This window comes from Nicotiana sylvestris, chromosome 4 (assembly GCF_000393655.2).
Source record: "Nicotiana sylvestris chromosome 4, ASM39365v2, whole genome shotgun sequence".
Lineage (NCBI taxonomy): Eukaryota > Viridiplantae > Streptophyta > Magnoliopsida > Solanales > Solanaceae > Nicotiana > Nicotiana sylvestris.
Genome location: NC_091060.1, coordinates 36,150,158 through 36,222,246, shown reverse-complemented (window position 1 = coordinate 36,222,246; position 72,089 = coordinate 36,150,158). Strand labels below are relative to the sequence as shown.

The 72,089-nt window shown below is 40.5% G+C and overlaps 1 long non-coding RNA gene across 1 annotated transcript; it reads left to right on the top strand.

The window, feature by feature from the left end:
• The first annotated feature begins 16,666 nt into the window (after nt 1-16,666).
• Nucleotides 16,667-19,882, top strand: LOC104247739 (uncharacterized). Its single transcript, XR_716301.2, has 2 exons — nt 16,667-17,027; nt 18,497-19,882. It is a non-coding gene; the product is annotated as an uncharacterized lncRNA (long non-coding RNA).
• Nucleotides 19,883-72,089: the final 52,207 nt, after the last annotated feature.

The following is a 72,089-nucleotide window of genomic DNA, read 5'->3' as shown; positions in this document are numbered from 1 at the left end:
ATATCTGAGAACCCCATCTCCCTTGAGCTCTAACAATGGCTTCTTCTATTGCGGAACTCTCTCACAACCCGAGCAGCTCTGGGTCCTCGTACTACCTTTCCTTGAGTTCATCTATGAGAGATGATTTTGCAGTATTTTGGATTACAACTCCACCATCGTTAGAATCTACTAACCGAACCTCTAAACAAGCCAACTGATGAATCTCTCTAGTTAATTATCTTTTCTTGGCCTCTACATCTGCTAAGCTACCCATAATTTAGCGACTTAAGGCATCTTATACAACATTAGATTTCCCTCCAAAACTCCACAAAATAGTAGTAAAACACGCAGCCCAACAACCACACAAAACAGTCCACAAAACAGTCTGCTACAAGTGAATAACTTGAACTCACGGCTTCTGATCACCATCCCGTGAGTTCTTACAAATATAGAAAGACTTACCATGAATTTACAACAAAAAAAATGTATGTAAGAGAGCAGTAAACTTACCTTATTTGTTGGATAACTCAGCTCCTATCTTGGTTCTTCAAACTCTAGGTTTTACCTTCAATTAGAACTTAAAAGAGAGAGAAAATCAATTAGGGTTTTTGGGAAATTTTTGGGTGGACGTTTGCAAGGTTTTAGGTCTGGTTAATTGTTATATATTATGAGTGTTATATTTCAGGAGATAATCCCTTAAATGGGCTCTTTGTCTGACCCGAAATAGCATCTTTTTGGACTCTCAGTTAAGCAAGTAGGTGACACGCCTACTTGTCACCTAGCAGTCTGTGCAGTATCGCAAAAATGCCCATATCTCTCTGCTCCGATGTCGTATTGACAAACGGTTTAATGTGTTAGAAATTAAACTCATATATATTCAATTTTATGGGTGGAACACCCCATAACTCTAAGTATATTGAGATAAAATTGCAGTTACATTTGACCCAAATATTCAGTAAAAATTATGAATGTAACTTGTGATGACTTTCATCGACTTTTGTTCCACAACTCGCTTGACTTCAAAACATAATGCACGACAATCATACGACTAACATAACTCATAACATAACCTCCTCATCATATTAAGAACCCTAGTCTCGACCCAAAAGGTACATGTTATAACATTCCCAATTTGTCGACTTTCGACGAAACATTATTTTCTTCAATTCCTTTAGCTTCTAAACCTTCCAACCCTCTTTGTACTTGTATTTCATGATCTTCAATATTTGTAACCTCCAAGTTAACATGATTAACTTACTTTATATACTTTCAAATATTATCTCATTTTTTGGTCCTACATTAGTTTGCTTACGACGCACTTTTACGTACGAAAATATAGGGTGTAATAATTGAACTACTTAAGATTCGAATTTCTGAAGTTGTAATAGTAAGATGTGATGACCCGATAGCTCATTTTCAGTTTTAGCCTTCAATTATGTGGTACAAGACCTCAAATAGCTCCATTTAGCCTTTCTCAATTTGCGTGCGCAGTCCGTGTCTTTTTCCAAAAAAATTTTATGTGAAAAATTTAAGAAAATGTGAAATACCTTAAATCTCATTTTGAGTTGACTACGATCAACATTTTATGTAAATGGACGCGGATCAGAGTGTAACGATCCGACCGGTCATTTTGAGCATTTGTACTTCGTCGGTGGTTCGAGGGCATGAGTAGCTCTGTATGATGTATTACAACTTGTATGTATCGTCGGTTTCGGTTACTGGGTGATTCGAAATTAGTTTGGAAGAATGAATTTCATTGTTGAAGATTTAAGTTGGAAGAATTGACCAAGTTTGACTTTTTAACATTTTGACCTTGAATTGGAGTTTATATGGTTCCGTTAGGTCGGGTTGGTGATTTTGGACTTGTGCGTATACTCGGATTTGCATTTGGATATTTCTAGAAGGTTTCGACAAGAATTGGCAAAAGTTGGAAATTTGAAGGTTGTCACGACCCAATTTCCCTCCGTAGGATGTCGTGACAGCACCTAGTCTTTAAAACTAGGTAAGCCTAACACTTACTACATTGTTAGAAGGAATCAACCATCAAACAAAGAATATGAGATAAAAATCTCATACACAATTACAATTTCCAAAACTGGTTGTACAAGTCATAAGCTCTACGGGTTTTGCTAGGAAATCCCTAAGTACAGCTACTCGGAATACAATTAAACATTACAATAAAAATATCATAAGGTGATTCCGAGGCTCGCGAACATGACGGCAGGTTTACCTGTAGACTCCATTGCTCGACCAGCCAGCTAATATTCAACAAGAACTGTTGTACCTGGATCTACACAAAAATGTGTAAAAGCGTAGTATGATTACACCACAGTGGTACCCAATAAGTATCAAGACTAACCTCGAGGAAGTAGTGACGAGGGACAGTCAAAACACCTACTGGACTAAACAACCTGAATAAGTACGTAGATGAACTAACAGAGAACAATATTAATATAAAGCTAAGTAGGATAAGGAACAGAGATAAATATTCCAAATGATACACTAATAACAACAATATTTAACAAGAAATAGTTAGGTGATAATATTGTAGAGTAAGCTTAACACAGTCTAAATCCGGGAAAAAACAAATTAAGGGAATATCAGCAACAACTCCATAAGAACAACCGCTTTAACACCAGATTTGTTCAAACATTTCCACGAGGTACTGAACCTCATAATCACAGCTCACTGGTCCCAATTCTTGAACCCTAATCAATTGGCATCTTGTGCCCATATCTCAATTCATAACCGCACAAACGACCCTTGTGCCAAGAGAAACAACTCTCACACGGAAGACATGTAGACACGAATATAGGTAATGGTCAATAACATCAGGATTCATCTTTCTTAAATTGGTATGGGTGATTAATCAACGTTGGAACATAAGGAACGATCGCCATAAAATACGCAGTGTAAATAAGACAGCAATGAAATGGACGTGACAACAAGCACAACAAGATTAGCTACATAAAACTAAGCAAATAAAGCAACACGGAGGAAAGCAATTAGTAGCATGCTAAGGAAAACAACAATCAAAGACAAGTGCACAGTAAAACGGGAAATAACAACAAAGCCCTCCCAAGGTACCACCTCATAGTCTCAAATCGTAAAATAAGTTACAACAGCACGGTAAAAACCTCGTGCAAACAATAACAACCGCACAACAGAAACCTCGTGCAACAATAACGACCGCATGACAGAAACCTTGTGCCATAATAACATCCGCACGGTAGAAACCTCGTGCCACAATAACAGTCTACACGACAGAAACCTCGTGCCACAATAACAATCTGCACGGCAGAAACCCTCGTGTGAATACAACACTGAATACAACAGCAACAACAATAATAACACAAGAATATTGCAAGTAATACAATAACACTGGCTTGGTTTGAAATGCACTATTATATTTATTATTATTCCATCCCTATGATGTGAGTGAATTTATCCTGTAATGATTTGCGAGGTTGAGTTTTATATACTCTTAATGAAAATCTGTAGCTCGTATGAGTGGGGCATTAGAGTTACAGGAGCATCCTTGACAGTTTTCACCTATGTGAGTGTGGAAGTAGGCTCTTCCTATGAGAATTGGGCTTATTCTCAAAAATACTCATGAAAATCGGGATAGCACAAGGCCGTAATGTGCTGGCTAATAAAGCTCATGTCAAAACCTTGATTATTATGTATAAGCAGTGATACTTTATTTCCCAAAGAAGTCATAGTTCAAGTTTGAGACCACTACTAACTCTGGAGTAGAGATCGTTGTTTTACTAAGTGGAGGTTCAATGAAGAGCACACATTCATTATGCATAATAGTTTCCCTTCAACTGGTAAACTCTTTTATATTAATATTAAAATGAATGGGAGAATATTGGTATTAGTGCATTTTAATATTAAAGTTATAATATTAAAGTGTATTATTTCGTTGAGATAGTGGTTATAAATTGGCAAGAAAATGATCATTACTTTGGTGTAACTCATGAAATCACTAAATTCATGATCTACCACTAATTACTCACTAAAAATTAAATTTTGTAACCACCAACCATGTTCTATAATTTTATTATCCCACTACCTTATTATTTATTTCATGAAAGAGATTCTACACCTATAAATAGTGGTGTTTCTTCCTTGTATTTAGACTAGGAGAATATGGTAGTTTGTATGAAAAAAGTAAAATTGGCGTAGTGAAAAAGAGAGTTAAGAGAAGGAGAAAACTCTAAGTCTTCAATTTATTATGTACAAAAAAGAATATTACTTTGTTGAAGGAAGGCGTTCATTTTGGTGGAGCTTTGGAGTCAACAACTTGTCCAGAGTTTGTTCGAGTCACACGATGTTGTCGAGCTGTTGTATCCTGAAGGGGACAAGTCAAGAGTATTACTGCTGGACGGGTGAAGATACTACCGCAGTGGACTTGAATCTCCTTAAAGAGAGTGAGATATCTGCGCCTCAGCCAGCAGAATATTTGTTTATTTTTCTTCATCTTATTTTCAACTGTAATTACTTGTAATTTCACCTCTAATTTTAAGGAGATTTAATTTTGTATGCAGTTGAAAAAATAGCGGATATCAAAGTAGAGGTTCATTCTCTTTAAGAGATGGAAGGGTAAAGTATTTTTCTACTTGCTTAATTCAAGCGGAGAAAAGGTACAAATATTTTACCTTAGATTTTTCATGAACATGTGATATGTTTTTGATGAAAAATAAATTTTTATAATTATAAAAATAGTGGGGGTAAAAAAAGGCATGAAAAAGTTGAATATTCATGTACAACAGAAATTTGATTAAACCAAAAAATGTGATAAGTGCATCTATCACAAGTCTTAAAATAATTCACATATTATTATTTTCTTTTATTTTGATGATTTATTAATTTTTGACACTAACATGGATGTCACTGGAGAAACCAAAAGCATGCTTAGTCATTTTGATATGAAAAATTTGGGTGAGGCAAATTTCATTTGTGGAATAAAAATTACTAGAACATGTGATGGAATTCTCCTTGACCAATTACATTATGTTGAGAAAATTTTGAAAAAAAAAATTCTTTTTATTGTAAGCATTTTCTAACTCCTTTTGATTCAAGTGTTCACTTATTTCCTGTGCAAAGTGACATTAATGTGATAAATCAAAAGAATATGTTAGCTTAACTAAAAGCTTGAGATATGTGACTGATTGCACTCGACCTGATATTACATATGCAATAGGAGTACTTAGCCGGTTTATAAGCAAGCAGAGTGTTGAACATTGACATGCCATAACAAGAGTTATGAGGTATTACTTGGTACGAAACTTATGGATTGTTTTATAATATAAAAAAATCTTGTTGTACTTGAAGGCTTTTCTGATGCATATTGGAACACTTTATGTGGTGATTCCTGGCCTACTACAAGTTATATTCTCTATGAGAGGTTATACTATTTGTTGAAAATAAAAAAAGCAAACAATAATTGCAAACTCTACCATGGAGGCTGAACTAATTGTTTTAGCTTCAGCTAATGAGGAAGTGAAGCGGTTGATAGACTTATTATTTCAAATTCCTTATTATGGAAAACCAATTCCTCCTATTTCAATTCATTGTGATAGCACCGCTGCTATTAGTAGAGTACAAAACCGTTATTACAACGGTAATCCAGACCTATAAGGAGAAAATACAATATTGTGTGATATTTGAAAAGTGATAATATTGATGTTGATTATGTGATAATTTTGCAGATCCACAAAACCAATGACTTGGCAAGAGAAATGGTCTGCATTACATTGAGGGAGTGGAATTGAAGCCCATAAACTGATAAGTCATATATGAGGAAACCCAACCTGAGGACTAGAGATCCTATAACGCGGTTCAATGAAAAGAACGAATCATATGATGGTTTGGTTTGAAATTATGACGACCTGGCCAGTCGTCTCATGAGTTACCGCTCCGTTTTCCCCATTTCTGCTTCTTATTTCTTTGTCTATCGGTTCTATATGCGATCGGGTTGGTTGGCTCGAGTTCGGAAAGGATTTGGTAAGGTTTGAGACAGTTAGTCTCTTTTGAGGAAGCTTAAGTTGGAAAAGTCAATCGAATGTTGACTTATCTGTTAGAGGGCTCGGATGTGAGTTTTGATAGTTCGGATAGCTTCGGGAGGTGATTTGGGACTTAGGAGTATGATCGGAATGGGTTTTGGAAGTCTGGAGTAGATTTAGGCTTGAATTGGCGAAATTAGATTTTTGGCATTTTCCGGTTGATAGGTGAGATTTTGATATAGGGGTCGGAATGGAATTCCAAAAGTTGCAGTAGTTCCATTGTATCATTTGGGATGTGTGTGCAAAATTTCAGGTCATTCAGATGTGGTTTGGTTGGGTTTTTTATCAAAAGCATAATTTAGAAGAGTTTGGAATTCTTAGGCTTGAATCCGATGCGAATTTGGTGTTTTGATGTTGTTTTGAGCATTCTGAAGGTTGGAACAAGTTTTAGTGAGGTTATGGGATATGTTAGCATATTTTGTTGAGGTCCCGGTGGCCTCGGGTGAGTTTCGGACGGTCAATCAGACCATTTCATGATGTTTGGAATTGCAAAATACTGCATATCAGTGTTGTAGAGAAATGACCTTCACGTTCGCGAGTGGGTCCTCACGTTCGCAAAGGGTCAGTTGATGAATGCTGGGATTTAAGACTTACCGTTTGCGAGGAAAGCTCCGCGTTCGCGAAGGGCTAGGTGTTTGGTCATCGCGTTCGCGCGAAGGGGACCGCGTTCGCGTAGAGGAAATTGGTCAGCTGGGGTTTGAGGTGTTTTGTTCATCGCGTTCGCGAGTTAGGGAGCGTGTTCGCGAAGAGTTGTCTGAGGAACCATCGCGTTCGCGATCGCTAAGAAGAAATTTTGGTCAAAGTTGGTTTGTGCTTCGCGAACATGAGGCGTTGACCGCGTTCTCGAAGAAGGATTTCAGACCTGAGCAGAATGTTTAAATAGTCATCTTGTCCGCGATTTTGGGGTTTATTTTCACTATTGTTGAGCGTTTTTGGAGATTTTAGAAGAGTATTGAATAGGGATTCAATGGGAATCACTTGGAAGTAAGATTCATGTACTTAACACTCAATTCTAATGTGAAATCTGCCTAATTAATTCTAATATGGAATCACTCGATTGTATTTATCCGGATTTGTAGTTGCTCATGACTAGTGACACCCCAGTAATGGGATGTGTTGGGTTTATCTTCCGTAACTGTAATGTTAATTGTTCACTTTTGGATTTATTATCACGTTTTAGACTTAAATTCTTATAGTTTATTGCTTTAAACTAGAGTGGTAAGTGTTGGTTGGCCTTGTCTTCTCGAGAGGCGCCATCACGACCAGGTTCAGGTTTAAGGTCGTGACAAGTTGGTATCAGAGCCTAGGTTACATAGGTCTCACAAGTCATGAGCAGGTTTAGTAGAGTCTCGCGGATCGATACAGAGATGTCTGTATTTATCCTCAAGAGGCTGCAGAACCTTTAGGAAAAACTTCATATTCTTGAAATTCTTGTCATGTGAATTTGTTGATCCGAGTACTAAACTTCTGTTATTCTATTTTCTCACAGATGGTGAGGACACGCGCTACCGGCTAGGATGGACGACCACCAGTATCACCAGCTATGGCCACTAAAGGTCGAGGACGCGGTCGTAGTCACAGTAGGGGCAGAGGTGTGGCTCGCACAGTAGCTAGGGCAGCACCTACAAATCAACCAGCCGCCCTAGTTCAGGATCAGATCCCAGTTGTGGACGCTCCAGTAGCACCAGCTCAGGCACCAGCTATGCCCATTGTGATTTCGAGTCTTCATGAGGCCTTGACTCAGATCCTATAAGTTTGCACTGGCCTAGCTCAGGCGGTTTCAGTCACTATAGCCGCAACTACTTCTCAGGCCGAGGAAGGCAATTAGACTCCTGCTGCTCGCACACCTGAGCAGGTCGTGTAGGGGCTTCAGACACCGGGGGCACATCCAGCCCAACCGGTTGCAGCTGCTCAGGACTATGTAGTTCTTGCCATGCCAGATGACGAGTAGTGTAGGTTGGAGAGGTTTGGTAGACTTCAACCTTCTACCTTTAGCAGTGTAGAGGGAGAGGATGACTAGGGTTTCTTGGATAAGTGTTAGAGGATGCTTCGTACAGCTGGTATTCTAGAGACCAGTAGGGTCGCTTTCACTACTTATCTGTTTTCTGGAGCTACCTTCACTTGGTGGGAGACCTTTGAGGAGCGTAGGCCTGTTGGTGCAGCACCCCTTACCTGGCAGCAGTTCTCCGTTCTCTTTTTGGGGAAGTATGTGCCGCAGTTTTGCATAGAGGAGCTACGTAGGGTGTTTGAGTGGTTGCGTCAGTGAGAGATGACTGTGACACATTATGAGATGAGATTCTCCTAGTTAGCTCGTCATGTTATTTGGTTGGTTCCGATAGTTAGAGAGAGGATTAGGAGGTTTGTTGATAGCCTCACTTATCACCTTCGTATTCTCATGACCAGGTAGAGGGTGACTGGTGCCACTTTTAAGTAGGTTGTGGATATTGCCCGTGAGATTGAGTCTGTTCGTCGCCAGGAGCGAGAGGAGAGGGAGGCCAAGAGGCCTGGAGTATCTGGTAGTTATAGTGGTGCTCCGTCGAGAGGTCAGTTTCAGTACGATAAAGGCCATCCATTCAGGCATGCTCAGCCAGCTCGCCCAGGTTATCGTGGGGCATCATCGAGTCATGGTTCTCACCGTTCTCATCAGGCCCAGTGATCACTTAGTGCCCTTCGAGCTCAGAGTTCGTCCCGTGCTCCATCAGTTTAGGGCACTTCTATGCCATGTGCATCTGCTATCACTCCGGTGCGAGGGGTTCCCTTCAGTCCCCTTCTCCAGCACCTGGGAGTTGTTATGAGTGTGGAGAGATGGGCCATATGTGGAGGCAGTGTCCTCGTCGTCTTGCGGGTTCATCTCAGCAGAGGGTTCAGTCATCGGCTTCAGTGCTAGTTACTTCACCACCACCCGCCCAGCCAGCTAGGGGTGGAGGTTAGTCAGCTAGGGGTCACCCCAGAGGGGGAGGTCGCTCAGGTGGTGGCCAGGCCTATTTCTATGCACTTCCAGGCAGACCCGATGCTATTGCTTCAAATGCTATTATCACAGGTATTGTTTAAGTCTGCCACAGAGATGCCTCTGTATTATTTAATTCCAGTTCCACCTTTTCTTATGTGTCATCATACTTTGCTCATTATTTGGGTACGCCCCGTGAGTCTCTTGTTTCACCTGTTCATGTAACTACCCCGGTGGGCGATATTGTTGTTGTAGACCGTGTGTACCGGTCATGTTTGGTGACTATTGGGGGTCTGGATACCCGAGCGGATCTTTTATTATTGTATATGGTGGATTTCAATGTCATTTTGGGCATGAATTGGTTATATCCATGTCGTGTTATACTGGACTGTCATGCCAAGACATTCATATTGGCTATAATAGGTGTGCCACGGATTGAGTGACGAGATGTGACTGATTATGTTCCCAGTAGAGTGATCTCATTCTTGAAAGCCCACTGTATGGTTTGGAAGGGTTGTCTTTCATATCTAGCCTTTGTGAGGGATGGTGTGCAGAGACTCCCAGTATTGATTCTATTCCAGTTGTGAGAGATTATCACGATGTGTTTTCTGCAGACTTGTCGGGCATGCCACCAGACAGGGATATTGATTTTGGTATTGACCTGGTGCCGAGCACTCAGCCCATTTCTATTCTGCCGTATTGTATGGCACCAGCAAAGTTGAAGGAGTTAAAGGAGCAGCTTTAGGAACTCCTCGATAAGGCGTTCATTCGGCCTAGTGTGTCACCTTGGGGTGCGCCAGTTCTATTTGTGAAGAAGAAGGATGACATTATGAGGATGTGCATTGATTATAGGCAATTGAACAAAGTAACAGTTAAGAACAAGTATCCTTTCCCTTGCATTGATGATTTATTCAACCAACTTCAGGGAGCGAGAGTGTTCTCCAAGATTGATCTACGTTCAAGTTATCACCAGTTGAAGATCATGGACTCGGATATTCTTAAGAAAACTTTTAGTATCTGATATGGTCATTATGTGTTTTTGGTGATGTCTTTTGGGTTGACCAATGCCCCAGCAGCGTTCATGCATTTGATGAACAGCGTGTTCGGCCTTATCTCGACTCGTTTGTCATAGTCTTCATTGATGATATTCTGGTGTATTCGTGTAGTTAGGAGGAGCACACAGAGCATTTGAGAGTTGTGTTGCAGAGACTGAGAAAGGAGAAGCTTTATGCAAAATTCTCCAAGTGTGAGTTTTTGCTTAGTTCAGTGGCTTTCTTGGGACACGTGGTGTCCAGCGAGGGTATTCAGGTTGATCCAAAGAAGATAGAGGTAGTTCAGAGTTGGCCCAGACCGTCCTCAGCCATAGAGATTCGCAGCTTTCTTGGTTTGGCGGGCTATTATCGCCGATTTGTTCAGGGATTCTCATCTATTGCATCGCCCTTGACCAAGTTGACTCAGAAGGGTGTTTCATTTGTATGGTCAGATAAGTGTGAGAAAAGCTTTCATAAACTCAAGACAGCCTTGACCACAACTCCAGTGTTAGTCTTGCCATCAGCTTCAGGGTCATATACCGTGTATTGTGATGCTTCGATAGTTGGCATATTGATGCAGGAGGGTAGAGTTATCGCTTATGCTTCTCGTCAGTTGAAGCCCCATGAGAAGAACTACCTCGTTCATGATTTGGAGTTGGTTGTCATAGTTCACACGTTGAAAATTTGGAGGCATTACTTGTATGGTGTGTCTTATGAGGTGTTTACTGATCATCGCATTCTCCAGCACTTGTTCAAGTAGAAGGATCTTAATTTGAGGTAGCGGAGGTGGTTGGAGTTACTTAAGGATTATGATATCACGATATTGTATCATCCGGGAAAGGCCAATGTGGTGGCCGATGCTTTGAGCCGAGAGGCGGTAAATATGGGGAGTTTAGCATATATTCCAGTTGGGGAGAGACCTCTTGCAGTTGATGTTCAGTCCTTGACCAATCAGTTTTTTGAGGTTAGATATTTTGGAGCCCAGTCGGGTATTGGCTTGTGTGGTTTCTCGGTGTTTTCCTTATATGATCATATCAGAGAGCGCCAGTATGATGATCTGCATTTGCTTGTCCTTAAGGACAGAGTTCAGCATAATGATGCCAGAGATGTGACTATTGGTGATGATTGGGTGTTGAGGATGCAAGGCCGGATATGCGTGCCCAATATAGATGGGCTTTGAGAGTTGATTCTGGAGAAGGCCCATAGCTCGCGGTATTTTATTCATCCAGGTACCACGAAGATGTATCAGGATTTGAGGCAGCATTATTGGTGGAGGAGAATGAAGAAAGAGATTGTGGGATTTGTAGCTCGGTGTCTCAATTGTCAGCAGGTGAAATATGAGCATCAGAGACCGGGTGGCTTGCTTCAGTGGATGGATATTCTAGAGTGGAAGTGGGAGTAGATCACTATGGACTTCGTAGTTGGACTTCCACGGACTTTGAAGAAGTTCGATGCTATTTGGGTGATTGTGGATCGGTTGATCAAGTCCGCGCACTTCATTCATGTGTGTACTACCTATTCTTCAGAGTGGTTGGCAGAGATCTATATCCGGGAGATTGTTCGTTTGCATGGTGTCCCAGTTTCCATCATCTCGGATAGGGGCACTCAGTTTACTTTGCAGTTTTGGAGGTCTTTGTAGGAGAGTTGGGTACTCAGATTGAGTTGAGCACAACTTTTCACCCTCAGACGGACGGACAGTCCGAGCGCACTATTCAGATATTGGAGGACATGTTGTGTGCTTGTGTCATTGATTTCGGAGGGTCATTGGATCAGTTTCTACCGCTTACAGAGTTTGCTTATAACAACAGCTACCAGTCGAGTATTCGGATGGCTTCATATGAGACTTTGTATGGGAGGCGGTGTACCTCTTCAGTTGGTTGGTTTGAGCCAGGTGAGGCTAGGATATTAGGGACAAACTTGGTGCAGGATGCTTTAGAAAAGGTGAAGGTAATTCAGGCGAGGCTTCGTACAGCGTAGTCGAGGCAAAAGAGTTATGCCGACCGGAAGGTTTGGGATGTGTCCTACATGGTTGGTGAGAAGGTTCTGTTGAAGGTTTCACCCATGAAGGGTGTTATGCGGTTTGGGAAGAAGGGTAAATTGTGTCCTCGGTTCATTGGACCTTTTGATGTGCTTCAGAGGATTGGGGAGATGGCTTATGAGCTTGCTTTGCCACCCAACTTGTCGAGTTTGCATCCGGTATTTCATGTTTCTATGCTCCGGAAGTATATTAGGGATCCGTCTCATATTCTGAACTTCAGCACATTTCAGTTGGATGGTGATTTGACTTATGATGTGGAGCCAGCAACTATTTTGGAGCATCAGGTTCGAAAGTTGAGGTCAAAGGATATAGCTTCAGTGAAAATGTAGTGGAGAGGTCAGCCCGTGGAGGAGGCTACCTGGGAGACCGAACAGGAGATACGGAGCAGATATCCTCACCTGTTTGAGGCTTCAGGTTTATTTCTTGACTCATTCGAGGACGAACGTTTGTTTAAGTTGGGAGGATGTGACGACCCGTCCAGTTATCTCATGAGTTACCGCTCTGTTTTCCCTATTTCTACTTCTTATTGCTTTGTCTATCGGTTCTATATGCGATCGGGTTAGTTGGCTCGAGTTTGGAAAGGATTTGGTAAGCATTGAGACACTTAGTCTCTTTTGAGGAAGCTTAAGTTGGAAAAGTTAACCGGATGTTGACTTATGTGTTAGAAGTGCTCAGATGTGAGTTCTGATGGTTCGGATAGCTTCGGGAGGTGATTTGGGACTTAGGAGCATGATCGGAATGGGTTTTGGAGGTCCAGAGTAGATTTAGGCTTGAATTGGATTTTTGGCATTTTTCGGTTGATAGGTGAGATTTTGATATAGGGGTCGGAATGGAATTCTAAGAGTTGCAGTAGTTTCGTTGTGTCATTTGAGATGTGTGTGCAAAATTTTAGATCATTCGGATGTGGTTTGGTTGGGTTTTTTATCAAAAGCGTAATTTAGAAGAGTTTGGAATTCTTAGGCTAGAATCCAATGCGAATTTGGTATTTTGATATTGTTTTGAGCGTTCTGAAGTTTGGAAAAAGTTTGAATGAGGTTATGGGATATGTTAGCATGTTTTGTTAAGGTCCCGGGGGCCTCGGGTTAGTTTCGGGCGGTCATTCGGACCATTTCATGATGTTTGGAGAAAATTGCAGATCAATGTTGCAGAGAAATGACTTTCGCGTTCGCGAGTGAATCCTCGCGTTCGTGAAGGGTCAGTTGATGAAGGCTAGGATTTAAGCCTTCACATTCGCAAGGAAGGCTCCGCGTTCGCAAAGGGCTGGGTGTTTGGTCATCACGTTCGCGTGAAGGGGACTGCGTTCGCGTAGAGGAAATTGATTAGCTGGGGTTTGAGGTGTTTTGTTCATCGCATTCGCGAGTTAGGGAACGTGTTCGCAAAGAGTTGTCTGAGGAAGCATCGCATTCGCGATGGGCAGGTCGCGATCGCGAAGAGGAAATTTTTGTCAAAGTTGGTTTGTGCTTCGCGAACGCGAGGCGTTGACCGCGTTCGCAAAGAAGGATTTCAGACCTGGGCAGAATATTTAGATAGTCGTCTTGTCCGCGATTTTGGGGTTTATTTTCATCATTGTTGAGTGTTTTTGGATCTTTTTGAAGATGATTGAAGAGGGATTCAAGGGGAATCACTTGGAGGTAAGATTCATGGACTTAAAACTCGATTCTAATGTGAAATCTACCTAATTAATCATGGAAATTAAGCCTAAAATGAAAGAACTGAGGCTTGAAATTGGAGACCTAGAAATGGGTATTTGAGGGGTCATTTGTGGTTGGATTTTGATACTTTTGGTATGTATGAACTCGTGGGGAGATAAGAAATCTATTAATGTAAAAATTATCGAATTCCGAGACGTGGGCCCGGGGGTTCGGGTTTTGGTAATTTCAGGATTTTTGTTGTAAATTGCATATTTTTGCTTGGGGCTTCGTTCCCTTAGCATATTTTGACACCGTGATTCTGATTTTGGATAGATTCGATGTGAGTGGATGCCGATTCGAGGGGCAAAGGCGTCGCGGGCTAGAGTTTGCACCGGTTTGAGGTGAGTAATGATTGTAAATGATGTCATGAGGGTATGAAACCCCGGATTGCACATCGTTGTGCTATATTGAGGTGACACACACGCTAGATGGCGAGCGTGGGGTCGTGCACTAGTGGGGATTGTGACTTAGTCCATCCCGAATGATTGTTTTACCGCGTATTTGACTGAAAACTATTTGCTATCATCATGTCTTGGGCTGAATGCCATATTTGGGGCTTCGTGCCAATTATTTGAACCCTTAGGGGATTTTATTGATATTTTCTCACTTTTTTGACTTTATAATTGAACTTAGTCATGCTATATTCTACTGTTTTTCAACTCAGCCATGTTTTCTCTACTTTAACACTTAAATAATATTTTAAATAATATTTTGGGCTGAGCATTATGTTTTATTGTTGCCCGAGTGGCTGTGAGATTTTGACTGAGTAAGGCCGAGGGCCTATGTTGTGAGGAAACACTGATTATGATTATGAGGCCGAGGGGATGAGATTTATACGCCATGAGATGGCTTGTTGATATGAGGCCGGGGGCCTAGTGATGATGCCACAAGATGACTTGCTATTGTGCTTGGGCCGTAAGGGGCCCCTCAAGGAGTCTGCACACCCCCAGTGAGCGTGGGTACCCATTGTGATGTGAGATATAGCCTGAGGGGCTGGTATTGTTGACATTGTACCCGAGGGGCAATCCTTTGTATGCTTATCTGTCTTATTTGTCTGTCATTTACCTTCTTAATTGTTAAAAAGGTGTTTCAGGAAGTTTGCACTGAATTGAAATGATTTTTCACATCTTTATTGCTTCACTATTTTACTGGCTTTTACCGCTTTCTTATAGCCTATAATGTGCCTTACGTGATTTCTTGCTTTCAGTCTTTATTTATGATTATTACTCACTGAGTTAGAGTACTCACTTTACTCCCTGCACCCCGTGTGCAGATTCAAGCATTGCTGATCCCGCTAGCGAGTGTTGATCTTTCCAGCTCAGGCGGATTCGAAGATTCTCTAGGTAGCTGTCGGCGTTCGCAGCCCAGAGCTTCTTCCCTTATCTTGTCTTTCTCTGTTTTAGACCTGTATTGGACTATGTAGACCCTTCTTGTATTTATTTGAATTTGTAGTTGCTCATGACTAGTGACACCCCGGTATCGGATTGTGTTGGGTTTATCTTCCGCAACTATAGTGTTAACTGTTCACTTTTGGATTTATTATCATGTTTTAGACTTAAATTCTTATTATTTATTGCTTTAAACTGGAATGGGAAGTATCGGCTGTCCTTATCTTCTCGAGAGGCGCCATCACGATCGGGTTTGGGTTTAGGATCGTAACAGAAATGCACTAATATTTAGTTCTATCCCTATGGTGTGAGTGTATTCATCCCGTAATGATTTACGAGGTAGAGTTTTATTAAATTTTAATGAAAATTTTAGCTCGTATGAGTGGTGTGTTAGAGTTACAGGAGCATCCTTGACATATTTCACATATGTGAGTGTAAAAGTCGGCCGCTTCCTATGAGAATTTGGCTTATTCTCAAATATACTCATGAAAATTGGGATAACACAAGGTCGTAATGTGCTGGCTAATAAAGCTCATGTCAACACCTTGATTATTATGTGTAAGCAGTGAAACTTTATTTTTCTAAAGCAGTTTCAAGTCTGAGACCACTACTGGCTCTTGAGTAAAGATCGTTATTTTACTAAGTGGAGGTTCATGCAGAGCACACCTTCATTATGCATAATAGTCTCCCTTCAACTGGTAAACTCTTTTATATTAATATTAAAATGAGTGGGGGAATATTGATGTTAGTGCATTTTAATATAAATATTATAATATTAAAGTGCATTATTTCTTGTGAGATAGTGGTTATAAATTGCAAGAAAATGATCATTATTTTGATGTAATTCATGAAACCACTAATGTCATGATCTACCACTGATTACCCACTAAAGATTAAATTTTGTAACCACTAACCATGTTCTACAATTTTATTATCCCACTACATTAATATTTATTTCATGGAAGAGATTTCACACCTATAAATAGTGGTATTTCTTACTTGTATTTGGAATGGGAGAATATGGTAGTGTGTATGAAAAAAGTAAAATTGGTGTAATGACAAAGAGAGTTAAGAGAAGAAGAATACTCTAAGTCTCCAACTTATTATCTACAAAAACAGAATACTATTTTATTGAAGGAAGGTCACTAGTAGAAAATAGGCCTATGAAAACAGTTGTTCTGGCAATGGTTATAAAACCGTGGCAATAGAGTAGATACGGTAACGGTTACAACCGTTACAATAGAATTTGGATGAAATCAACACACTTTAGATACTAAACCGTTCCAGTTGACACTTCACCGTTACCATTGGTTTCTTTATAGGAATGATTTTATGAACCGTCCGATAAGCCCATTTGTAATAGCGGTTTTAGAAATTTTTTTAATATCGGAACGGATATTTGTTCCCTCCTCTTTTTTCCCCCTGAATTTTTCTAAACCCGTTAATATAACCCCTTTTTCCTTTTATTTCTTATATATTTTATTTTGATAAATATAATAACTAAATTATAGCTCTCATCTTCTACAATTATTTCCTCACACTGTCGACACTTCCAATGCTCTCGTCGGTAACTCCCAAATCACCTTCTTTGGCAAATGGATTTCATCATCCAACAGAAAACTCTTAAAGAAAATTCCCAAATCATCTCATATTTGATGTTGGTGATTAAGATGATGAAACCCATGTCCTAAATTCCCGAATCCCCAAATCTATTTGTTAACCAAAAATCCTCAAATCTCGATTGCTAACCCAAAACTCCCAAATTCCCAAAGTTCCAAAATCCATTTGTTTCACTTGAAGGATCTGAAGAATAGAGGAATAATTTAAAGGCATCGACTACAGGTGAAGAAAATATTTCAATCGCGAGAAAGTTTCGACCCAAAAGGTAATCAGTGAGAAATCAACTTCAAGTAACATTTCTTTTCTAATTTGGGCATTATCTTCTATAATCATTCTTTTTTTCTTTAAGCTTTATGGTGTGAGCAATGTATATGATTTCTTGCTTTCTATTGACGTTTTGAACCCAAATTATTTGGGTTTAATTTTCATTTGAGTATGGCTAACGTGAGTAAGAATTTCTTTCGGTGAATTCTTATTTGAAATAAATTTCTCTGGAAAGTTACATTGAATTTCCTGTTACATGAGCTATTAGCTGGGTAGTTTGGGTCTAAGTTTGTGTTTATACCTATGGCAAAATTAGTTTAACCAATTTATGTAACGTAAACATATGAAAATTTTTATACTCTATTTATGTTCAGTCTTTTGTTTTAATTTTTTCAATCCAGAAATAGAAGGAGACCAATTATTCTTCATGGTATACAAAACTTAGGAAGTTTGCAGAATAAATATAGCTGACCCTACATACTGAGAATTTACAGGCCAGCATTTACACATCAAAACATCTAAGTTTCAGAGATCTACTCAACTTTTTCTGAAGTTACAACATATTTGCTCACTGTGCCCACAATTACTGTTTAAAATGTAACTTCCTCTCTTTTCTCCAAGTTCTGAAATACACCAAGTTTACAGATTTTTAATATCCAATGTATTTTGATCTATCCAGTTTACATTAACAACTCCTGGCTGGCTGGTTCAAAATTTTTCAAAAAATAAAAAGTAAAAAAAACTATCCAATTTCAGGCATCGCCTTTGCATAAGGGGGAAAACAAGTTCCCTGTGCTATTGTTTAAAATAAGGTTGTAATAATAGAGGAAGATGGAATGAAGCCCATCATACAATTAATACTGAATTAATTTACAATGCGCTAAACCACTAACCCAACAGAAACTATGGCACAAATCTTACCAGGTTGACCACAAAATTTTCAATTATCTAATTTTTCAATTGTTTTGACTATTTGTTGTTTTCTATTGTCATATTTTATATTTTTTTTTAGAGGGGTGGGGGATGGGGAGGGGGGGAGGAGTTGTTTGTTGGATTGAAAGGTAGGTTAAGCACAACTCTTTCAGGTAAGAGTCACATGTATTCATATACTGAACAGCTAGAGACCACAATACAGAACTTGACATTTTTTTGTTAGTTAAACTACACTAGGGTATTAACGTTTAAGGCAATGTGTGGCAAGTGTTACCAGTCCGTGTATACAAATGTTGACGAGTAGTTGCTGGACTTCGTGTTGAGCAGTCGATGAGGAGGGAGAATCACATATAACAGATGTGGGGCATAGAATGAATAACTAATTTAATCAAAACAACCCTCTCCCCAACTGTTACTAATTTAATCACATATAACAGATGTGGGGATTCAACCTCTTTCTTCTTTCCCATGGTCAAATTTTTTTGAAAATTTTTTACACTTTTTTTTCTAATTCTTGTTCTATCTTAATAATTGCAGGGTAAAGTTTAACTTTATTCAAAAATTATTGAATTTTACAACCAACGCAATGTTATATGCATCCAAGGGAGATTCGGGAATTTGATAACCAACTATGTTTTTAACTTAATTAAATGGTTAGAAAGATGGTGACAATGTATCAAAAAAGATTTTTTTTTACTTTTGTTGGAAGAATTGCTTTATGGTTAGAGAAGTCAAAACATAAAATATTATGTTACATTACAGAAAAGTAATTCTGCCTTTCATGCCAAAATTGCTTTACTGTTTATGATAACTTTCTGAGTTCCACCCTTAAAAGCAGTTGCGAATGTCAAATTAATATGCTTTTGGTTTATTTAGAATTGCTATATAGGTGAATGTTCTATAGGAATCTTTTGTTATCAACATTTTTGAAACTTACTCTCTTGAAATATATTAAACTTATGCATTTGGGGTAGAACATTTGCTTTATGGATATTATTTGTTTGATGGATAATTTATATTATTAGTAGTTTCATTTTATAATTTATTTAAATTTTAGTGTTATTATAATTTATTATATATATATATATAAATATTTATTTATAACAGGGGCTATATTTTTTTTAACTGAACTGTTCCAATAGCCTAACAGAACCGTTGCAATAGAACACAAATGACGTTCCATTATACAACACAAATCGTTGCAATAGGTCCTATAAACCGTTCCAAAATGATCTATAATTGTTCCAAGACAAATAAAACAATTACGATAGCTTAAAGAAACCGTTGTTATATCCATACATAACTGTAATAATAGCTTACATAAGTGTTGCATTAAATAATATGGTAACGGTTAAGAACCGTTGCATACACAATATAGTGACGGTTTTAAATCGTTCCAATTGAAAAAAATAATCGTTCCAACAGAGAAAGGGAAAACTGTTGTGATAGATGTATCTATAACCACAGTGACGCAAACCGTTGCAAGAACCGTTCCCATAGACCTAAATGCACGCGGGCTAATGGAACAGGCTGTAAACTGTTCCAATATATCTATGGCAACGGTTATACAGTCTGTGGGAATGGTTTTTCATGCGTTACCGTAGGCCAATTTTTCAGTAGTGGGTGTTCATTTTGGTGGAGCTTTGGACTCAACAACTTGTCCAGAGTTTGTTCGAGTCACACGACGTTATTGGGTTGTTGTATCTTGGAAGGGACAAGTCAAGAGTATTACTGCTGGATCGGTGAAGATGCTGCCGCAATGGGCTTGAATCTCCTTAAAAAGAGCGAGATATCGGCGCCTCAGCGTGAAAAATATTTATTTACTTTTCTTCATCGTATTTTCAACTGTAATTACTTGTAATTTCACCTAGGGGTGAGTATTCGGGCAGTTCAGATTCATATGAAAATTTCGGTTTGGATTTTTGATTTTCGGATTGAAGAAATGACAATCCAAATTCAATCTAAATAAGTTTAGATTGGATCGGATTTTCTAATTTCGATGTTGGATAAATCGGTTTGATATTTTGGATTTTCGATTATGAGCTTATAAGTTGAGATGTTTCTTCTTTTTACAAAAATAAAGTACTCATGTTAAATTGCCTGAAAACTTTCTCATTCTCACCACAATCATCCAAATGAAGTTTTCAAGTAATGAAATTATTATAAAAAAAATATAGTAGAGACATGATTAATACGACCGATAAAAATTAAAAATAGTAAAATCGTGTCCAAACAGAAAGTATTTTCACAGCAACATAGTAATTAATATTGAATATATGAGATAATATCTAATGGGTAGGGTATTGAACGTATTACTATTGATATATAGATATGGACAAAATATAAAGTATAAGAATTTTGAATTTTCGGATAGCCAAAAATTTGAAGTACCAAATCAAATATCCAATTCGAAATCTACAAAATTTTAAAATTAAAACCAAAATCCAAACCAAAAATCCAAAAAATTCGAATTTCGAGTTTGCCCAAACTATGCCGACCCCTAATTTCACCAACCAGAAATAATATCAACTTATATAGTTACGATCTTCGGGAAATAAAAGCTCCGAAATGGACCAAATTCCTGCCCTGCCCACTACTTGGTGGTGGGAACTATTTCAGGATTTGTTCGAGATAAACAATTTTGACAAATAATTTTGATGAATAAATTATATTTTGATATTTTGTTAATGAAAATAATATTTAAGATTTTTTTTTATCAAAAGGAGAAAAAGGATTATATGCACGTGGAAAAAGTCTATTTTTAATTACTGACCATTGTCTCAACTCTTAACTTTATTTCACTGTCTCATTAAATTTATAAGGTATCTTTAGACCTATTTAACTTTAAACCTTAGAATAATATTTTTTTATTTGGACAATAACCTTTTTAACGATAACAACCAACTATCATTTTTCTTAATATAATATATGTACAAGTTCATAAATTCTAACACGTTCATGTGTTTTCTTTCGTTTGAGTGCGCGTGCATGCCCTTTTTCTTGCGGGGTCTTAATTAGAAGCAATTCTTGAATGTAATTTTTATGAGTTCAATCTTTAAGGCTCTTATTGGTGAATTCATTCTATTAGTTCAAATCTATTACTTGTTGCAATTTTAGTGATTTTATATATATATAAATTTATACTTTACGTCGAAAATACCGAGTTCAAATGAATCTGATGCCACAACTGTGCATCCATCTCCAAAGGCGGAAATAGGACTTAAATCTTATGGGTTCAGTTTTAGTATTTTTATTATTGAACCCATTATATTTTTAAAGTTATGGGTTCATATCTATTATTTTTGTAATTTTAATAAATTTTTATATATTAATTTTTACTCTATATTAAAAGTTATGAGTTCAATTAAACCCGTATATAGTATACTACATCCGCCTCTGACCGTCTCCGATCTTAAAGGAATGGATTCTGCAGGCCTTCAAATTTTGATATTTGTTTATATTGTTTTATAAGATATTTAACTAAATCACTTGTTAGTATAGATATCAACTATAAGCTCGTACATATTATATTACCCTATTTGATTCAAAAGTTAGACCAATTGTACGTGGGGCATCAATGATTATTTAAAAACCGACTAAACCGACCGAACCATATCGCATCAAACCGATTTTTAGGTTTCTTTTAATAAAATCGTAGATTTATATATAAATCTGTCATGACCCAGAATTCCCACCTTCGGGACCGTGATGGCGCCTAACATTTCACTTGCTAGGCAAGCCAACGTTAGAGAACCGGTAAGCCAATTTTCTATTCAATTTCAAGAAATAAAGTCAATTAAGCCAAAATGAAATAAAACTGAGTGCGGAAAAACATAAATGTCCGTGATATCTATTACAATATGAATTTGGAGTCACAACTCACGAGCTTCTAGAATTTTGTACAAACAGAGTTTGAAAGAAATACAATTGTTTTGGACGAAAGAAAACAGTAAAATAGGGGAATGTAGAAGGAGACTTCAAGGTCTGCGGACGGCAGCAGATCTACCTCGAGTCTCCAATAAGTAAATCCAAGCTGCAACGCCTCACGAACAGCTAGGGCCGGTACCAAAGTCTGCACAAGAAGTGCAGAGTGTAGTATGAGTACAACCGACTCTATGTACTCCGTAAGTATTAAGCCTTACCTCGACGAAGTACTGACGAGGCTATGACAAGACACCCGCGTAATAAACATGTGCAGACAACAACATACGTACAAGATAATAACAAACATAAGCTAAACATGTACTATTGGTAGGGGGACATGCTAAAGGGGATATTGGATACGAGAAATACAGCGAAAATGATAACCAAAATAGTCAATATGCATTTAACCAGTAAAAACAAATAAGCACAAAGAAAAAAATTGCACGGCATTATCCTTCGTGCTTTTACTCTCAAGCTCACAATGAAACAATGATATTGCACGGCATCACCCTTCGTGCTTTTACTCTTACTTTCAATATAAAACAATAGATACGACACGACATTACCCTTCGTGCATTAACTCTCATAACATGGCATGACATCACCCTTCGTGCATTAACACTCACAATATGACACAGCATCACCCTTCGTGCATTAACACTCACACTATGGCAAGGAATCACCCTTCGTGCACTAACACTCTCCCTTACCATATAACAATGAACAAGTAACAACAGGGAGAAAAGAATAACAAGAACAAGCCTTACTTTAACAATGATTCTACCATACCAATCTCAACTTTAGAAATAATGCTCAATTATCACAAAAGCCCATAAATACGGAAAGAACTGTCGCGCCCTGTTTTCTCGCAAAAGCAGGTTTCGATGTTGCAACTCTTTTGGATTGGACTAGTCAACGCAACCAAAGATCGTGTAAGGGCTCAAATTACCTCAAAGAAAATGTGTTAGGTACTCTTCGAGGTCCACAACTGTAGATCATGGCCAAACATAAACTATGTGGATTATAATTAGGCAAGATAAGCAAAGAGAGTATGGGTCAAATGAATTTTTTATAACATAATAAGGATTACAAGGATATACTATAACCGTCTATATTAGACAATAAAACTTATAAGAAGGGGAGGGGGAAGGGTACTAAGGTTTTTAGCCTAAAGGATCACTCCGTGCAATATAAATAACACTTCCTAACTCCCTTGAGGTAGAGAATTACTTATATTATTCAGCAGGCAGAGACTATCATCTCTTGCTACCCGATTACTATGTTTAAGTTGTTTACCTAAAAACGCTCTAACTCAATTCTAAGTCGTGCACTACCCGTCCCATGCCGATGGTCCAGGAGGCATTGGACCTCTATTTAGGGTGGTTCTAGACTTAATTTAGGCTGCTCAAAATGCTAAAACTAAGCGACATGCAAAACATGTAGGACTCCATGTAAATGCAATTAAGGGCTCAAGTTAGCCTCCACACTTAAGAAACAAATGCATGCAAAACTAGTTTTCATGTTAGGCAGCTTCACAGTTAAAATCATTAGGCCCTATAGACATGATTTCTAGGTAACTTTGGATTCCAACATGCATACATAACACTACTGCTTTTAGACGAGGAGGCAGTAGACCATTTGCGAACATCGATTTTATAGATACCAATTTTATAAAGGTGATATTATGTTATAGGCATGATTTCTAATAGTGGCGTAGCTAAATAATGAAATAGTTCTGGGAGCCCAGCCTTCTCATGCACAAAATTAAATGGCAGCAGTATCCTATAGGCAGGATCTCTAGCGATTATCAATCGTACTTAATTTTTATAACACTTTACCTCTATAAGCATGTTATCTGGCAGAGCAATATGATAATAACAGTAGCTAATTGGTTAATTAAGGTCTTATAGACATGATTTTTGGGAAATATCAATGGAACATAAGCTAGTGTGATCCTATAGGCATGATATCTAATGAATATGCTATAGTTATACAAATTGAAAGAAAGTTGAGTGGTATTTATTTTCTATAGGTATGTTTTCTAGTAACACATAGCAATAGACATAGCATTCAAACTCATGCTTTGATAGTAGACAAGTTATGTGAGTGTGTGAGTCTCATAAAGGCATGGTCTCTACCAGTGTACGTGGAAATTGAATGGCACATATAGAAGATTGGATAACAAGTAAATCATATGAATCCTACAGGCATGTTTTCTACCCTTGCATGCAAATATTAGAGTATGCTTGTTCCCCTAGTTTCACTAACACCCCAGTTGTTTAAAACAAAGTTATTACAGACCCAATGATAAATGTGACTACAAAAATTATACAAGCGATAATAGTAGACCCACAACAGGCCCAAAAGAAATGTCCATCATTGCCTGGGCCTTCAACAACTCTTTCTTCACCAATTAGCATACCTAGGTCCCAATAGGAAACCATATCCAGCGGCACAACCCAGTAACCATAGAGGAGCTCGAGCCAAACCAAACAGCCACAAATTTACCATATGACCCCAACACAAAAATCACTCAAACAAACTAATTTGCAAATTCAGTAGACAGAAGGAGGAAAGAACTGAGTGTCAGAGATAGCTCAGGTCTCAAAAGTAAAGAGAGTAGTCTAAGGACCCCAAATCTTAGTGTGTCAGAGTTCACAAGGGTCTCAAGTGGATCCCGAGTAGTGCTTACACTAGGGAGGTCAATAGTAAGAGTATTGGTAGCCTTGTCTTTTAGTCGGCCAAGAATGATAGGCTCAGAACAGCATAAGTAACAAATGAGAGTGAGTGGACAATGGTTAAAGGACAAAAGTTGAGGAAATACACTTAAAGTTTGAAAAATAGACATCCGACAGAAAGTAAGATTATCATACACTTAAAGAAAGTCAACAAGACTTAGAAGCAGGATCAACACTTAGCAAAATAACGCATCCGACAGAAAGTATTGCAAGAGTTAGGGAGGAACAAGTTTGCAAAATTAACAAGATTATCATACAATGGTGCATAATACCAAACAAGTTTAAGTAGGCACTAACTTAAGAGGTTTAAAGCATAAAGGTCAAAATTATGCTAGGGATTCATCACAATATCATAAGACAGCCATGTTAACTCATATCATGAAGAAGAAAAGTATTAAACATGGTATGGAAAGACAAACTAAGATAACCATTCTAAAGGTTTCAAACAATTACTAGGGATATATGATTAAGCAAAACAGAGACATGATCATTAATAGGGGAACAAATCATAGTTGATAGAAAAGGTCTTAACACAGACTAGAACATATTACATATGCAAGTTTGTCATTACAAGGATTCAGAATAGAGTGGGGAAAGCAAGCTCATGTCAAATAGCAAATGTAGGCATTCAGGTGTTGACACAGTAGACTAATGGACTTAAAAAGGTCCAATTTATTTATTCAGATGAAACACATTCAAATAACGTACCTCATAATTAGCAACTTTTAGGTAAAATTAAATACTAAAGAGGTTCAAAACAAATGCAAAACTAACAAAGTTTCATACAGGAGTAGCCCAGAGCACATTAGCTAAACGAACTTAAGAGGATTCAAATTAGGCATAAAAATGTCTCAAAACTGGCAGCATTAGGTAAAATTAAATGCTAAAGAGGCTAAAAACAAATGCAAAGCTAATCAAAGTTGCACACAAAGTAGCCTAGAAATACATTAAGCCATGAATTTTAGAGGTAAGAATATGCAAATCATGAAAACATAAGAACAAAATTGCAAAGCCAAGTGACTTACTAGTTATATGGACAATAAGTAAGAACAAATTTCACAATGTTCTGAATATCAACAAAGAACAAGAACCCAGAATCAATGCGTCAAAGTTCCCAAGGGCTTCAAAAGAACCCTGGGCAGTGCTCGCACCAAGAAAAGGTTAAAAAGCCGAATCCCGATGGCCTTGGATTTCACCCGGCCAATAATCAAGGTATAGAACAAGAGAACGAGAGAACAATAAATTAATAACTCCAATTTTTCTGAAAATCTAGCGATTAAGGGTCTATCTCGAAGGGTAATGGGGAGGGGTTTATATAGTAGTAGAAATCTGGCAAACAAACAAGGAAATATTATAAAATTAACATAAATAAGGAAATAATGTCACGTAAAATCGGTAAAAAGTAAGATTAGGGAGAAATTAGGTAAACCCTTGTTGACAGAAAATTGGAAATTGGCCGGAGATATTGGCTAATCGGACCCATATAGCCTGGCTATGATGCATATGGACGAGATATCGTCTAGATTTAGGCGATTGAAGTTGAACGGCCAGAATCTGAGAGATAGTACTTGCCATATTTAGGCAAGTACTAAGTGATACCATAGAGAAACACCAGTAGCTGAGGAACACTAATATGGTAAGTAAATAATGGGAGAACCACATTGTTGACGGAATTAGGGGAAGATTGGAGAGGGTGGCAATTAGGGTTTTTGGTGGATGGAGGAGCGTTTGAGGGCTGCTGGTGAAGAGAAATGGGGATTAGGGTTTGGGTGAAGGGATATAAGGAGAGTGGGGGGAAGTGTTGTGAGCCGTTGATCAAATTGATCAACAGCTGGGATTTAAACAGCTTGGGGTTATTTTTTCGGACTGGGTTGGGGAATTGGGTCATTTGGATTGGGCTTAGAGGTTGGGCGAGAGATTTGGGGTTAGTCTGGTCCGAAATTGATACCAATTTTGGGCCAGACTTTAAAATAGGAAAATAAGGGAGAAATAATTACATAAATTATAAAAATGTGATGACCCAAAAGGTCATCACTTGTGTTGTAAGTGCATTCAGTGTTCCGAGGTCTAAAAAACTCCCTTTTACCCCACCTTGATTTGTGTGCGTAGTTCGGACCTATTTTCAAAAAGCATTCTAAGTGAAAATATGAGAAATAGAAATTCTAGAAATAAAATTTGATTATGGTTGACTGTGGTCAATATTTTGAGCAAATGGACCCGGATTCGTATTCTGACGATCTTGGGAGGTCCACAGTAAAATATGGGACTTGGGCGTATGCCCGGAACTGAATTCCGAGGTCCCAAGCCTTAGAAATCAATTTTTGAAAGAAATTGTGTTACTAAATTATCTAGGAAATAAAGAAAAGAATTAATGTTTGAAACTATTATTATCGGGCCCGTATTTTGGTTCCGGAGCCTGGTACAAACTTGCTATAGTATTTGAAAGATAAGTGTGAAATTTGGTGAAAAACGGAGTTTATTTGACGTGAGTTGGACTTCCGGTTGAAGAGTTATGAACTTTGAGAGTTCTTGATGAAAATATTGAGTTTTGAGGTTTAATTCATGATTTTACATGTTATTTTGATGATGTGATCACACGAGTAGGTCCATATGAATTTTTTGAGTTAGTATGCACACTTGGTTTGGAGTTCCGAGGGCTCGGGTGAGTTTCGGGTAGGTTCCGGAATGTCTTAGGCTTAAAAACATAGATGTTGCAGGTTCAGAGAAGTGGAAGGCCTCTGAACAGACCAGTGTGGTCCGCACAAAAAGGAATGATGCCGCGGAGGGGCTTGTGTGGCCGCACTGGATTTTGTGCGGACCGCGGTGAGGGCTTTGCGGCCGCACTAGATTCTGTACGGTCCGTGGTGAAGAACATTTCACTGGTCCGATTTCGGAAGCCTATATCTTTTGATCTACAAGGAATTTGAGATGATTCAAAAACGAAAGTTGTAGCCCTTCGTGTCTAGTTTCCAGAAAGGTAAAGAAATCACAATTTGGATATCTATAGAGAAAGTTATGGCCAAATACTAGAACATGTCACTGTAGTCAACCTAGTGAGCTGTGCGGCCGCACTCCATTTCGTGCGACCTGCACAGGGGGTTTGAGAGGGGTATATTAAAACGGGATTTTCAGTTATTTCTCATTTTTCAAAACCCCAAAAACATAAGAGGCGATTTTTCAAATAACCTTTCTTCTCCAAAACATTGGTAAGTGATTTCTACCTCGTTTTCTTCAATCATTAACATCTTTTAACATGATTTCAACTCAAAATCAATGATTTTCATGGAGGAAATTGGGTATTTTGGGTAGAACCTAGGTTTTTCAAAAATTGGGATTTGGACCTCGATTTCAGATCCAATTTCAAAACAAAATATATATTTGGGTTCGTGGGGGAATGGGTATCGGGTTTTGGTACGAACCTCGGGTTTTGACCATGTGGGCCCGGGGGTGATTTTTTACTTTTTTGGTAAAACTTTAGAAAATTCATTTTCATGCATTGGGGTTGATTCATTTAGCATTTATAGACGTAATTAAGTAACTTGTGACTAGATACGAGCGAATTGGTAGTGGAATCAAGGGGTAAAGCTATAGTTGAATCGTGAATTGTGTTTTTGGCATCGAGGTAAGTGTTTGGTCTAACCTTAGCTTGAGGGATTAGGAGTTGTGTCTTATTTGCTACATGTTAATTGTGTAGTACGACATATAGGCATGATGACGAGTATCTATACGTTGGTGTCAAGCATGACAGTGAGTCTTGTATTATAATTGTTATGACTCTGTTGTGATTTATTGCGCTTCATATGTTATTATCACCATTGTTCCCTTGCCGGGATGTTTGTTTGATATTAATGATCCCTTGCCGGGATGTTTGTTTTGATAATATTATTCCCTTGCTAGGATGTTGTTGAAATATCATTGTTCCCTTACCGGGAAGTTGTTATATTACTCTTGTTCCTTGTCAGGATTCCTTGTGATTGTTGTTGGCTTGTAAATGGGAGCGGGTGGTACGCCTACCACAAGATATAATGAAATGGGAGCGGGTGGTACGCCTACCACAAGATATAATGAAATGGGACTGGGTGGTACGCCTACCACGAATATGATGAAATGGGAGCGGGTGGTACACTTACCACAAGATATAATAAAATGGGAGAGGGTGGTACGCCTAACACAAGATATAATGAAATGGTAGCGAGTGGTACGCCTACCACAAGATATAATGAAATGGGAGCTGGTGGTACGCCTACCACAAGATAAATGAAATGGGAGCGGGTGGTGCACCTACCACAAGATAAATGAAATGAAAATGGGTGGCACGCCTGTCACGAAATACAGGAAATGGGATCGGGTTGCACGCCTGCAACAAGATGTGAAAAGAAAGTGAAATCTTCCTTTTTTTCCTTATTCTTGTTAGTGGTTGATTTTGATTCCTTTATAGTTCTCTTGATATTCTGTTTTACCTGTTATTCCCCGAAGTATGTTTCCCCCTCCTATCTTTGTTTGTTTATTTATGTATTTCTTTTCCGCTGTATATATATATTTGAACTACACAGGATTATTTGATAGTCTGGTCCTAGCCTCGTCACTACCTTGGCGGGGATAGGCTAGACATTTACCAGCACATGGGGTTGGTTGTGCTGATACTACACTCTGCACTATGTGCAGATCCCAGAGCAGCTTTTGGACCGTAGTGTGGAGGCTACCTTCAGTCCACGCGGAGATCCAAGGTAGACCTGCAGGCGTCCGCAGGCCCTGGCATCTCCCTCTATCCATATTTCCTGTTTCAATTTCCTTTTATTCAGAAATAGTGTATTGTCATTTTCTTCAGACTTTGTATGTAGTAATCTCTTAGACCATTTGTGACACCAGGTTTTGGGTGCTTTAGGTTTTAAGAGTTGTAATAGATACAGATTTCAGATATTTAATTGTTATCTTCCGCTTAATTATTTAAAGTTTCGCTGTTTTCATGTTATCGCCTTATATTTGTTTTAAAGAAATAATCAGTTTATGAAGTAATTAGATCAAAGGTTTGGCTTGCTTAGCTCACATTAATAGGCGCCATCACGACTCTCGAGGGTGGGAAATCCGGGTCGTGACAAGTTGGTATCAAAGTTCTAGGTTACATGGGTCTCATAGTTCACAAACAAACTTAGTAGAGTCTGAGGGATCAGTACGGAGACGTCTGTATTTATCCCCTAGAGTCTATAGAGTTAGGAACAACTTCACATTTATTTTCTCCTATCGTGCGGTTTAGTTTCTTAATGCTAATTGAAATACTACTCTGTTCTCGTAGATGGCGAGAACATGCGCTTCCTCATCCACTGACCAGCAACCCGAGCCCCTAGCAGAAGCTCCCACGAGGGGTAGAGGGAGAGACCGAGACCGTGCTAGAGGCCGAGGTAGGGGCAAGCCTCAGGTTGATTTTGATGATGAGGTTCCGGCCCAAGCAGTTCTGGTGGGCCCAGCTCAGGCCCCATAGGGGTTTATTGCTACCCTTGTTCTTTAGGATGCTCTGGTCTGACTAGTTGGCTTGATGGAGAGTGTCACCCGGGTAGGTTTGCTTCCTGTAGCACCAGCCATCTCTCAGGCTGGAGGAGTAGCCCAGACTGTTGCTTTTCGCAATCTGGAGCAGGTAGCTCCCCAGATTCAGACTCCAGCGGTTCAGCAAGTTGGAGCAGTTCAGCCGAGTGTGGTAGCTCAGACCGGTGATGGAGCAGCTATGTTTGCCGATGCTTTGTAGAGGCTAGATAGGTTCACCAAGCTCTTCATTACTACTTTCAATGGTGCATCTACTGAGGATCCCCAAGATTACCTAGACAGCTGTCACGAGGTTCTCAAGAACATAGGGATAGTTGAGACTAATAGGGTCGATTTTGCCACTTTTCGCTTGTCTGGATCTGCCAAGACTTGGTGGAGGGATTTCTATTTGGCTAGACCAACCGGATCGCCAGCTTTTACTTGGGAGAAGTTTACTCAATTATTTCTAGAGAAGTTTCTTCCCATCACCCAGAGAGAGGCCTATCGGAGGCAATTTGAGCGTTTCCAATAGGGTTCTATGACTGTTACCCAGTATGACACTAGATTCATCGACTTGGCTCATCATGCTCTTATTATACTTCCCATTGTGAGAGAGAGAGTGAGGAGGTTCATTGAGGGACTCGTCCAAACCTCTCAGTTAGCTGGAGGTAGAGGTAGAGGTATTAGAGGTGGAGGTAAAGGTGGAGCTCAGACCGCTAGAGGTAGAGGCCAGCCAGTAGCAGGTCGTCCCAAAGATATAGTCCAGGGTGGTGGGGCCCAGCCCCGATGTTATGTTCTTTCAGCCAGGCCTGAGGCTGAGGCTTCCGATGCAGTTATTACAGGTACGGTTTTGGTTTGTGATAGAGATGTTTCAGTGTTATTTGATCTAGGGTCTACGTACTCGTATGTGTCCTCTTATTTTGCACCATATCTGGTCATTCCTAGTGATTTCTTAAGTGATCCTATTTATGTGTCTATGCCGGTGGGTAATTCTACTGTGGTAGATCGAGTCTATCGTTCATGTATAGTTGTGATTGGGGGTCTTGAGACTCGTGTAGATTTTCTTCTTTTGGACATGGTCGATTTTGATGTCATCTTAGAGATGGACTGGTTATCACCTTACCACGCTATCTTGGACTGTCATGCCAAGATTGTGACCTTAGCATTACCGGGTTTACCTCGTTTAGAGTGGAGAGGGACTCCTAGTCATTCTACCTGTAGTGTTATCTCTTATGTGAAGGCGAGACGTATGGTCGAGAAGGGGTGTTTGGCCTATTTGGCATATGTTCGTGATTCTAGTGATGAGGTTCCTTCTATTGATTCTGTGCTCATTGTTCGTGAGTTTCCTGAGGTTTTCCCTTCAGACCTGCCAGGTATGCCACCCGACAGGGATATTAACTTTTTCATTGATTTGGCTCCGGGCAATCAACCTATTTCTATCCCGCCGTATCGTATGGCCCCGCCTAAGTTGAAAGAGTTGAAGAAGCAGTTGCAAGACTTGCTTGAGAAGGGTTTCATTAGACCCAGTGTTTCGCCTTGGGGTGCGCCGGTGTTGTTTGTTAAGAAGAATGATGGGTCGATGAGAATGTGTATTGATTACCGGCAGTTGAACAAGGTTACAATCAAGAATAAGTATCCATTGCCAATGATTGATGATTTGTTTGATCATCTTCAGGGTGCCAAGGTATTTTCAAAGATTGACTTGAGATCTGGCTACCATTAGTTGAGGATTAAGGCATCTGATGTCCCTAAGACAGCTTTCTGCACTCGGTACGGGCATTATGAGTTCTTGGTTATGTCATTCGGGTTGACAAATGCCCCAGCTGCTTTTATGGATTTGATGAACCGAGTGTTCAGGCCTTATTTGGACTCATTCGTGATAGTCTTCATTGATGATATTTTGATATATTCCCGCAGCTGAGAGGAGCACGAGCAGCATCTTAGAGTGGTTCTTCAGACTCTGAGGGATAGTCAGTTATACGCTAAGTTCTCAAAGTGTGAGTTCTAGTTGAGTTCAGTTGTATTGCTGGGTCATGTTGTATCAGCAGAGGGTATTCAGGTTGATCCGAAGAAGATTGAGGTAGTCAAGAACTGGCCTAGACCAGCATCAACTACAGAGATTCGGAGTTTCTTGGGATTGGCAGGCTACTATCGTCGGTTCGTGAAAGGGTTCTCATCTATCACAACCCTGATGACTAGGTTGATCCAGAAGTGTGCCCAGTTCAGATGGTCGGACGAGTGTGAGGCGAGCTTTCAGAAGCTCAAGATAGCCCTGACTACAGCACCGGTGTTGGTTTTGCCCACAGGTTTAGGGCCTTATACAGTTCATTACGATGCATCTCGTAATGGGCTTGGTGCAGTATTGATACAAGATGGCAAGGTCATTGCCTATGCTTTGCGGTAGTTGAAGATTCATGAGAAGAACTATCCGGTTCATGATTTGGAGTTGGTAGTCATTGTCCACGCATTGAAGATGTGGAGGCATTATCTGTATGGCGTGGCATGTGAGGTGTTCACGGATCACAAGAGTCTTCAGTATTTGTTCAAGCAAAAAGAGTTGAATTTGAGGCAGAGGAGGTGGTTGGAGTTGTTAAAAGACTATGATATCACTATCTTATATCATCCGGGAAAGGCCAATATGGTGGTTGATGCTTTGAGTAGGAAGTCAGCCAGTATGGGCAGTCTTGATTATATTCCGGTTGGTGAGAGACCGCTTGCTTTGGATATTCAGACTTTGGCTAATCAGTTCGTGAGGTTGGATGTTTCTGAGCCCAGTCATGTGTTAGCTTGCATAGTTGCCCGTTCTTCATTATTGGAGCGTATCCGTGATTGACAGTATAATGATCCCCATTTGTGTGTCCTTAGAGACACGATGCAACACGGAGGTGCTACCTTAGGTGATGATGGAGTTTTGAGATTGCAGGGTCTAGTTTGTGTGCCTAATGTGGATGGACTAAGAGAGTTGATTTTAGAGGAGGCCCATAGCTACTGGTACTCTATTTATCCGGTCACCGCGAAGATGTATCAGGATTTGCGACAGCATTATTGGTGGCAGAGAATGAAGAAGGATATCGTTACATATGTGGCTCGGTATTTGAATTGTCAGCAGGTTAAGTATGAGCATCAGAGGCCCGCTGGTTCATTTCAGATGATTGAGCTTCCCGAGTGGAAGTGGGAGTGGATCACTATGGATTTCGTTTTTGGACTCCTGCAGACTCAGAGGAAGTTCGACGCAGTATGGGTCATTATTGAGAGGCTGACCAAGTCACCGTATTTCATTCCTATGGCTGTCTCCTATTCTTCCGAGAGGTTAGTTGAGATCTATATCTAGGAGATTGTTCGTCTTCATAGTGTGCTTGAGTGTATCATTTCGGACCGAGGTACACAGTTTATCTCCCATTTTCGGAGAGCAGTTCAGCGAGAGTTAGGCACGTGGGTTGAGTTGAGCACAACGTTTCATCCTTAGACGGACGAGCAGTCTGAGCGGGCTATTCTGATTTTGGAGGATATGCTCCGAGCTTGTGTCATTGACTTTGGAGGCTCGTGGATCCGTTTTTGCCCTTAAAAGAGTTTGCCTACAACAATAACTACCAGTCAAGTATTCAGATGGCTCCGTATAAGGCTTTATATGGTAGGTGGTGTCGGTCTCCGGTTGGATAGTTTGACCCAGGAGAGGCTCAATTGTTGGGTACAGATCTAGTTCAGGATACCTTGGACAAGGTCAGGATTATTCAGAATAGGCTTCGTACAGCTCAGTCCAGGCAAAAGAGTTATGGCGACCGTAAGGTTCAAGGTTTGGCATTCATGGTCGGTGAGCGGGTATTGCTTTGAGTATCGCCTATGAATGGCATGATGCGATTTGGGAAGAAGGGCAAGATTAGCCCTAAGATCATTGGCCCGTTTGAGATTCTTGATCGAGTGGGAGAGGTGGCTTATAGACTTGCATTTCTGCCGAGCTTATCACCCGTGCATCCAGTGTTTCATGTGTCCATGCTTTGGAAGTATCACGATGATCCATCCCACGTGTTAGATTTCAGCACTGTCCAGTTGGACAAGGACTTGTTTTATGAGGAGGAGCCGGTAGCTATTCTAGACTGGCAGGTTCGTCAATTGAGATCGAAGAGTTTTCCTTATATTCGTGTTCAGTGGAGAGATTAACCCGCTGAGGCATCGACCCGGGAGTCCGAGTCCGATATGCGGAGCCGTTATCCCTATCTTTTTCCCGACTCAAGTACTTCCTTCTTATGTCAGTTCGAGGACGAATGATTGTTTTAGAGGTGGAGAATGTGATGACCTTTTGCAAGTGCATTCAGTGTTCCGAGGCCTAAAAATTTCCTTTTGCCCCACCTTGATTTGCGTGCGTGGTCTGGACCTATATCTGAAAAGCCTTCTAAGTGAAAATAAGAGAAATATAAATTCTAGATTTAAAATTTGATTATGGTTGATTGTGGTCAACATTTTAAGCAAACGAACCTAGATCCGTATTCCGACGATCTCGGGAGGTCCACATTAAAATATGGGACTTAGGCGTATGCCCGGAACTGAATTCCGAGGTCCCAAGCTTAGAAATCAATTTTTGAAAGAAATTGTGTTGCTAAATTATCTAGGAAATAAAGAAAAGAATTAATGTTTGAAACCATTATTATCGGGCCCATATTTTGGTTCCGGAGCCTGGTACAAACTTGCTATAGTATTTGAAAGATAAGTGTGAAATTTGGTGAAAAACGGAGTTTATTTGACGTGAGTTGGACTTCCGGTTGAAGAGTTATGAACTTTGAGAGTTCTTGATGAAAATATTGAGTTTTGAGGTTTAATTCATGATTTTACATGTTATTTTGATGATGTGATCGCACACGTAGGTCCATATGATGTTTTTGAGTTAGTATGCACACTTGGTTTGGAGTTTCGAGGGCTCAGGTGAGTTTCGGGTAGGTTCCGGAATGTCTTAGGCTTAAAAACATAGATGTTGCAGGTTCAGAGAGGTTGAAGGCCTCTGAACAGACCAGTGCGGCCCGCACAAAAAGGAATGATGCCGCGGAGGGGCTTGTGCGGCCGCACTGGATTTTGTGCGGACCGCGGTGAGGGCTTTGCGTCCGCACTAGATTCTGTATGGTCTGCGGTGACGAACATTTCACTGGTCCGATTTCAAAAGCCTATATCTTTTGATCTACAAGGAATTTGAGATGATTCAAAAACGAAAGTTGTAGCCCTTTGTGTCTAGCTTCCAGAAAGGTAAAGAAATCACAATTTGGATATCTGTAGAGAAAGTTATGGCCAAATACTAGAACATGTCACTGTAGTCAACCTGGTGAGCTGTGCGGCCGCACTCCATTTCGTGCGGTCCACACAGGGGGTTTGAGGGGGGTATATTAAAATGGGATTTTCAGTTATTTCTCATTTTTCAAAACCCCAAAAACATAAGACGCGATTTTTCAAATAACCTTTCTTCTCCAAAATATTGGTAAGCAATTTCTAACTCGTTTTCTTCAATCATTAACGTCTTTTAACATGATTTCAACTCAAAATCAATGATTTTCATGGGGGAAATTGGGTGTTTTGGGTAGAACCTAGGTTTTTCAAAAATCGGGGATCTAAACCTCGATTAGAGGTCCGATTTCAAAACAAATTATATATTTGGGTTCGTGGGGGAATGGGTAATCGGGTTTTGGTTCGAACCACGGGTTTTGACCATGTGGGCCTTGGGACGATTTTCTACTTTTTGGGTAAAACTTTAGAAAATTTATTTTCATGCATTGGGGTTGATTCATTTAGCGTTTATTGACGTAATTAAGTAACTTGTGACTAGATATGAGCGAATTGGTGGTGAAATCAAGGGGTAAAGCTATAGTTGAATCGTGAATTGTGTTCGTGGCATCGAGGTAAGTGTTTGATCTAACCTTAGATTGATGGATTAGGAGTTGTGTCTTATTTTCTACATGTTAATTGTGGAGTACGACGTATAGGCATGGTGACGAGTATCTATACATTAGTGTCAAGCTTGCCCGTGAGTCTTGTATTATAATTGTTATGACTCCGTTATGGTTTATTGCGCTTCATATGTTATTATCATCATTGTTCCCTTGCCGGGATGTTTGTTTGATATTAATGTTCCCTTGCCGGGATGTTTGTTTTGATAGTATTGTTCCCTTGCCGGGATGTTGTTGAAATATCATTGTTCCCTTGCCGGGAAATTGTTATATTACTCTTGTTCCCTTGCAGGGATTCCTTGTGATTGTTGTTGGCTTGTAAATGGGAGCGGGTGATACGCCTAACACAAGATATAATGAAATGGGAGGGGTGGTACGCCTACCAAAAGATATAATGAAATTGGAGCGGATGGTACGCCTACCACGATATATAATAAAATGGGAGCGGGTGGTACGCCTACCACAAAATATGATGAAATGGGAGCGGGTGGTACGCCTACCACGAGATATGATGAAATGGGAGCGGGTGGTACGCCTACCACAAGATATAATGAAATGGGAGCGGGTGGTAAGCCTACCACAAGATAAATAAAATGGGAGTGGGTGGCACGCCTGCCACGAGATAAATGAAATGGGAACGGGTGGCACGCCTGCCACGAGATACAGGAATTGGGATCAGGTTGCACGCCTGCAACAAGATGTGAAAAGAAAGTGAAATCTACCTTTGTTTTCCTTATTCTTGTTAGTGGTTGATTTTGATTCCTTTATAATTCTCTTGATATTCTATTTTACCTGTTATTCCTCGAAGCATGTTCCCCCCTCCTATCTTTATTTGTTTATTTCTGTATTTCTTTTCCGCTTTATATATATTTGCCCTGCACAAGTTTATTTGGTAGTCTGGTCCTAGCCTCGTCACTACCTCGCCGGGGTTAGGCTAGACACTTACCAGCACATGGGGTCGGTTGTGCTGTTACTACACTCTGCACTATGTGCAGATCCCGAAGCAACTTTTGGACCGTAGTGTGGAGGCTACCTTTAGTCCACGCGGAGATCCAAGGTAGACCTGCAGGCGTCCGCAGGCCCTGGCGTCTCGGTCTATCCCTATTTCCTGTTTAAATTTCCTTTTATTCAGAAACAGTGTATTGTCATTTTCTTCAGACTTTGTATGTGGTAATCTCTTAGACCGTCTGTGACACTGTGACACCAGGTTTTGGGTGATTTAGGTCTTAAGAGTTGTAATAGATGCAGATTTCAAATATTTAATTGCTATCTGCCGCTTAATTATTTAAAGTTCCGCTGTTTTCATGTTATCGCCTGATATTTGTTTTAAAGAAATAATAGGTTAATGAAGTAATTAGATCAAAGGTTTGGCTTGCATAGCTCACATTAGTAGGCGCCATCACGACTCCCGAGGGTGGGAAATCCGGGTCGTGACAAAAAAATGCTCTTTATGCAAAGTAATATTTTAAAATAATAATAGAAGATTATAAAAATATAAGTATTTTGACCTTAAATAAAATGACAAATGCCATACAATTGTAAAATATAGGCTATTATTGCAAGATTGTGCAAATAGCTTGAAAATACTAATGTATTTATATAAAATGAGGTAAAAATATTTGAAACATATATTATAGACGCAAATAATAATTTTAGGTAATTAAGTCATCACAAAATAATTTAGAGGAGTAATTAATAAATATTCAAGTAATTTAACATACAAGAAAATTAATTTTAAAGCTCTAAAAATTATGGAAAATTATTGAAAATGCTTGTATAGATTTTGTAAGCTGAATAATGATGCAAAATGATGTTTTAAAAGTATATATACTATTTGAGCAAAATATGAGGGCAAAATTGGGTATCAACAAGAATGATCAATTTAACAAGTAGCTAGTCCAAGCATGGATAACATGATCAAAGTACGCAATAATTACAAGGAACCAGTCCCACCTGTATGTTATAGTCCGACAATAACGCATAAGTACTCGTCATCTCACATATACATTGTACCCAACATCTAAACATGTAGCAAATAGACAAATAAGTCCTAATCCCTCAAGTCAAGGTTAACCACGACACTTAACTTGCTCCAAGGATCAATTCAAAGCTCAACCACAGCCTTGACTTTCAAACAAGCCTCTGAACCAATAGAATCTAGAAAATTACCAACGAAACAATTCAAATTAAGCCTTGGGACCCACGATTGCAAAGGATTCAATTTAGGTCATTATTGAAAAAGTCAATAATAGTCAACTCCCGAGCCCGCTTGGTCCAAACCCAAAATTTAGAACAAAATTCGATTACCATTCACCCCGAGCTCGATCTTGTAATTTATTTTGGAATCTGACCTCAATTTGAGGTCTAAATCCCAATTTTATAAAAACCCCTAATTCTACCCAAACCCCCAATTTCCACCATGAAAACACTAGATTTTTGGTTGAAAACTTGTGAAATATAATGAAAGATTGAAAGAAAATAGGTTATAATCACTTACCAATGATTTGGGGAAGAAGAGTTCTTTGAAAAATCGTCTCTAGGGTTTTTTAGTTTTGAAAATTTGAAGAATGAACAAAAATCCCATTTCTCAGCTATTTGATCAGTCACAGATGTCGCATTTGCGACTATTTGTGAACCCCGCAAATGCGAAGAAATAGTCACATTTGCAAAGTCCTTCCATTTCTGCTTTCATCGCATTTGGGATGATTTGTTCGCAAATGCGAACATTGATCTTCCGCATTTGCGACCAAATCAATCGCAAATGCAACCAAGCCTGCCCCAGCCACACTTCGCAAATGAGAAGTATTGTTCGCAAATGCAAACTTGAGGTGCCCCAGCTAGTCTTCGAAAATGTGAACCTAAAAGAGGTCGTAAATGCAAAGCCTGGCCTCGCAATTGCGAGGTCTGAGGCCTGCACCAGAATTGAAGCACACCAACAATCTTTCTAAGTCAAAATTCACTCTGTACCCTATCCGAAACTCACCCGAGCCCTCGGGGCTCTACACCAAATATACACACAAGTCTAAAAATATCATATGAACTTGCTCGCACGATCAAATTGCCAAAATAATACCTAGAACTACGAATTAAGCATCGATTCAAATTAAGTTTTCAAGAAAAACTCATGAATTTCTATTTTCACGGACGTCCGAATCACGTCAAACCAAATCCGTTTCTCACCAAATTTGACAAACAAGTCATAAATATAGTAATGGACCTATATCAGGTTCCGAAACCAAAATACAGACCCGATATCAATAAATTTAAATATTTGTCACAATTTCAAAGTCATTAAGCTTTTAAACTTTCAAACTTCAACAAAGTGCGATAACTCGGGCTAGGGACTTTTGAATTCGATTCCAGGCATACACCCATATTCCAATTACGATACGGACTCACCGAAACCGTCAAAATACGGATCCGGGTCCGTTTGCTCAAGGCGTTGACTGAAGTCAACTCAAATGAATTTGGAAGTCAAAATTCTTATTTTATCAGTTTTTAACATAAAAGCTTTCAGAAAAACACTCGGACTATGCACGCAAATCGAGGAAGGCTAAAATAAGGTATTTGAGGCTTCGAAATACAGAATTAGGTTCTAAAACGTAAGATGACCTATCAGTCATCACAAAATATATAAATATACCGATAATTAGGGTAGGTTTTTTATTTTATGAAAATAAACCATGAAAATATCGAACCATACTAAATAAATTTACATGGAAACAATATATTTATATATTAAGATAAGCATTAAACCTTTCCTTGGGTCTTGAAATTATTAAAACGGTTACAAGCCAAAAAATAATTTAACTCAAAATCCTAATTCCCAAACTTATTATACTACTCCTATTGAATCTAAATTACTTTCAGTATATTCACTAGCAAGACACAGGGTATTCTAACGATTATGAGTAGTAAACTACAATGTATTGAATATGTTTCCTTTCGTATGATTTAAATTTAAATCTTCAAATATTTAATCTTCAATAGACTTTATTCTTGAGACCCAACTTGCTTAATATATATCCTTTCACTTGTATGATTTATATTTTCTTTGTCTTTGGTTAGTTTCTTTTACGCTACTGTAGAATAGTTGATGGATCTACGGTCTAGCCATCTTTCATGTTTTTCTAGTTCATCACCCTTTAAATAATAAAAATGTCTAGATAGTTATATATATATTTAAAAGTAGAAAAGTAGGTATATTATTGCATTCTACTTCTACTAGTGACTTTTAAATGATATTTAAAAAAATACTAAAAATTAACCGAATCGTACCGATATCGAAAAGAAACCGACATGACTGGTTCAATTAAAAATGTCTAATTTTAGTTTCACATAATAGAATAATCGAAAAATTAGTATGGAACAAGTTTTATAAAATAACTAGTCGAACTGAACCATTGACACCTATAAGGAGATGGATATAAACGTTTCCTAAAGAGGGAAGGAGTGTTCAACAATTTTGCACTAAAAAACTTTTTGAAAATCACCCTTGAGTAGTATATCAACTACAAGCTCGTACTAAGAACGAATCTTTATTTTACAACCCGTAATTCATACTTTCGGGACCGTGATGACACCTAACATTTTGCTTACTAGGAAAGCCAACGTTAGAGAACCGTTAAGCCAATTTTCTATCAAATTTCAATACAAAATGAAATAAAATGGAGTGCAGAATAACATAAATTCCCATGGAGTCACAATTCACGAACTTCTAAAATTTTCTACAAACAAAGTCTGAAAGAAATACAATTGTTTTGAACAAAAGGAAACAGTAAAAGAGGGAAGCATAGAAGGGGACTTCAAGGTCTACGGACACTAGCAGATCTACCTCGAGTCTCCAATGAGAAAATCCAAGCTACAATACCTTACGAACAGCTAGGGTCAGTACCAAAGTCTGAAGAAGAAGTGTAGAGTATAGTATGAGTACAACCAACCCCATGTACTCCGTAAGTGTCGAGCCTAACCTTGACGAAATAGTGACGAGGCTATGAAGAGACACTGACGTAATAAACCTATGCAGATAACAACATATGTAGAAAATAACAACAAATATAAGCTACACATGTACTATTGGGAGGGGGACATGCTAAAAGGGATACATGATACGAGAAATACAGCGGAAATAATGACCAGAATAGTCGATATGCCTTTAACCAGTAAAAATAATTTAGCACAATGAAGAAATGTCACGACCCAAAAATCCGACCCGTCGTGATGGCGCCTATCGTAGAACTAGGCCAGCCTCAACTCAACAATCAACACGATAATAATAAGTTTGAAAATATTTGTGGATGCTTTTAACAGTTAAAGAACTATTTGAAACATAAGGAAATTCCAAGAATAAATATAATCCAACCCAAAACTGGGGGGTCACTGAGTGCATGAGCGTCTAAAGAAAATACATAGTCTAATATAATGTCTAAGGGAACAACTGAAATACAACTGCAAGGTAAGGTGGAGAGCCAAGGCCTGTGAACACCGTGCAGATACCTCAATAATCTCCTAAGTCAGAAGCCTTGATCAACCACCGCCATTGGATCCAAAGTACCTGAGTCTGCACACGAGGTGTAGGGGGTAACATGAATACACCAACTCAGTAAGTAACAAGTCCAACCTTTGGACTGATATGTAGTGACGAACTAAACCTCATCAAAGTTGATAGAAATAATGTACAAAAATGTAGGCATGCTTTCAGTTAAATAAATAGTTCAAATAAGAAATAGAGCAGATATGAACATGGCAAAGAAGTGAGACTCTGTTACCTCTTCATGTCAATGCACATGCTGTATGAAATGCACCATGCTGAGTGCCTCATATGCCCACAATCTCACATGCTCGTTTACTCAATACTGTATATGGCTCACATGACCCAGGTAAGATCCATCCCAGAATATATACATCTCTAACAACAATCACTCCGTACTGAGGAAGACCATTCCAGCCTGTGGAGAAGATCCATCTCCAGATAATAAAAATGATAACAACCTCACAACCACTCAGTACTGTATATGACTCACAAGGCCCAGGGAAGATCCATCCCGGAATATATATACATCACAGATCATCTGTCTCCAGTACCGAGGAGCAAGCCAACCAACCTCATGGAGAAGATCCATCTCCATACCAAGGGAAGATCCATCCCTGAATATATCAACTGCGCTCACTGGAGGTGTGTTACAGACTCCGGAGGGGCTCCTACAGCCCAAGCGCTATCACAAGCTAACAAAGGCATATATCAATAAACCGCTGCAGCGTGCAGCCCGATCCCATAACTGTCACTCAATATCAGGCTTTCGGCCTCACTCAGTCATCACTCTTCAGTATCACACACATAGGCTCAAATGATACTAGCCCGAAACAATGACATGATATGCCAAATAACAATACCCGAGACTAAGACGTGATATAATATACATGAACATGACTGAGAACACAATATCAATGAAGCTAATGATATGACCACAAGAAACGACCTCTCGGATCTCACTAACATCGATGTGAATCCTTAACATGATAATTAACATGATTTATAGCTCATTATCTTAGTCACATAATCACAACACAAATATCAGCAAGAAAGAGCCACTAAACGGTGCCATGGAATGATCCAGGCTGCAATTCTCACGGTGTACGCCCACACGCCCATCATTTGGCATTTGCGTCACCTCAATATTAATCATAGAACACATAGTTCAGGGTTTTGAACCCTCAAAACCAAGTTTGGAAGTGTTACTTACCTCAAGCCAAGCCAAACTCTAGCCTGCGATGCCATTGCCTCTCGATTCGGCCTCCAAATGCTCCTACTCCCAACCAATCCTCAGAAAATCCCCTCCAAAATTGCCTTTTCCCGAGCTCTCTAATGAATTTTGAGATTATGAACCAAAACCCTTGTTTTTGAACTTAAAGTTTCTGCCCAGGTGTGCCCTTCTTCGCGAACGCGGCCGCCCTCTCACGTTCGCGAAGCACAAACTGCCTCTGACTAGAAATCCCTTCTACGCGAACGCGACTTACCTCTCGCGAACGCAAAGCTTTACTAAAACTCCTCAACACGAATGCGACCTCACCCATGCGAACACGTAGGCCAAATGAATGGGGTCCTAGCTGCCTCTTCTCTTCTTCGCGAACGCATTACTCATCTGGCGTTCGCAATGCACTCTACTACTAACCCTTCGTGAATGCGTCCCATACTTCGCGAACATGAAGACCAATTATTCCTCAATCTCCAAATACTCTTCGCAAATGTGAGCTCCCCTTCGCGAAGAACAAATCTTTGCAACAAAAATACCAGAAAATCTGCTACCTTTCCAAAGTCCAAATGATCAGTTAACCACCCGAAACTCACTCGAGGCTCCCGCGACCTCAACCAAACATGCCAACACATCCCATAACATCATTCAAACTTAGTCGAGCCTTCGAATCACTCAAAATAATGCCAAAACACCAAATCAACCTCGGATTCAAGCTTACGATCTTATAAACTTTCAAATTCCACAAACGACGCCGAAACCTATCAAATCACCTCTGAATGACCTGAAATTTTACACACATGTCCCAAATGGCACAACGAACCTACTCCAATTTCCGAAATTACAATCTGGCCTCTATATCAATATTTCCACTACCGACCGGAAAACGCCAAATTTTCAATTTTGCCAATTCAAGTCTAAATCTACCACGGACCTCCAAAATACATTCCAGACGTGCTCCCAAGTCCAAAATAAACTAACAGAGCTAACCAAATCATAAAAATCAAAATCTAAAATCGAATATTAAAAAGTCAAAACTTGGTCAAACCTTTCAAATTTAAAGCTTCAAGTTGAGAATTGTTCTTCCAAAACTATTCCGATTATCCTGAAAATCAAAATCAACGATTTACATAAGTCATAATACATCATACGGGGCTAGTCATGCCCGAGAACTGGCGAGCAAAGTGAAAATGCTCAAAACGGCAGGTCGGGTCATTACAAGAAAATTGTACGACATCACCCTTCGTGTTTTTACTCTCAACCTCACAATAAAACAATGATACTGCATGGAATCACCCTTCATGCTTTTACTCTCACTTTCAATATAAATTAATAGATACGGCACGACATCACCCCTCATGCATTAACTCTCATAACATGGCACGACATCACCTTCGTGCATTAACACTTACAATATGGCACCGCATCACCCTTCGTGCATTAACACTCACAATAAGGCACGACATCACCCTTCGTGCATTAACACTCACAATAAGGCACGACATCACCCTTCGTGCATTAATACTATCCCTTACCATATAACAATGAACAAGTAACAACAAGGAGATAGAATAACAAGAACAAGCCTTACTTCAACAATGGTTCCACCTACCAATCTCAACTTTAGAAACAATACTCAATTATCACAAAAGCCCATAAACATGGTAAGAACGATCAATTTAACAAGTAACTAGTCTAAGCAAGGATAACATGATCAAAGTAAGCGATAATTACAAGGAACAACAACGCATAAGTACTCGTCACCTCACAACAACGCATAAGTACTTGTCACCTCACATATACGTTGTACCCAACATCTAAACATGTAGCAAATAGACAAACAAGTCTTAATCCCTCAAGTCAAGGTTAACCACGACACTTACCTCGCTCCAAGGATCAATTCAAAGCTCAACCGCAGCTTTGCCTTTCAAACAATCCTCTGAACTAATATAATCTAGCAAATTACTAACCAAAGGATTCAATTTAGGTCATTATTTAAAAAGTCAACAAAAGTCTACTCCTGGGCCCGCTTGTTCCAAACCTGAAATTCGAACCAAAACCCGATTACCCATTTACCCCCGAGCCCGGTTATGTAAATTATTTTGGAATCTGACCTCAATTTGAGGTCTAAATCTCAATTTTACAAAAATCCCTAATTCTACCCAAACCCCCAATTTTCACCATGAAAACACTAGATTTTAGGTTGAAATCTTAGGAAATGTAATGAAAGATTGAAATAAAATAGGTTAAAATCACTTACCAATGATTTGGGGAAGAAGAAATCTTTGAAAAATCGGCTCTAGGGTTTTTTAGTTTAGAAAATTTGAAGAATGAACAGAAATCCCGTTTCTCAGCTATTTGATCAGTCACAGATGTCGCATTTGCGACCTAGGGTTAGCAAATGTGAACCCTGCAAATGCGAAGAAACAATCGCAATTGCGAAGTCCTCTCATTTATGTTGTCATCGCATTTGCTATGATTTCTTAGCAAATGCGAACATTGATCTTCCGCAATTGGAACCAAATTGATTGCAAATGCAATAAACCCTGAGCCAGTCCCACTTTGCAAATATGAAATATTGTTCGGAAATACGAACTTGAGGTGCCCCAGCGACTCTTCGCAAATGGGAGGAGTTGCTCGCAAATACAAACCTAACAGAGGTCGCAAATGTGAAGCATGACCTTGCAATTGCAAGGTCTGAGGCCTGCACTAGAACTGATGCGCACCAGTAATGTTTCTAAGTCGAAATTCACTCTGTAGCCTATCCGAAACTCACCTAATCCTTCGGGGCAATAAACCAACTATGGACATTGGTCTAAAAACATCATACGAACTTGCTCGCACGATCAAATCTTCAAAGGAACACCTAGAACTATGAATTGAGCATTAAATCAAAGGAAATTTTCAAGAAAACTCGTGAACTTCTTTTTCACAACCGGACGCCCGAATCACATCAAACCAACTCCATTTCTCACCAAATTTGAATGACAAGTCATAAACTTTCAAAGTCATTAAGCTTTTAAACTTTCAAGTTTCAACAAAGTGCAATAACTTGGGCTAGGGACTTTCGAATTCGATTCTGGGCAAACACCCAAGTCCCAAATCACGATACGGACCCACCAGAACCATCAAAACACGAATACGGGTCTGTTTGCTCAAAAAGTTGACCAAGGTCAACTCAAGTGGATTTTAAGGCAAAAATTTTATATCTTCTCAGTTTTTAAAATAAAAGCTTTTCGAAAATATACATGGACTATGCACGCAAATTGAGGAGGGATAAAATGAGGTATTTAAGGCTTCAAAACATAGCATTATGTTCTAAAACATAAGATGACCTATCGGGTTATCACATTCTCCACCTCTAAAATAACCATTCCTCCTCGAACAGACATAGAAAAGTACATGAGCTGGTGAAAAGGTGTGGATATCTACTTTGCATGTGTGACGATCCGGCCAATCGTCTCATGAGTTACCGTTCCATTTTCTCTATTTATGCTTCTTTATGCTTCGTTATCCATGTTTTGTGGCATCGTATTGTTCGGATCGAGTCCGGAATGATTTTGGTAAGGTTTGAGACACTTAGTCTCTTTTAAGGAAGTTTAAGTTGGAAAAGTCAACTGGATGTTGACTTATGTGTTAGAGGGCTCGGATGTAAGTTCTGATGGTTCGGTTAGCTTCAGTAGGTGATTTATGACTTTGGAGTATGATCGGAATGAGTTTTGGAGGTTTGGAGTAGATTTAGGCTTGAATTGGCAAAGTTGATATTTTGGCGATTTCCGGTTGGTAAGCGAGATTTTGATATAGGAGTCGGAATGAAATTTTGAGAGTTGCAGTAGTTCTGATGTTTCATTTGGGATGTTTGTGCAAAATATTAGGTCATTCGGACGTGGTTTGGTTGAGGTTTTGATCAAAGGCGTAATTCGGAAGATTTTAGAAAGTGTTGCTTGAATCTGATGTGTTTTGGGTGATTTGATATTGTTTGAGGTGTTTTGGTGATTGGAACAAGTTTGAATAAGGTTTTAGGACATGTTGGTGCCTTTGTTTGAGGTCCCAGGGGGCCTCAGGTGAGTTTCGGGTGGTCAATCAGATCATTTTGAAGTTGGAAAAATTGCAGAAGTTGCAGGTTTAGCTGTTGCAGGCTTTTACTCTTCGTGTTCACGAGTGGACACTCACGTTCGCGAAGAGTCAGCGGAGGTTAGTGGAAGTTTAGCCTTCACGTTCACGAGAAAGGCTCTGCGTTCGCAAAAGGGCTGGATGCTTGTGCATCGCGTTCGCGAGATGTGAGTCGCGTTCGCGTAGGGTCTTTTTGGTCAGCCGGTCTGAGGTCGTGTTTGTTATTCACATTCGCGAGAGAGGGTGTGTGTTTGCGAAGGGTAAGGTTGAGGAACCATCACATTCGTGATGGTCATGTCGCGTTCTCATAGAGGAAAAATTGGTCAAAGTAAGATTGTGCTTCGCGAACGCGAGGGTTTGACCGCGTTCGCGAAGAAGGAAATAAGGCTTGGGTAGAATGTTTTTAAACTCGTCTTGTCCGCGAGGATTGGGTTTATTTCCCCCATAGTTGGTCATTTTGGGAGGTTTTTGAAGGATATTAAAGAGGGATTCAAGGGTAATCGTTGGGAGGTAAGATTCTTGGTCTTAAAACTCGATTATTATGTGAATTCCACCTAGAAAATCATGGAAATTAAGCTAAAAATTGAAGAGCTAGGGCTTGGAAATTTGGACTTTTGATTGGGGATTTGGAGGACCATATGGGGTCGGATTTGAGAACTTTTGATATGTATGAACTCGTGGGGAGATAAGGAATCTATTGGTGTGGAAATTTATGATTTTCAAGAAGTGGGCCTGGGGGTCGGGTTTTGGTAATTTCGGGATTTGTGCCCTTTATTGACTGTTTTCACTTGAGCTTCGTTACCTTAGCATATTTTGACGTCCTTGTTCTGATTTTGGATAGATTCGACGCGCGTGGAGGCCTATTCAAGGGGCAAAGGCGTCGCGAGCTTGAGATTTAGCCGGTTCGAGATGAGTAATGATTGTAAATGATGTTCTGAGGGTTTGAAACCCCGGATCTGCACATCGTGCTATATTGAGGTGAGACACATGCTTGATGACGAGCGTGGGGTCGTGCACAATTGGGGATTGTGACTTGGTCCATCCCGATTGAGGATTTTACCGCATATTTGATTGAAAACTATTTGCTATCATCATTATTTGGGTTGAATGCCATATTTGGGCTGAATGCCAACTATTTGAACCCTTCGGGACTTTTTACTAATATTTCCTCACTATTTGACTTTATATTTGAACTTAGTCATGCTATTTTCCTATTGTTTTCATACTAAGCCATGTTTACTCAGTTTTATTACTTAAATGATATTTGGGCTGAGAAACACTATTTTTACTATTGTCTGAGTAGCTTGTGAGGATTTTTGACTGAGTAAGGCCGAGGGCCTATGTTGTGAGGAAACACTGATATTGATTTGAGGCCGAGGGTTTGAGATATGTAGGTCACAAGGTGGCTTGATTGATATAAGGCCGAGAGCCTAGTGATGATGCCACGAGATGACTTGATATTGCGCTTGGGCCGTAAAGGGCCCCACCAGGAGTCTGCACACCCCCAGTGAGTACGGGTACCCATTGTGATGTGATATTGAGCCCGAGGGGCCGGTATTGTTCTAAGATGCTGCCTGAGGGGCGGATTTGTTGATACTGTGCCCGAGGGGCGAACTTCTATTTGTTTACTTTACCTTAACTGTTTGTCAATTACCTGCTTACTTGTTGAAAAGGATTGTTACTTAATTTTCCAATGGTTTACTGCTCTTAAATGGTTTTACTGCTTCATTATAGAATGCCTTGTGCCTTACGTGTTTTTTTACTTTCAGTCGTTATTTACATTTGTTGCTCACTGAGTTGGAGTACTCACTTTACTCCCTACACCCTGTGTGCAGATTTAGGCGTAGCTGGTTCCGCTCCTGAGTGCTAATCCATCCACCTTCAGGCAGACATTCAGAGTTCACGAGGTAGCTGTTGGCGTCCGCAGCCCCATGTCTCTAATCCTTTATCATTTTTATCTCATATCAAACTTTTGTAGTAGTTGTAGACCTTTCAGACTTGTATTAGGTTTTATAGATGCTCATGACTAGTGACACCCCGGTTAGGACTGTGTTGGGTTGTTCTTCCGCGTATTTATGATATTATCTGCTACTTTGGATTATCTATTCATGTTTAGACTATTTCTATATGCTAAATTGTTAATAATTGGAAAAATGGGAAGTGTCAGCTGGCCTTGTCTTCACGAGAGGCGCCATCACGACCGGGTCCGGGTTTAGGGTCGTGACAAGTTGGTATCAGAGCCTAGATTACATAGGTCTCACGAGTCATGAGCAGGTTCAGTAGAGTCTCGTGGATCGGTACAGAGACATCTGTATTTATCCTCGAGAGGTTGTAGAACCTTTAGGAAAAACTTCATATTCTTGAAATCCTTGTCGTGCGAATTTGTTGATCCGAGTACTAAACTTCTATTATTCTATTCTCTCGCAGATGGTGAGGAGACGCGCTACCGGTCAGAGTGGACAACCACCAGTACCACCAATTGTGGCCACCAGAGGCCGAGGCCGTGGTCGCGGTAGGGGCAGAGTCGCTAGGGTAGCGCCTGCAGATTCACTAGGTGCCCCAGTTCAGGACCAGGTCCCAGCTATGGATGCTCCAGTAGCACAAGCTTAGGCACCAGTTGTGCCCATCGTGATTCCGGGTCTTCAGGAGGCCTTGACTCAGATCTTATCAGTTTTCACTGGCCTAGCTCAGGCGGTTTCAGCTACTACAGCTGTAGCTACTTCGTAGGCGGGAGGAGGCAATCAGACTCCCGTCTCTCGCATACCTGAGCAGGTCGTGCAGGGACTTCATCGGGGGCACATCCAGCCCAGCCGGTTGTAGCTGCTCAGGATTATGTAGTTTCTGCCATGCCGGAGGACGAGTAGCGTAGGTTGGAGAGGTTTGGTAGACTTCAGCCTCCGTCATTAAGTGGTGTAGAGGGCGAGGATGCCTAGGGCTTTTTGAACAAGTGTCAGAGGATGCTTCGTACAATGGGTATTCTGGAGACCAGTGGGGTCACTTTTACCACCTATCGGTTTTTAGGAGCTGCTTTCACTTTGTGGGAGGATTTTGAGAGGCGTAGGCTTATTGGTGCAGCACCCCTTTCTTGGCAGCAGTTCTCCGTTCTCTTTTTGGAAAAGTATGTGCCACAGTCTCACAGAGAGGAGCTGCGTAGGCCGTTTGAGTGGTTGCGTCAGGGGGAGATTATCGTGTCGTAGTATGAGTTGAAGTCCTCCGAGTTGGCTCGTCATGCCATATGGTTGGTTCTGACAGATAGGGAGAGGATTGGGAGGTTTGTTGATGCCCTCACTTATCAGCTTCGTATTCTCATGACCAGGGAGAGGGTGATTGGTGCTACGTTTGAGGAGGTTGTGGATATTGCCCGTGAGATTGAGTTTGTTCATCGCCAGGAGCGTGAGGAGAGGGAGGACAAGAGGCCTTGAGGATCTGGCAATTATAGTGGTGCTCCTTCGAGAGGTCAGTTTTAGCATGGCCGAGGCTGTCCATTCAGGCATGCTCAACCAGCTCGCCCAGTTTATTATGGGGCATCTTCGGGTCATGGTTAGCATAGTTCTCAGCAGGTCCAGTCATCACTTAGTGCCCTTCCAGCTTAGAGTTCGTCCCATTCTCTATCAGTCCAGGGCTCTTCTATACCGAGTGCATCTGCTAGTCACTCTGGTGCGAGGGGTTCCCTTCAGTCCCCTTCTCCAGAACTTGGGATTTGTTATGAGTGTGGCGACATGGGTCACATGTGGAGGCAGTGTCCACGTCGTTTTGCTAGTTCATCTCAGCAGAAAGGCCAGCCATCGGCTTCAGCGCCAGTTTCTTCACCACCGCCGCTCAGTCAGCTAGGGGTGAGGGTCAGTCAGCCAAGGGTTGCCCTAGAGGGGGAGGTCGATCAGGGGGCGGTTAGGCCCGTTTCTATGCACTTCTAGGCAAACACGATGTTATTGCTTCAGACGCTGTTATTACAGGTATTGTTTCAGTCTGCCACAGAGATGCCTCTGTATTATTTGATCTCGGTTCCATCTTTTTTATGTGTCATTATACTTTTCTCGTTATTTGGGTACGCCCCATGAGTTTCTTCCTTCACCTGTTCATGTATCTACCCAATGGGCAATACTGTTGTTGTAGACCATGTGTACCGGTTATGTGTGGTAACTATTGGGGGTCTAGAGACCTTGTGGATCTTTTATTATTGTGTATGGTGGATTTCGATGTCATTTTGGGCATGGATTGGCTATCTCCGTGTCGTGCTATTGTGGACTATCATGCTAAGACAGTCATATTGACAATACCGGGTGTGCCACAGATTGAGTGGCGAGGTGTGACTGATTATGTTCCCAATAGAGTGATCTCATTCTTGAAAGCCCAGCGTATGGTTGGGAAGGGTTGTCTTTCGTATCTAGCTTTTGTGAGGGATGTCGGAGCTAAGACTCCCAGTATTGATTCTGTCCCAGTTGTGAGAAATTTTCCCAATATGTTTCCTGCAGATCTGTCGGGCATGCTACCGGACAAGGATATCGATTTTGGTATTGACCTCGTGTCGGGCACTCAGCCCATTCCTATTCTGCCGTATCGTATGGCACTAGCAGATTTGAAGGAATTAAAAGAACAGCTTTAGGAACTCCTTGATAAAGGGTTCATTCGACCTAGTGTGTCACTTTGGGGTGCGCCGGTTCTGTTTGTGAAGAAGAAGGATGGCACTATGAGGATGTGTATTGATTATAGGCAATTGAACAATGTAACAATTAAAAACAAGTATCCTTTGCCTCGCATTGATGATTTATTCGACCAGCTTCAGGGAGCGAGAGTGTTTTCCAAGATTGATCTCCATTCAGGTTATCACTAATTGAAGATTAGGGACTCGGATATTCTTAAGACGACTTTCAGGACCCGATATGGTCATTATGAGTTCTTGGTGATGTCTTTTGTGCTGACCAATGCCCCAACAGCGTTCATGCATTTGATGAACAGCGTTTTCCGGCCTTATCTCGATTCGTTTGTCATAGTCTTCATTGATGATATTCTGGTGTACTCGCGTAATCAGGAGGAGCACGCGGAGCATTTGAGAGTTGTGTTACAAAGATTGAGGGAGGAGAAACTTCATGCAAAATTCTCCAAGTGTGAGTTTTGGCTTGGTTCAGTGGCTTTCTTAGGGCACATGGTGTCTAGCAAGGGTATTCAGGTTGATCCAAAGAAGATAGAGGTATTCAGGTTGTTCAGAGTTGGCCCAGACCATCCTCAGCCACAAAGATTCGCAGCTTTCTTGGTTTGGCGGGTTATTATCGCTGGTTTGTTCAGGGATTCTCATCTATCGCATTGCACTTGACCAAGTTGACTCAGAAGGGTGCTTCGTTTGTATGGTCGGACGAGTGTGAGGAGAGTTTTCATAAGCTAAAGACAGGTTTTACCACAACTCCAGTATTGGTTTTGCCATCAGCTTCAGGTTCATATACAGTGTATTGTGATGCTTCGATAGTTAGAATTGGTTGTGTATTAATGCAGGAGAGTAGAGTTATTGCTTATGCTTCTCGTTAGTTGAAGCCCCATGAGAAGAACTACCCCATTCATGATTTGGAGTTGGCTGCCATAGTTCATGCATTGAAGATTTGGAGGCATTACTTGTATAGCATATCTTGTGAGGTGTTCGCTGATCATCGCAGTCTTCAGCATTTGTTCAAGCAGAAGGATCTTAATTTGAGGCAGCGAAGATGGTTGGAGTTGCTTAAGGATTATGATATCACTATATTGTACCATCCGGGAAATGCCAATGTGTTGTCGATGTCTTGAGCCGAAAGGCGGTGAGTATGGGTAGTTTAGCATATATTCTAGTTGGGGAGAGACCTCTCACAGTTGATGTTCAGGCTTTGGCCAATCGATTTGTGAGATTATATGTTTCGGAGCCCAGTCGGGTATTGGCTTGTGTGGTGTCTCGGTCTTCCTTATATGATTGCATCAGAGAGCGCCAGTATGATGATCCACACTTGCTTGTCCTTAAGGACAGAGTTCGACATGACGATGCTAGATATGTGACCATTGGAGATAATGGGGTGTTGGGATGCAGGGCCGGATTTGTGTGCCCAATGTGGATGGGCTTCGGGAGTTGATTTTGGAAGAGGCCCATAGCTCGCGGTATTCCATTCATCCGAATGCCGCGAAGATGTATCAGGATTTGAGGCAGCACTACTGGTGGAGAAGAATGAAGAAAGATATTGTGGGGTTTATTGCTTGGTGTCTCAATTGTCAACAGGTGAAATTTGAGCATCAGAGACCGGGTGGCTTGCTTCAGCAGATGGATATTCCCGAGTGGAAGTGGGAGAGGATCACTATGGACTTTGTTGTTGGACTTCCACGGGCTTTGAGGAAGTTCGATGCTATTTGGGTGATTGTGGATCGGATGACCAAGTCCGTACACTTCATTCCTGTGTGTACTACCTATTCTTTAGAGTGGTTGGCAGAGATCTATATCTGGGATATTGTTCGTTTGCATGGTGTCCCAGTTTCCATCATTTCAAATAGGGGCACTCAGTTTACATCGCAGTTTTGGAGGTCTGTGCAGCGAGAGTTGGGTACTTAGGTTGAGTTGAGCACAACTTTTCATCCTCAGAAGGACGGACATTCCGAGCGTACTATTCAGATATTGGAGGACATGTGGCGTGCTTGTGTCATTAATTTCGGAGGGTTATGGGATCAGTTTCTACTGCTTGCAGAGTTTGCCTATAATAATAGCTACTAGTCGAGTATTCAGATGGCTCCATATAAGGCTTTGTATGGGAGGCGGTGTAGATCTCTAATTGGTAGGTTCGAGCCCGGTGAGGCTAGGCTATTGGGGATAGATTTGGTGCAGGATGCCTTGGACAAGGTGAAGGTAATTCAGGAGAGGCTTCGTACAGCGCAGTCGAGGCAAAAGAGTTATGCAGACAGGAAGGTTCGAGATGTGTCCTATATGGTTGGTGAGAAGGCTATGTTGAAGGTTTCTCCCATGAAGGGTGTTATGAGATTTGGAAAGAAAGGGAAATTGAGTTCGCGGTTCATTGGGCCTTTTGAAGTGCTTCGGAGGATTAGGGAGGTGGCTTATGAGCTTGTTTTGCCACCCAACTTGTCGAGTATGCATCCGGTATTTTATGTTTCTATGCTCCGGAAGTATGTTGGGGACCCGTCTCATGTTCTGGATTTCAGCACGGTTCAGTTGGATGATGATTTGACATATGATGTGGAGCCAGTAGCTATTTTGGGTCGTCAGGTTCGAAAGTTGAGGTCAAAGGATATTGCTTCTGTGAAAGTACATTGGAGAGGTCGGCCTGCGGAGGAGGCTACCTGAGAGACCGAGTGGAAGATGCGGAGCAGATATCCTTCCCAGTTTGAGGCTTCAGGTATGTTTCTTGATTCGTTCGCGGACGAACGTTTGTTTAAGTTGGGAAGGATGTGACAACCCGGCCAGTCGTCTCATGAGTTACCGCTCCATTTTCCCTATTTTTGCTTCTTGATGCTTCGTTATCTGTGTTTTGTGGTATCAGGTTGGTCGGATCGAGCCCAGAATGATTTTGGTAAGGTTTGAGACACTTAGTCTATTTTAAGGAAGTTTAAGTTGGAAAAGTCAACAGGATGTTGACTTATGCGTTAGAGGGCTCGGATGTGAGTTCCGATGGTTCGGTTAGCTTCGGGAGGTGATTTATGATTTACGCTTGAATTGGCGAAGTTGATATTTTGGCAATTTCCGATTGGTAGGCGAGATTTTGATATAGGAGTCGGAATGGAATTCCGAGAGTTACAGTAGTTTCGTTGTCTCATTTGGGATATGTATAAAAAATTTCAGGTCATTCGGGCGTGGTTTGGTTGGGTTTTTTTTATCAAAAGCGTAATTTGGAAGATTTTAGAAAGTTTGGCTTGAATCCGATGTGTTTTTGGGTGATTTGATGTTGTTTGAGGTATTTTGGTGATTGGAACAAGTATGAATAAGGTTTTAGGACATGTTGGTGCCTTTGGTTGAGGTCCCGGGGGGCCTGGGGTGAGTTTCGGGTGGTCAATCAAATCATTTTGAAGTTGAAAAAATTGCAGAAGTTACAGGTTTAGCTGTTGCAGGCTTTTACTCTTCGCATTCGCGAGTGGACCCTCGCGTTCGCGTAGGGTTTTTTTAGTCAGTCGGTCTGAGGTCGTGTTTGTTCTTTGCATTCGCGAGAGAGGATGTGTGTTCGCGAAGGGTAAGGTTGAGGAACCATCGCGTTCGCGATGGTCATGTCGTGTTTGCATAGAGGAAAAATTGGTCAAAGTAAGATTGTGCTTCGCGAACGCAAGGGTTTGACCGCGTTCGCGAAGAAGGAAATAAGGCATGAGCAGAATGTTTTTAAACTCGTCTTGTCTGCGAGGATTGGGTTTATTTCTTCCATAGTTGGTCATTTGGGGAGATTTTTAAAGGAGATTGAAGAGGGATTCAAGGGGAATCATTGGGAGGTAAGATTCTTGGACTTAAAACTCGATTATTATGTGAATTCCACCTAGAAAATCATGGAAATTAAGCTAAAAATTGAAGAGCTAGGGCTTGGAAATTTGGACTTTTGATTGGGGACTTGGAGGATCATTTGGGGTCAGATTTGAAAACTTTTGATATGTATGAACTCGTGGGGAGATAAGGAATCTATTGGTGTGAAAATTTCTGATTTTCGAGACATGGGCTCGGGGGTCGGGTTTTGATAATTTCGGGATTTGTGCCCTTTCTTGATTGCTTTTGCTTAGGCTTCGTTCCCTTAGCATATTTTGATGTCATTGTTCTGATTTTGGATAGATTCGGCGCGAGTGGAGGCCGATTCAAGGGGCAAAGGCGTCGCAAGCTAGAAATTTAGCCGGTTCGAGGTGAGTAATGATTGTAAATGATGTTCTGAGGGTTTGAAACCCCGGATTTGCACATCGTAATGCTATATTAAGGTGAGACACACGATTGATGACGAGCGTGGGGTCGTGCACTATTGGGGATTGTGACTTCGTCCTTCCCGATTGATGATTTTATCGCATATTTGATTGAAAACTATTTGATATCATCATTATTTGGGTTGAATGCCATATTTGGACTTTGTGCCAACTGTTTGAACCCTTCGGGGCTTTTTACTGATATTTCCTTACTGTTTGACTTTATATTTGAACTCAGTCATGCTATTTTCCCATTGTTTTCATACTCAGCCATGTTTACTCGGTTTTATTACTTAAATGATATTTTAAATGATGTTTGGGCTGAGAAACACTATTTTTACTGTTGCCCGAGTGGTTTGTGAGGATTTTTGACTGAGTAAGGCTGAGGGCCTATGTTGTGAGGAAACACTGATATTGATTTGAGGCCGAGGGCTTGAGATATGTACACCACAAGGTGGCTTGATTGATATGAGGTCGAGCGCCTAGTGATGATGCCACGAGATGGCTTGATATTGCACTTGCATCGTAAAGGGCCCCTCCAGGAGTCTGCACACCCCCAGTGAGCACAGGTACCCATTGTGATATGAGAGTGAGTCCGAGGAGTTGGTATTGTTCTGAGATGTTGCCCGAGGGGCGAATTTGTTGATATTATGCCCAAGGGGCGAACTTCTATTTGTTTACTTTACCTTAACTATCTGTCAATTACCTGCTTACTTGTTGAAAAAGGATTGTTACTTAATTTTTCCCTGGTTTACTGCTCTTAAATGGTTTTACTGCTTCATTATAGAATGCCTTATGCCATACGTGTTTTCTTACTTTCAGTCATTATTTACATTTGTTACTCACTGAGTTGGAGTACTCACTTTACTCCCTACACCCTATGTGCAGATTCAAGCGTAGCTGGTTTCACTCCCGAATGCTGATCCCTCCAGCTTTAGGCGGGCATTCGGAGTTCACAAGGTAGTTGTTGGCGTCCGCAGCCTCGTGTCTCTACTCCTTTATCATTTCTATCTCATATCAGACTTTTGTACTAGTTGTAGACATTTCAGACTTGTATTAAGTTTTATAGATGCTCATGACTAGTGACACCTCGATTAGGGCTGTGTTGGGTTGTTCTTCCGCGTATTTATGATATTATCTGCTACTTTGGATTATCTAATCATGTTTAGATTGTTTCTAAATGCTAAATTATTAATAATTGAAAAAATGGGAAGTATCAGCTGGTCTTATCTTCACGAGAGGCGTCATCACAACCGGGTCCGATTTTAGGGTCGTGACAGCATGTCCGACTCGGACTCCCAAATAGCTGCCTCGATGGGCTGACCTCTCTACTGCACTCGAACTGAAAGATAACTCTTTGACCTCAACTGATGAACCTTCCGGGCTAAAATAGCCATCGGCTCATCCTCATAAGTCAAATCCTTGTCCAACTAGACAGAGCTGAAATCTAACACGTGAGACAGATCACTGTGATACTTCCAGAGAATGCACACATGGAAAACCGGATGACTTGGTGATAAACTAGGTGGCAATGCGAGCTTGTAAGGCACCTCACCCACTCTCTGAAGAATCACAAAAGGTTTAATATATCTAGTGCTCAACTTGCCCTTCTTTCCAAACCTCATCACACCCTTCTTGGGTGATACCCGGAGCAACACTCTCTCTCCGACCATGAATGCAACACCACAAACTATGGTCGGTATAACTCTTCTGCCTGGACTGAGCTGTGCGAAGTTGATCCTGAATAATCTTGACCTTATCCAAGGAATCCTGTACTAAATCTGTACCCAACAACCGAGCCTCCCACGACTCGAACTATCCAACTGGCGCACGACATCACCTCCCTTATAATGCATCATAGGGAGCGATCTAGATGCTCAACTGGTAGCTATTGTTGTAGGCAAACTCCGCAAGTGGCAAGAACTGATCCAAAGAACCTCCGAAGTCTATAACACAAGCGCGGAGCATATCCTCTAATATCTAAATAGTGCTCTCGGACTACCCCATCCATCTGAGGATGAAATGTTGTGCTCAACTTAACATACATGCCCAACTCATATCGTACTGCCCTCCAGAAGTGCAAGGTGAATTGCGTAACTCAATTAGTAATGATAGACACGGGCACACCGTGAAGACGAACGATCTCAAGGATATAAATCTCAGTCAACCACTTTGAAGAATAGGTAATTGCCACATGAATGAAATGCATTTACTTGGTCAGCCAGTCCACAATGACCCAAACTGCATCGAACTTCCTCTGAGTCCGTTGGAGTCCAACAACGAAATCCATGGTGATACGCTCCCACTTACACTCAAGAATCTCTAACTTCTTAAGCAAACCACCAGGTCTCTAATGCTCATACTTTACCTGTTGACAATTTAGACACCGAGCTACATATGCAACTATATCCTTCTTCATCCCCCTCCACCAATAACGCTGCCGCAAGTCCTGATACATCTTGGAGGCACCCAGATGAATAGAATACCGGGAATTGTGGGCCTCCTCAAGAATCAACTCACGATGTCCATTCACATTAGGCATACAAACACGACCATGCATCCCCAAAACTCCATCATATCCAATAGTAACCTGCTTGGCACCACCATGCCACACTGTATCCCTAAGGATGAGCAAATGAGGTCATCATATTGCCGCTCCCTGATGCGCTCAAACAATAAAGACCGAGCGACTGTACAAGCTAGAACATGACTAGGCTCAGAAACATCCAACCTCACGAACGGATTGGCCAAGGCCTGAACATCTAATGCAAGCAGTCTCTCACCGACTGGAATGTACGAAAGGCTTCCCATACTCACTGACTTTCTACTCAAGGCATCGGCCACCATATTGGCCTTCTCGGGATGATACAAGATAGTGATTTCATAGTCTTTCAATAGCTCCAACCACCTCCTCTGCCTCAAATTGAGCTCCTTCTATTTGAACAAATACTACAAGCTTCAATGATCTGTGAATACCTCACACGACACCCCGTAAAGATAGTGCCTCCAAATCTTCAGCGCATGAACAATGGCTGCCAACTCTAAGTCATGAACAGTGTAATTCTTCTCATGAACCTTCAACTGCCGAGACGCATATGAAATCACCCTACCATCTTGCATCAATACCACACCAAGTCCAATACGAGATGTATCATAATATATTGTATAATATCCTGAACCTGTGGGCAATACCAACATTGGCACCGTAGTCAAAGCAGTTTTAAACTTCTAAAAGCTCGCATCACACTCGTCCGACCATCTGAACAGGGCACCCTTCTGGGTCAACCTAGTCAACAGGGCTACTATGGATGAGAACCCCTCCACAAACCGATGGTAATAACCCGCCAATCCCAAAAAACTCCGGATCTCTATAGCTGAAATGGGTCTAGGCCAGTTCTGAACTGCCTCAATCTTCTTAGGATCCATCAGAATGCCCTCTGCTAATACAATGTTCCCCAAAAAGTGACCAAGTCCAACAAAAACTCGCATTTTGAAAACTTAGCATATAACTAGCTGTTTGTCAGAGTCTGAAGTACGATCAGAAGATGTTGCGCATGCTCCTCTCGATCGCGGGAGTAGATCAATATATCATCAATAAACACAATCAACAAGGAATCCAAATAGGGCGTGAACACTCAGTTCATCAAATCCATAAATGTTGTTGGTACACTTGTCAGCCCAAATGACAACACTAGAAACTCAAAATGCTCATACCGAGTCCGAAAAGTTGTCTTAGGGATGTCGGATGCCCTAATCCTCAACTGATAGTAGCTATACCTTTAATCAATCTTTAAAAAGACCATGGCACCCTGAAGGTGATCAAATAAGTCATCAATCTTAAGGAATGTATACTTGTTCTTGATGGTGACTTTGTTCAGTTGCCGGTAATCCATGCACATCCTCATCGTTCCATCTTTCTTCTTCACAAACAACACGGTGCACCCCAGGGCGGGACACTAGGTTTAATGAAGCCATTATAAAGAAAATCTTGTAACTTCTCATTCAATTCTTTCAACTCTAGCGGGGCCATACGGTATGGCGGAACAGAAATAGGCTGAGTGCCCAGAGCCAAATCAATACATAAGTCAATATCCCTGTCGGGTGGCATCCCTGGAAGGTCTGTAGGAAACACCTCTGGAAACTCACAAACAATTGGTACATAATCTATGGAAGGAACCTCCATACTAGAATCGAGGACATAAGCCAAATAGGCTAGACACCCCTATCGGCCATACGTCGAGCCTTCACATAAGAGATAACCCTATTGGTAGAATGACCAGGAGTCCCTCTACACTCTAATAGAGGAAACCCTGGAAAGGCTAAGTTCATCATCTTGGCTTGAAAATCCAATATAGCATAATAAGGTGACAACCAATCCATACCTAAGATAACATCAAAATCTACCATATCGAGAAGTAGAAGATCTACGCTAGTTTCAAGACTCCAAATGGTGACCACACACGAGCGATAAACATGATCTACAATAATAGCATCTCCCATAGGTGTGGACATATACACAAGAGCACTCAAAGAATCATGAGGCACATATGAAGCAAAATAGGATGACATGTGGGAATAAGTAGAACCCAGATCAAATAGAACTAAAGCATCTCTACGGCAAACTGAAATAGTACTTGTGATAACAGCATCAGATAACTCAGTCTCAGGCCTAGCTAGAAAAGCATAGCAACGGGGCTGGGCCCCACCACTCTAAACTACATCTCTAGAACGGAGCCTAGCTGGCTGGCGTCCACCTCAAGCAGCCTGACCTCCTCCTTTAATGGCCTGACCTCCACCTCTAGCTGGTTGGGCGGGCGGTGAAGCACCCGATGCTGGGACCATGGCACAAGAACCCTAATGTTGTGAACTTCTCGATGCCCAAGGGCAGAATCTAGCAATGTGCCTCGGATCACCATATGTATAACAGGACCTCGGCTGATGTGACTGCTGACCTTGAAACTGACCCTCTCAACATGAGTAACCACCTTGAAAACTCTGGAGCGGAGGTGCACTCATAGGAGCTGGTGGTGCAATGTAGGCTACCTGGTTGGAATAAGGCGTATAAGGACCACGACCACTTGAAGCACCGTGGGATACTTGGAGTGCTGGATAAAACAGCTTGGGAGGATGGCCTCTACCAAAAGTACCCCTGCCTCCGAATGAGGCACCACTAAACCTACCGAAATGATGAGGCCACTTGTTAGACATTTAACTGCCCCCTTATGCAAGAACCATCTCGACTCGCCTGGAGACATTGGCAGCCGTTTGAAAAGAAATCTCACTCCTGGTCTCCTTGGACATTTGCAACTTGATAGGCTATGCAAATCCCTCAAAAAAACCTCCTCACCATTTCTCTCTCTCTCTCTCTCGGTAGGAATTAAATAGCATGACGGGCCAGATGCATAAAACGGCCCCATACTGAGTGACAGACATACTGCCCTACTGAAGACGCTCAAAGTGCCTACGATAATCCTCTCTCAGGGTGACAGGAAGGAACTTCTCTAGAAATATTTGAGAGAATTGGTCCCAAGTAAGAGCAAGCGACCCAGCTGGTATGGTCGATCCAAAATCCTTCCACCATCTTTTGGCGGAACCCATCATCTGAAACACAGCAAAATCGACCCCATTGGTCTTAATTATCCCCATGTTTCGCAACATCTCATAGCATCGGTCAAGATAATACCGTGGGTCCTCAGAAGGTGCACCACTGAAGTGAACTGGAAAGCGCTTGGTAAACTTGTCCAATCTAAATAATCCCTTAGAAGACATAGCTGGTCCATCATTGACCTATGCCGCAACAACCGACTGAACTACCCCAACTGGCTGGGCTGCTGGAGTTTGATACTATGGAGCCATCTGCTCCAGAGTGTGAGTAGCGGGAGTCTATGCTCCTCCCCCTGCATAAGAGAAGACTGGTGCCATAGGAAATGTACTTTCCTGGGCCACACTCTCCATAAGGTCCACTAAACGGACTAGAGCGTCCTGAAGCACTAGGGTGATGATGAACCCCTCTGGGACCTGAGCTAGTCCAACAGGCACAGTCTGGGCTGGAACCTCCTCATCAAACTACACCATAGCCTCCATTGTTGTTGCTATTGCTCGAGCTCTAGGCTGAGCTCTGCCCTTGTCTCGGCCTCTGACACGACCTTGGCCTCGACCTCTGCCCCTTGTAGGAGCTGCCACTGGGGCTCTGGCTGCTGCTCGGTTGAAGATACAGTATGTGTTATCGCCATCTATGAGAGAATAAGAGTAGAAGTGTTCAATTAGCAATGAGAGAACAAAATAGCACGACGGATAGGAATAGAAGTGAAATTTGTTCCTAAACTCCATAGCCTCTGGGAGATAAGTACAAATGTCTCCGTACTGATCCTCCAGACTCTACTAAGCCTGCTCGTGAATTATGAGACCTAGGCAACATAGTGCTCTGATACCAACTTGTCACAACCCGATATTCCCACCTTCGGAACCGTGATGGCGCCTAACATTTCACTTTCTAGGCAAGCCAACGTTAGAGAACCGTTAAGCCAATTTTCAATTCAATTTCAATACAAAATGAAATAAAACTGAGTGCGGAATAACATAAATTCCCATGATATCTACTACAATACAGATCTGGAGTCACAACTCACGAGCTTCTAGAATTTTCTACAAACAGAGTCTGAAAGAAATACAATTATTTTGAACGAAAGGAAACAATAAAGTAGGGGAATATAGAAGGGGACTTCAAGGTCTGCGGACGCCAGCAGATCTACCTCACGTTAATTAGAGAACCTCAAATTCATCATTTATGCCCATATAAGTGTTCAATTATTTTAATTGTATTTTTATAATTACATTTGCATTTTTAAGACATAATTGCATATTTTGCAATAATAGCCCATATATATGCATAATTACCTTATCTATATAGAAAATGACTTTTTATATTTTTATAATGTTAAATAATTGTATTAAATCTTATTCATGCACAAATCATATTTTTATAATTTATAAATTATTTTATAAAATTATTTTTATTAAATTAAATGGGTATTTAAAACATAGCCCCTTTTCTTAATTAAATTCCCTAACCTAGCTCAACCAAAATACCCGTTCAACCTGACCCAGAACCCCGTCTGATCGTGACCGTTGACCTTTGAGATCAACGGTCCACGTTATTTCTTACCTTTTAAATCCAACAACCCCCAAAAACCCTACCCATTTCTCAAAATGTGCTGCCTCTGAATCCTCTTCTTCTTTATTATCTCTCAGACACTCTCAAACCCTAGAGCGTTGTCACTTAAAACTCCCTCCAAATCCCTTTGATTCCCAACCGGATATGGAATCATTTGGTGATTTACTATCTTATCTAATCTCCTACCTCTACTTGTTGTTCGATTTTCATGTTAGTTAATGGGATCTCAAGGGATTCGAACTAGATTTGGTTCAAATCTCTCATCTTTTCGATTAATCCGCCTATATTCAACCATATGTCTGTGAGTACTATCATTTTAGTGTTCTCGTGACTTCAAATCTCTGGTTCAAACTAGATTTTCTACCTCTGTTCATAAACCTAGCTATTTTTTTTTAAATCCATTGAGATTTCTTTAGATATGAGATGGTTTTGAGTTTGTTTGGTATTTTTCCTTAAGATTTTTCTACTTTTACTATTATTGTTAACCAATTTTATTTTACCCTAGGGTTTTGATCTCTAACGAGCTTTTTGTAAAAATGCTTAGACGTTTTAAATGCTTTTAATTATGGTTTTCTTCTTTACTATTTCGACCGATCCTTTTTAAGTTTCATCTCTATGTCTTTGACATATCCAAGGGTTTTGATTCTCTGACTATTTATCTTGCATAAGGTTTGAATTCAGTACAAGTATTTCCTTATTTAAGTTTTACTTGTTCTTACCCTATTTATGTATCCGTATTATTGACTTGATTGTGTGTCTTGATTCCTAATTGATTCTGGAAACTATTTCTTACCTTCTTAACCTTGCTCTTAATTACGAATTGATTCTGTGTGAGATTTTTTCTTAAATTAAGTGGTACTTATTTGATTCTATCCTCTTAATTTATTCCTGACTGATTGCTAATTGATTTTTCATACCTTATGCATGTGTGATTGATTCATTACCTTATGTGACCTACCCTATTGCATGCTATAAAAACCCTTCTTATTCTGATTTTCAACACATAATTAGACACTTACACGAACACACTCAGAAAGAACACACACACATGCACAAAAACTCTTGCTCTCATTTAAACCTTTCTGTTACTTGTGTTTGCTACATTGTTTAGCCGGCTGAAAGCCAAGGCTAGATTATTGGATTCTGCATACTTTCAACTTCCCGTTTGCTATTTCTTAACTGGTATATCTCCACTTCTGCCATCACTCAATATGTTATGTAATTAGACCTATGTGCTTCATGCTTATTGATCTTAATCAGCATGTCTACTTCTATGTAATTAGACCTATGTGTTTCATGTTCATTACTTTTAATCAGCATGCCTACTTTTATGAAATTATACCTATGTGCTTCTTGTTTTCAACATGTCTGTTAGACCTATGTCTATTTGTTTCTCAACTAGCATGATTCATGATTCACCCCTGACAGTTTCCTAAATAATTCATGATTTTCTATGCTTCTAACTTTTGCTACCTTTCTGTATGACTGCCTGATTAAGACCCTGATCCCAGCATGCTATTGTTTAATACATGTCCATAGGATAACCTAGTGATAACTAGTGAACTAAGTCAATCCCCAGGCAATATGGAACCTTGATTGAACTAGCTGTGACTCTGTTCTGCTATGTTGTTGATTGATATCTAAGCTCAATCTGGTAAATGTAGTTCTTCTGCAATGTTGATCATGTGATCTGTCTCTATGCACTTCTGAAATCCAAACTGTTTTTTTTTTGTAAAAAAAAAACTATCTCCTACTTTATGCACTATTTGCAACTCCTACTCTTAGTTAACTAGGGTTTTTCTACCCCTAATGTGAGAACTGCTTTGGGTCCATGAGACTCCTTTGAACTCTAACACATTGGGGTTGGTTTCCAATCCTTTATGAACTGCTTCTAAACATTTGTTATCTAGTGTGAGCACCGCCCTGGGTTCTCGAAGCCCTTGGGAACTCTGACACACTAGAGATTTGGGTTCTTTGTGCTTTGCCAATGGTTATTATGTATCTCTGAGCTTTGGAGTTGTTATTGTTTGAAGGCCTGGGTTATTCGGATGCATTGGGCCTAATGTAGGCCTCCTATAGTTATATACCTTGTAACTTATTCATTTGCTTATGGTCTATAATAATTATTTGTAATAACAATGGGGAAATAGTGGATTGGGGAAAACTGGACCTAGTTTAATGTTTGCATGAGAATGGGGTAAAAAACCTACTTTAGGTGCCCGTTTCTTTCAAATATTTTCACCACAATATGTTAGATATCCTGCCTATAGGTTATTTACTTGTTCAGTTATATTCTGTTACTGCATGCAGTAGATAACATGCCTATAGGTATTTGTTTCAATACATTCTGTTATTGTGCGCGGTAGATAACATGCTTATAGATTTAATTTGTTCAACATGTTCTATTCAACTTTTAGATATCATGCCTATAGGATCAAAATATTTATGAATATCCCGTCAAGATTCACTACTACATCTAAATCATGCCCACAAAGTTTCAAAATCAGTTCTGCATATTTAAAATCATGCCTATAAACTTTTAAATAACTTCTGCATTCAGATGCCATATATATAGGAAATTTCAGAAGATAGATACCATGTCTATGAAAACTTCAGAATCATTTTTGCATTTAGATACCATGTCAATAGGAAACTTCAGAATCATTTCTACATTTAGATACCATGCCTATAAGGTCTTAAGATCAGTTCTTCTATACTTAGATATCATGCCTGTAAGGTCTAAAAGATAAAATCAACCTACTAAAACCAGTAATTGTTTACAGCTCAGATACCCGGTTTATAAAATTTTGCCCGGCTATCACTTAGGCAATCTTGTAGGTCAATTTGATTCTGGGTTTAAATTTGCTATTTTCCTATTGCTTGAAACCTGCCCAGATTCAGGAAGTAATAAAATCAGTAGGAAAACTGATTAGGTATTTACTGCCCCACCGTAATGAAACTACCGCATATTTTGTGCTCATCTAGATATCCTGCTATAGGACTTTAAATCGTTTGAAACTGTTTGTTTGAGGCGTGCAATTGTTTGCTTATTGGTGGAGATAAATATGAGCCCTTGAGTGATCTTTTATCTGACAGTCCTACATGTTTTGTTTGGCGCCTAGTTTTCTCTTTTTAAACACCATAAGTGAGACTTGAACCACCTTAAATAGAGATCCTAAACACCTTCGGGGTCAAAGGTAAAGGACGGGTAATGCATGTATAAGGCACGTACTGGATGCTATTAGAATACTTAGTTAACAATAATTAAGGGGAGGGTAATTGTGTGGTAAAGGATATGATGACATGTGCGCTAATGCTACGCGTAACACCTGTATCTGAGGAAAGTTTACCGAGTATTGCACAGAAGTGATCCTATAGGCTAATAAACCTAGGACCCCCTTTATTCCTGTTTAAATAATCTCTATATTTGTTTAACTTGCTTATGACTAATTCACTTAAATTGAGTTTGGTCGGGACCCACCGTTGTGGACCTCGAGGGGTGCCTAACACCTTCCCCTCAAGGTTATTTCGAGCCCTTACCCAATCTTTGGTAACGCAAACTAGTTTATGAGTTATTTGCTTTAGGTGACCTAACGCACCTTAAATCCGTTAGCTGGCGACTCTTTAAATTCTACACCCCTTCCCTAAAGGAAATGAGTTGTCCCAAAAAATGTCGAAACCCGAACTCCGCGAGGAAAAAAGGGGTGCGACAGCATGGCGACTCTGCTGGGGATATTAGGCTCTTACCATAAAAAACTTGTTTTTGTGAATTAGTCTCAAGCATGATTTATTCTATTAATACATGTGCATCATTTCCCTTTCCCCCTTATTTGGATTTAATTGCCTATTTTTAAGCATTTATGATTTCCTTTACTACAGAAACTGACTTGTTTCCCTGTTATCTTTCTTAACATCTTTCAATTATTAAAAACTGCATTTATTTATTTTTACGTGCAAATACGTGACAACCTGCTACTTATTGTTGCATAATCATGCTCAACATCATATTCCACTCGTGCATAATCAATTTGCGCTCTTCCTATATATCACCGTTTAAATTCGGAAAGGTGTATTTGCGATAAAACTAGTCGATCAGCAGTGTAGTCGACGGTTCCGTCCCTTTCCCCCTCAAGTGGATGGTACCAGTCTAGACCTCTCTAGAAACCTTACTCTGATTAATTGTACATGCATCATGGTCAAACCTATATGTTGACCGCATAATAATCTTTTACAACAAGCCTCGTTCAAAAGTCCATCGGGTTTTCCATAATCCCAACGGATGCAACCATGATTGTATGCATTAATTTTAGAGAAATAAGTGCCAATATGTTAATCATTGTTGTATAAATAGTCGGATATGGAGGGGGAAAGAGCATAACCATATTTGTTTTGTAGAATTGAGGCACGAAGTCCCAGGTTCGGCATGGTCTATAACATACCACCACTGTTGCTAGATTAGTGGGAGGATCTTCCACCAAGTGATAAGAATCATGTGAAAAGGGTCTTGGGAAACTTGCCTTCTTTATTGGGTCTACAGCCAAACAACATGTTAATCGAAGTTGCTACAATATTTTGGGATAAAGAAAGAGTCGTGTTCCGCTTTGAAAACATAGAAATGACCCCTCTCTTGGAAGAAATAAGGGGATTTGCTGGGCTACCTTGGGATAGTCCTGGTTTATTGGTACCGGAAAATTGCTCTACTAAGGGGTTTCTGAAGATGGTGGGGATTAAAGAAGAATGATGACTTGGAGTGCCTAAAAAATTCCTACATACCCTTCGACTTCCTCAATAAAAGATACGGCCACATCAGATTTTATCGTATTTTTGATAACAAATTCACCATCACTTCCTTGGGATGGATCCACCGCAGGGTTTTTGTGTTTATTGTCTGTTTCTTAGGTATGTTAGTGTTCCTGATCCAAGGAGATAGAATCCACACCAGACTAGCCATGGTAACCAAAACCTTGATGGAGGGGATCGAAGGGAAGACATATACTATTGTCCCTATGATCATAGCAGACATATACCAGGCCTTGGAGTGCTGTCAGAAGGGGTACAAATACTTCGAACGTTGCAATCTGCTACAAGTTTATCTATTAGAACATCTCCAAAAAGGTCAATACCGTCAAGAGTTTTTGCAAAGACCGTGAAATGATCACATAGCCTTCCATCATCCCAAGAAAATGACCTATATCCCAGACAGGTTTTCTCAACCAGAGGATATTGTAGGATGGGTGCAGTTTTTCAACAATTTGATCGAGGACCAGGTTCAATGGATTTTCGAATGGTTCCTTACTGATGAGTTCATCATCAGATCTAGGGATGTTCCACACTTGGTATTGATCGGGTTAAGGGGCATATACCCTTATGCTCCTATCAGGGTTATAAGACAGGCAGGCAGGAAGTAGGTCATACCGCGAGTTGCTAAAATGAGTCATTTCATACCCGATTTTCAGGGTGATTCCAATCCATACAAAAGTGAAGACAACAAATGGGGCACTTGAAGATTATCACGGAAAAGGATACCATCGAACCAGATTAATATCATGCTGGTCATGTGTACATCTACCCCTCATGGTTGGACGATAAAATAAGGGGAATATTCGAGCCAAGGGTTGGTCTAGGAAACAGGGTCATAGACAAAGTTGTGGAAGCACAGGTGAAATATAACAAAATGCGCAAAGGGGTTCACGAGTCTGAGGTCGAGCACATGGAGCGACACAAGACCGACATGGAACTTATCAATGAATGGAGAGAGAGGGATGTTAAATCAAGCGAAAGGTTGGAGTATCTGGAGTACAGTCTGATGGAATTAGAGGTAAAGATGAGGAAGAGAGTCACTGATTGCCAGAACGCTGAAGGAAGCGAAGGAGGACATTTAGCAAGGGCATACTTACTGTTGAACCTGCGCGAACTGGGGGATCTGATCGACAAGAGCATCCAGCTTGGAGAAGGTCATTCTAGGACCAAGTAGATTAGGTTTATTTGGTTTTCCAAAATGCAATAAGGCTAAGTGCCATTAGTGACTTATCTTATTTAGTGTCATTTTAGATTCATCTATTTTTACATCAATGAAATGAGGCAGTTATTGGCACTGAAATTCTCCAAATCTATTTGTCACTAGGCCTACCTCAGGCATAATGAGGCTCCCAAACTAGGACGTGAATTTACGCAATATGTGTTGAAATACTGCAAACTTTTCAGAATCCTTACTGACTTGTTTACCTTTTATTTTTCTTTATTTTTTATTATTCCCATCCCCTAAGGTTGGTTCACACATACTGTCATCATCATCATATCACACCAGATCTAGAGGCCCTCCACCTCCTCCTCCTCCGAGTAATCCGAAAAGCAGAGGAAAAGCTAAGATGGATGACTTGAGTGGTATACGAAAAGAAAATGCTGAGAACATTGAAACTTCAGACGGTTGGAGTACCCCGGCACAAAATGACTTGGTTTTACGATTGGAACAAAAGACACTGGAGTTACAAGGAGCTTGAGCAGGTCCGTAATTAGGCAAACCTCTCCCTCACCCTAAACGTCCTAGATGTTAACCAACAAAATGCTCAAAACTCAGCACGTCTTCAAAATTTGCCAAACCAACATCCATAAAATCCTCCTGCACCCCATCAATACACCATACCACCTCAAAACCCCAATCCTTTACCGCTACCAACTCCTCCACAACAACATCATCAACCAACCCAGTACCCACAAACCACTACCTATCATACTCCCCAGAATACACCATAACCTATTACCAATCTTCAAAACTCAACCAACGACCACCACTACACCCAAATCCCTGTCGCTCACCAAAACAACCCCATGTACATGGAAACAATATGTAATGACTCGACCGATCGTTTTGAGCTCTAGCAAATCGTTTAGCAGTTTGAGGCTATGAGCAGCTTCACTTAATGTATTATGACTTGTACGCCGGGTAGTTCGGAGTTGATTTGGAAAGAGAATTCTCCTTTCGAAAGCTTTAAGTTGGAAGAATTAACTAAAATTTGGATTTTTGAGTAAACAACCTCGGAATTAGGATTTGAAGGTTTTAATAGGTTCGTATGATGATTTCGGACTTGGACGTATGTCCGGATTGGGTTTTGGAAGAACCGGGAACGTTTCAGCACCTATTGTAGAAATTAGCATTTTTTGAAGAATTTCATAAGTTTGGGTTGAAGTGCATTTTAGTGTTATCGATGTCCGTTTGGGATTCCGAGTCTGGGAGTAGTTCCGTATGGTGATTCTAGTGTTGAGAGCGCGATCAGAAGTGAATTCGAAGGTTTGTGGGTCGTTTGGAGTCTGGCTAAAGATAGAAATTTGATGATTTTTGAGAAGTTTGACCGGAAGTTGACTTTTTGATGTCGGAGTCTGAATCAAATTTTGGAAGTTAGAGTAGGTCCGTAATGTCAAATATGACTTGTGTGCAAAATTTGAGTTCAATCGGACGTGATTTGATAGGTTTCATCATCAAATGTAGAAGTTTGAATTTCTAAAGTTCATTAAGCTTGGATTGGAGGACGATTCATCATTTTAGCGTTGTTTGATATGATTTGAGGCCACGAGCAAGTCCATAATGTGTTTTGGGGCTGGTTGGTAAGATTGGTCGGGGTTCCGGGGGCCTAGAGTGGATTTCAAGTGGTTAACAGACCGAATTAGAAATTGGAGAAAGAGCTGAAGTTGCTGGTTGCTGGTGTAACTGCACCTGCAAGACTTGGGCCGTTGGTGCAGAGCCGCAGAAGCAGCCCTTGTGTCGCAGAAGTGGAAAATGGCTGGGCTTGGCTAGGGTTGCAGGTGCGACGAACCTTTCGTAGAAGTGAGACCGCAGAAGCGGCCCAGTCTCCGCAGAAGCAGACTTGAGCGAGTTGGCTGAGACCGCACCTGCGGGAGAAATATCCGTAGGTGCTGCTGGTGCACCGCAGGTGCGAAAATGCTGGAGGAAGTGTGTTCTTTTAAAAATCGGGAGATGGTCATTTTTCTCCCATTTCAGTTGGTGTGGACGATTTAAAGAGCTTCAAGTGAGGTTTTTCATCATCATCAACAAGGTAAGCTAACCCCACCTATCTTGACTTAAATACATTGATTATGTATGAATTTTTGCATGTAAATTGGTAGAAATTTGAGGGTTTGAGGAAAACCTTGAAAATTCGTATTTTTAGATTTTAACCGCGATTTTGGGTATGAAATTAGGAGAAAATCTTATATTTGAATTCGTGAGTTCATGGGTAAACTTTATCTTCAAAAAATTTCGGAATACGGGCACGTGGGCCCGAGGGCAATTTTGTCAACTTTTCGATCGGGGTTAGGAATTGTTATAAATTGGATTGTAATGAGTGATTGAACATATATTAATGGATTTGCATAATTATTGCCTAGTTTTGGAGCACTGTGCATCGATTCGAGTCTTCGGAAGAGCATGGAATGCCGGTTATGGATCTTCGGAGCGAGGTGAGTCTCCTTCCCTAACCTTGTAAGAGGAAATTGTCTCCATAGGTGAAATAATTGGTTATGTGCTCCTATTTGTGGAGGCTACGTACGCACGAGGTGACGAGAGTCCGTGCGTAGCTATAATATGTGTAAGTCCGGGTAGTCTAGGACCCAAAAGCATGCTATACTTGGAATATCTGTAATCTTATTGACAGTTGAATTGCTTAAATCCTATCGAATCGGTAAATGAATTTCTAATAAGATTAAACTTCATTTTCTTAAATCATTAAAAGAGAATTAGCTTTTATTTGGATAAATGTTCCCCGATAAATTCTTAATTGGCTGTTTGAGCATGTATTTCTAGGTGTACCTGCGTCGCATGTATGATTCGCGAGCAGGATGATTGTTTATTTAATTTGACCGCGTCGCATGTATGATGCGCAAGCGGGGTAATAGATGCATCTATCATTCGCACCATTCGACCCTCGACAGTGCACATTTTACATTTATGTTAGATCAGGTCGTACGACCTCGGCATGATTTGCGCATGCTTGTATTGCTTGCCTGGAGATTTATTGATATTGATATTTGCTTTCCCCGACTTGAGATAATTGTTAATAAATGGGTTATGAATTCGGAGACTTTTAAATAAAAAGGAACTTTTAC